The sequence below is a fragment of the Lemur catta genome, chromosome 7 (assembly GCF_020740605.2).
Source record: "Lemur catta isolate mLemCat1 chromosome 7, mLemCat1.pri, whole genome shotgun sequence".
Classification (NCBI taxonomy): domain Eukaryota; kingdom Metazoa; phylum Chordata; class Mammalia; order Primates; family Lemuridae; genus Lemur; species Lemur catta.
In genome coordinates this window covers 85,315,160-85,387,248 of record NC_059134.1, presented here as the reverse complement: position 1 = coordinate 85,387,248, position 72,089 = coordinate 85,315,160, and the positions used below count along the sequence as shown (strand labels likewise).

Below are 72,089 nucleotides of genomic sequence, written 5' to 3'. Positions count from 1 at the left end.
AACATAATGTTATCACATGTAGAAAATCTTTTTTCAATGAAAATGATTTTTTAATGTCTTAAAAGGACACTTTGTGTCCGGATTTTTGGTTGGGGGAGGAGGAGTTTTGTTGTTGTCATTATTATCGGTGTTATTTCTTCTTAATTTTACCTGACAGAAAGTTAAACTGTAATACTGTGCTATTTAGTATCTGACACTTGTAATGCTTCTTTGAGCCCTCTGTGGAGAGAGGGTCTTAGAGGCAGAAGCTGATGAAACTATTAAAAAGGGACTTTATAAAACTCTATTGACAAGCTGTGGCAGAATCAATGAAGCAGATCTTCTGTACCCCTCTGCACAGAAATCAAAACCGTCTGATTCCCCAGGAATCGGAATCTTTCGGAGCATCCAAAAATGGCACTCATTATATTAATCTATTACTGCATAGAAAATTGCCTCAAAATGTAGCAACTTAAAACAATAAACATTTATTATTTCACATAGTTTCTGTGAGCCAGGAATCTGGGAATGGCTTAGCTAGGTGGTTCTAGATTAGGGTCTTTCAGTAAAGATGTGGGGTGCACTATAGTCATGTGAAGGCTTACCTACAAATGTAGGATTTGCTTCCAAGATGTATCACTCAAATGGCTGTTGGCAAGAGGCCTCATCACTTTCTGCAGGGCTGCTTGAGTATCCTTGTGACATGGCAGTTGGATTCTCCCAAAACAAGTGATCTAAGAGAGGGCAACATAGAAGATGCAATGTCTTTTTATGATCTAAGCTCAGAAGTCACCTGCCACCATTTCCAACATAGCCTATTGGTTTCAGAGATCAGCTCTATTCAGTATGGGAGGAAACTACACAAGGGCTTGAATACCAAGAAGTGGGGATCTTTGGGCCATCTTGGAGGCTGGCTACCACAGTCTGCCCTTTGATCTCCAAGGATTCGCATATCTCCCAAATGCAAAATACACTCACTTCTTTTTTTATTTTTTAGATAGGTTCTCATTCTGTTGCCTAGGCTAGAGTGCAGTGGTGTCATCGTAGCTCACTGCAACCTCAAACTCCTGGGCTCAAGTGATCCTCCTGCCTCAGCCTCCTCAGTAGCTGGGACTACAGGCATGTGCCACTGTACCCAGCTAATTTTTCTATTTTAGTAGAGACAGGATCTTGTTCTTGCTCAAGGTGGTCTTGAACTCCTGAGCGCAAGTGATCCTCCCGTCTTAGCCTCCCAGAGTGCTAGGATTACAGGTGTGAGCCACCATGCCCAGCCTGAAATACTTCTTCCCAAGGTCCCCAAAAGTTTCAACCCATTATATTATCAGCTCAAAATCCAGAATCTTATCGTCTAAACTGGGACCAGATGGAGGTGAGACTCCTAGATATAGTGTTTTAAGTGGAGCTCCTTGAGTATAGTTTATCTGAATACCTGTGTCTCCCACACTCCCAACATACAATGGTGGGACAGGTTTAGGATAACTGGTACAGACACTCCTGCTCAAAAAGGAAGAAAATACGGGAGGCTCTGAGAGTCACTGGGCCATAGAATTTTTAAATCCATTTGGGCACATGTTGGAACTTCCTTGAGTAGGGCTCAAATCTATTTCTGCCCAGGAATGACTTTCCATGGCTCTTGACCTCACCCTTCGGGCTCTTGATTCCACTTTCTGGGTCATCCTTCATTTCTCATTAAAAGTTGCCTATGTTTGCAGCTATATAGTTTTGTCAGTTTGCTTCCTGCAGGTAGAATTTAGGAGGTCCAAAGGCCACTTTTCATTTTGTACTGTCTCTGTGTGTCTGCTGCAGTGTTTCTGCCAATATAATTCTTTTTTTTTTTTTTTTTTGAGACAGAGTGTCACTTTGTTGCCCGGGCTAGAGTGAGTGCCGTGGCATCAGCCTAGCTCACAGCAACCTCAGACTCCTGGGCTTAAGCGATCCTACTGCCTCAGCCTCCCTAGTAGCTGGGACTACAGGCATGAGCCACCATGCCCGGCTAATTTTTTTGTATATATATTTTTAGTTGGCCAGATAATTTCTTTCTATTTTTAGTAGAGACGGGGTCTCACTCTTGCTCAGGCAGGTCTCGAACTCCTGACCTCGAGCGATCCACCCGCCTCGGCCTCCCAGAGCTAGGATTACAGGCGTGAGCCACCGCGCCCGGCCTCTGCCAATATAATTCTTTTAAAAATTTTGTGAGTCTCCTATAAATCTAATTGGGGTTTATTCCATTGGACAAAAATTATACCCACTAATCTCTTCAAGATAAGCCCGTCTCTATAATATAGAGTTTCTTTGCTGAAACTGCTGAAGTGCAACACCAGTAAGCTTTATTGAAGCCCTCATGTTTGCTTTAATGATTCTCTGAATCACAGCCATAGATCTTTTTGAGGTCTGAACAAAGGGTTTTACAGCCACACTCTCAGTTCATCATTTGATGATGTTTTCTTGGCAGTGTCCTGGAGTTTATCTTTGCCTGGAATCAATTTCTTTATTTTAGCATCATTTGCCATCTGGAGAAGATGGGAATTTCCAAAAGTAGCAAGTTCTGGATTCTTTTTTTTTTTTTTTTTTAAAGTCCTTCCTGTAGATCTCTTTCTTCTCTCATTTTGCTATAATCAGCAAGAAGACATCAGCCAACACCTTTAACAGTCTGCTAGGAAATATCCTTAGCTAGAACACCCAATTGATTAGGCACATTTTCTACTTTCCAAATTACTGCAGGTGACAGTGCTACTAAACTCCTGCCACTAGATAACAAGGACCCCTTTCCTCCAGTTTCCAATAACATTTTCCTCATTTCCCTTTAAGCTCTCACCTGCAGCTTTCTCAAAGGCCATCAGGATTCTACTAAGAATTTCTTCAAGACTCCAGTCTTTCACTAACAGTCTCCTCAAAGTTCTTCCAGCTTCTGCTCACTGCACAGCTCCCAAGCTGTTCCAACATTTCAGGGTTTTGTTATGGAAGAACCTCACTCTTCATGATAAAATTTGCATTAGTTGTCTATTGCTGCATAATGTAGGGGGCAAGGGAAAACTTCCTTTTCACCCTCTGGAAGTTTGCTGAAAAATCAACTGAAAAAAGCAGATTGATAGGAAAAAAGACATACAAATTTATTTAATGTAAGTTTTTCATGACATGGGAGCCTTCAGAATGAAGACTCAAAGATACAGTGGAAATTGTCTATTTTTATGCTTACATTCAACAAAGTATGGACAGCCATGTAGAAATATGATTGGACAAAAAAAGGGTATGATCTAATGCTAACAGACTGAGAAGGGAAATCTAGCAAGGCTTGTATGTTTAGATTCTTCTTGGCTTCTCTGTGCAGCATTCCTTCCTTCTGGGTATGGGGAAGGATCCTCTCTGGGATGGGGATCATATGACCTATAATCAAACAAGGTAGGTCAGATCATTTCTTTGTGGCCAATTTTTACACATAAAGGAAGGGGAAAATTAGAGTAATATTTTTAGGTTCTATGGCTGGGTTTGGGGAAAAGGGATTCTGGTTTCTATGACCTGCCTTGGGGAAGAAGGATTCTAGTTTCTGTGGTTAGCCTCAGGGAAAAGTGAGGGGTGAGAGACAGGAAGGTAGGAGAAGGTCAGAGAGAAACTTGCTTCTCAGACTGCTTCTGAGGCCTTCATTTTGGAGTATTGTTTTCTAAGCTCCAATAGGAACAAATTACCCCAAAACTCTGAGTCATCTTGGGAGCTGGTCATCACACTTGGCATTGCCATTGTGGTTAACAGTAGCTATAAGGCATCTCCAAGATGCTTAGCAGGCAGTAGATGTGGAGAACAGGGCAGTTTGCTGCTGCAACTGTTTTGTGAGTGTATGTGGGACTTCCAGAAATAAAATGGTGTGGTCCTAAATAAACAGGTGTCTGCTATTATGTGGCTGATAGCTCTTAAGTCTTTAAACATTTGAACTCTCTACAGATGAGAAAACCTAGGTTCAGAAAGTTAAAGACACTTGTTAAAGATTACCCAGCCAAAAGGTAGCTGAGTTGGGATTTAAACTCAGATCTCTCTGACTAGATCTTACTAATTTGACCTATGGTATGAATAGATGATACCCCCAAACTGCCTAACTGCTTCCCAGTATCTTTACCTTGTCTTTTTCTTCCAGTTGTGAAATCAACTTCTATCCCCTTCACCTGTTCCAAATAGAAGAGCAGAGTTTAGTAAAATTCATAACAGTACATTTAATTTCAGAAAAATCTTAAGTTGCAAAGAGAATAGGGTGAAATTTCAAAGTCCACTGCTTTAAGAAAGATATATGCACCCCTTCAGCTGATCCCATTGTTATGTAATTAGACTGTCACTTCAGTGACTGGTTTCATTTTCCCCAACAGGCCCCTAAGATTGTGCCTAAATCTCATCTCATGCTGTTATCATATTAGCTAACATCTTATCCTATTAAAGTCAGTACAGTAAAATGTGATATCCCCTATCCCATCCCAGCTCTGCTAAAATATAAAGAATGAAGACTCTATGTCTGGGCCTGACTCAGTTCCTCAAAGCCTATTGGAGACAGATACACAAAATAATTCCTTGGCCCAATACCCTTCTGAATATTTTCATTTCATTCAGTGTTTACAAGTAAATGGCTCACTGCTTGGTAATGTTATAATGCTCTAAACAACTCCACCCCTTAAAAGCAAGCATGTATAAAGATAACTCCAGACAAGCTCTGATCAAGATATTTTCATTACATTCATTTAGTATGTTACTTGCAAAATAGTGCTAAATAGTTCCTGTAACTATAACAATAATTAAAATGCTTCATTTTCATAACCATGATGTCATTCACCACAAGAATTCAAAAGATCCCATTAAATCTTGTTTCAGTTTTCTTCACACACTTTCTACAAAGTCCCTGCTAGTAGATACTTCCATTTTACCAGTGTGGAAACTAAAGGCCAAGAGAGATACTTAAAAAAACATCCAGTCAATTGTGAGTTAATCTCTGACTTCCTCTCTGGTTTTCAAGCCAGCTCCCTAACCTCTGGGTGATGCTAATTCTTTTCAGCAAAATGATGTTTTTCAAACTCCTCTCTTTGGAAATGCTTTCTTAGGGGTGGTCTTGGTGGTCTTGGCTTTTATCTGAGTGCGCTGTAGGGAATGAAGGCAGACACTTAATCATAAGTGAGATCTGCACTCTTTGGGGGTGAGAAAAAATCCCTAAATTTGCCTTCTATTACACTGGTTGGAAAAGCAGTCACCTCTGGACTGGAACTAATTAAAGACTTTGTATTTCAGCAGTTAGTGCACTGCCCTTGTAAATCAGGGATTATGAGGGAAAATCTCCCTGAGGCTTGGTCTCTCCATTTATTTATTTATTTTGGAACTCAGGTGCAGATAGGCTAGTTAATCATACTACTCAGATCATAACTTGTCTATAGTACATGCAAGGCATCTTTCTTATTTTATGTATTTTTAATTTAATTTAATTTTTAATTTTTCCTTTATCTACAGACTTCACTCCCAGCTTTTCACAGAAACTCTTTCTAATGTGTTTGGTAAATGTCCTTGAGTATAAAAATATCTTTAAAAAGTGTTCTACTGTTTTGTTTATGCATGTGTTAGACTTTACGTAAATAGGGCACTAAGGAATGCTTTCTGTTTCTTTCATTTTTTTTTATACAATGCTGTGATTGTTAAAATCGTGGATATCCACTCTTGACAACATTTAATATTATCTGGCTTTCTAATTTTTATCAATCTGTTGGGTGAAATCATTGTGGTATTACTTTTGCATATCTTGAATTGCTAATAAAGATGAATAGCTCTTTATATTCTTGTTATATGAATAGCCTATTCATAGCTTTTATCTATTTTTGTTTGTGTTTTCTGCCATTTTATTATTGTTTTTGCAGTATTTTCTTGTACCTTCTAGATATTAACCCTGGTCAGTTTTAGACATTGCAAATATCTTCTCCCAATCTGTCATCTGTCCATTAACATTATCCAAAGTGGTGTCCTTTTTGAATAGAGATATTATGTTTTGATGTGATCAATCCATTCTGTTTAAGAAGTCCTTTTCTACCCTAAGATTATAAATATATACTCTAATATCTTCTTTTATCTTTATGGTTTTACTTTTTTTTTTTTTTTTTTTGAGACAGTCTTGCTCTGTCACCCTGGCTAGTGTGTAAGCATATAGTGGCATTATCATAGCTCAATGCAACCTCCAACTCCTGGGCTCAAGTGATCCTCCCTCCTTGGCCTCCCAGAGTGCTAGAATTACAGGTGTGAGTGGTTGCTCCCAGCCCTATGGCTTTACTTTTTACAATAAGTTCCATCTATAAGTCACCTTAGTATATGGTTTAAGGTAGGGGTCCAACTTTATTTTTCTCTGTAGAGTGAGACAGTTTTCTCAATATCCTGACTCAGTTTATAATCCTAACTCCGAATAAAGAAATTTGCATTATGGGAGGTACCATAATGATGTTGCTAAAAGTAGAGTGTGGGAGGTAGCTAACAGGTGACTTATGCCCCCTAAGTATGCTCCTGAAAAGTGGTACCTTTTCAAAAAGATTTTAAGACAATATATTGCCATAGTAGTTATTTAGACTATGATGACATGACATTGGAAGGGTGGAATTGAAGGAGGAAGAGACTACAAAACAGGAAAGACAGATAACTCAATGGGGCCACAGGATAGTCCAAAGGGAAAAGGGCCGTCCTGAAAATTCTTAAGGCAGCCTCTCCTGATAAGGTGGGATGAGGACTGAGAACAGGTAGTCTTGGTATGAGCCATTTATTCAGCCATTCATTTAATAAGTGATGATTGCTTTCCATGGGCCAGGTACTTTTCTAGGCTCTGAGGATATAACCACGAAACAAGGCCATGAGTGCTGCCAGTGCATTCGTATTTCTAGCACAAATTGACATTCTCCCATTTCTGGCTCACCTTTCACTCTACCACCAGAATACTTCTTTCAAAATGCAAATTTAATTAAGATGTACTCATCTTCTGAACAGCCACTAGTAGATTTCTGTTGCCTACTGAGAACTTGGCATGGTATACAAGGGCCTGCCTGGTTTGACCACCTGCTTACCTCTCCAACTTCATCTCTTGCTACTCCCCCAACTCTACATTCTGATCCGCCATACACCAAACCATTGTATGTGCTAAACATCTGGTGACCCCAAATAAGGCAATTCTACCATTTCGCCCAATGATAGGACCCCACAAAAAAACCCAAATTTTTATGGCCAACTTGAATGTATAAATGTTTGGGGATGTAGCTAGAAATTTTCAGTGTCTACTTATAATATGTAATGTATTAATTTAGTTAAACATATTTTATTTAATTTTAACTCTTGAGACTCTGTTGTCTGGGCTAGAGTGTAGTGGTGTCATCATAGTTCACTGCAACCTCAAACTCCTGGACTCAAGCCTCCCAAGTAGCTAGGACTACAGGCATGCGAGCCACCATGCCCAGCTAATTTTTTTTATTTTATTATTTTTTGTAGAGATGGGGTCTTGCTATGTTGTTCAGGCTGGTCTCAAGTGATCTTCCTGCTTTGGCCTCCCAAAGTGCTAGGATTATAGGCATAAGCCATGATGCCCAGCCTAATTTAGTTAAAAATATTTTAAACTGGCCAGGCGTGGTGGCTCATGCCTATAATCCTAGCACTCTGGGAGGCTGAGGCGGGTAGATTGTTTGAGCTCAGGAGTTTGAGACCAGCCTGAGCAAGAGCGAGACCCCCGTCTCTACTAAAAATAGAAAGAAATTATATGGACAACTAAAAATATATATATGGAAAAAATTAGCCGGGCATGGTGGCACATGCCTTTGGTCCCAGCTACTCAGGAGGCTGAGGCAGGAGGATCGCTTGAGCCCAGGAGTTTGAGGTTGCTGTGACCTAGGCTGACGCCACAGCACTCTAGCCCGGGCAACAGAGTGAGACTCTGTCTCAAAAATATATATATATTTTAAACTAAAGATATGAAATATTAATTTAGAAATATTGATTCTTTTTTTCTCTCAGATTTCATGAAATAATTTTCTTCTAACTCTTCATTGGCAAATCTGACAATAATGTCTGTCCTCATCATCACTGGAGCCACTTTTTGAGTCACAGAACACAGCTTCAAAGCTTTCTACAATGTTTGTAATATAGAACTTTTTGAAACTAAATAATGCAGTCACTGGAGTTTTTATCACAAGCCACACATACACCTTTATATAGCAATAAGACATTTGTAAAAGTCACCTCTAGGTGTATACATGTATTCTCCACAATGGAGCCATGTGCTGTGTGTGTTTGTTTTTTTTAAGTGGTCTTTAAAAGGCTAGTTTACAATGACATGTACCACTAAGGATGGTGAGGACACACCTCAGGCAAGGAATAACACTAAGTCTTTAGATCAATCTCTCTTTCTCTCTCTCTCTCTCAACTAATTTCGTCTACTTCCCCAACTGGTAATTTATTTTACTTAAAATGAAGTAACCACCTCATAAAAGAATAGCCTTTAGAAGAAATCAAATTTAAGATAATCCTTTTCTGAAAAATAATTTGGAGCAAGAACCTTGCATTACATTTGGCTATTAGGAGCGACTGGTTACTATGGTTCCCTAAACCATGCCATGGCTTGCCACACCTCCATGCCTTTGCACTTGCTCTTCCCTCTCCTGTAATGCCTGCCTCATCTCCTCCTCTATGTGCCACCTACCACTGTGCCCAGCAGTGCCTCTGTTATCATGTTTATAAATTGGAAAGCAGTTATGTATGTCACCTACCGTGCAGTGAACTCCTTGAGGGCAGGGGCTGTATCTATTGACTCTGGCATCTTCAGTACCCACAGTGGCATCTAGTACCTCGTTCTCTTCCTTGAAACCTAAAATAGTGGCCTGAAAGTGAAACAATTGAAAGGATCACTCTATAATTTATTGTGCAAACTGGAATAACCTGAGAATGGAATTGAGCACCATTGACAATTATGCCAGGACACTAGTATAGACCAGAACTGTCCTGGGTAAACTGTGATGTACAATCATTCTAATAAGGTGACCAGAGGAGGCAGCCCTAAATTTCTAGTTCCCAAATATTGATAAGCTTCTAAGATCAATATTTTACCTTTCATGGGTCCGACTTCCTGCTTGTCCCCCCTTCTTTCTCATTCCTTCTCCCTTCCTTTTTTCCTCTCTCTTTTCTCAGCAAGACTCTATAAACTTGCTAAACCACAACCACATAATTCTCATCCTTACTTCATGGGTAGTTTAAGGATTAGAAGAGTCTGTAACTCCTAATGTGGAATGTAAAGTATGGAGCGAGAGCAGGGGAAATATCTTGAATATAGCTCTTGTGAGGGATAAAAACTCAAGACCTTTATACTTCCCTCCTTAGAAAGAGCCCTTGTGATTCAAAGCAAATGCTCAATAAAGGAAGACTTTTTATATTTCAGCATATTATAGGGGTACAATTGTTTAGGTTACATATATTACCTTTGTCCCACCTGAGTCAGAGCTTCAAGCATGTCCATCCACCAGACAGTGCGCACCACACCTATTAGGTGGGAATATACCCATCTCCTCCTCTGCCCTCCCAACTGCCCGACACCCAGTGAGTGTTACTACCATATGTGCACAGAAGTGTTGATCAGTTTATACTAATTTGATGGTGAGTACATGTGGTGTTTTTTTTCCATTCTTGTGATACTTCACTTAGTAGAATGGGTTCCAGCTCCATCCAGGATAATACAAGAGGTGCTAGATCACAATTGTTTTTTGTGGCTGAGTAGAACTTGATAGTATACATATACCACATTTTATTAATCTACTCATGCATTGATGGGCATCAATACATGATTGTTTCCACATCTTTGCAATTGTTGAGTTATGCTGCTATAAACATTCAAGTGCACATGTCTTTTTTATAGAATATCTTTTTTTCCTTTGGGTAGATGCCCAGTAATGGGATTGCTGGGTCAAATGGTAGTTCTACTTGTAGCTCTTTGAGGTATCTCATATTACTTTCCACAGAAGTTGTACTAGTTTGCAGTCCCACCAGCAGTGTATGAGTGTTCGTATCTCTCTGCATCCACGCCAACATTTATTGTTTTGGGACTTTTTGATAAAGGCCACTCTCACTGGAGTTAAATGATATCTCATTGTGGTTTTGATTTGCATTTCCCTGATGATTAGAGATATTGGGCATATTTTCATATGTTTGTTGGCCATTAGTCTGTCTTCTTTTGAAAAGTTTCTGTTCATGTCTTTGGTCACATTTTGATAGGGTTGTTTGATTTTTTTCTTGCTGATTTTTCCGAGTTCTATATAGATTCTAGTTATCAGTTCTTTATCAGATGTGTAGCATGCAAATATTTTCTCCCATTCTGTAGGTTGCCTGTTTGCTCTTGTGATAGTTTCCTTGGCTGTGCAGAAGCTTTTTTATTTGATCAGGTCCCATTTATTTATTTTTGTTGTTGCTGTGATTGCCTTTGGGATCTTCTTCATAAATTCTTTGCCTAGGCCAATGTCTGTAAGAGTTTTTCCAACATTTTCTTCTAGAATTCTTATAGTTTCATGCCTTAGGTTTAAGTCTGTTATCCACCGTGAGTTGATTTTTGTGAGAGGTGAGAGGTGCAGATCCTGTTTCAGTCTTCTACATGTGGCTATCCAATTTTCCCAGCACCATTTATTGAATAAATATTCTTTTCCCCAGTGTATGTTTTTGTCTGTTTTGTCAAAGATTAGGTGGCTATATGAGGATGATTTTATATCTTGGTTCTCAGTTCTGTTCCATTGGTCTATGTCTCTGTTCTTATGCCAGTACCAAGGAAAACTCTTAGAATGATCCAAACATGTCTACCCTGGTTTCATTTTGAAATCCATATTGACCCTAAGGCACATTTAAGACCTAAGGAGATTGAGTTGAGCTGAATGGAATCGCTGCATCATGCAAGAAAAAAAAACTTGATCTGTTGGGAGAAATGCCTTTATGAGTCAATGGAAGCTGTGTATCATGATGGTTAAAGAGCAAGCATTTCAGAACCTGGGTTTGAATCCTGGCTGTACCACCTACTTAACTGGGTAACTTTGGGCACACTACTTAACCTTTTTAACCTTAGTTATCTTATTTATAAAATGGGAGGGGGTGTCATAGGCTCATTGTGAGGATTAAGTGAGATAATGCATTTAGCCCTGTGCCAAGCACATAATAAACATTTACTCAGCGAAGCCTAAAATTTTATATGCACGTCAGCAAAAGTTACAAGTGCACCCATTTTATCTGGATGAAAATCGTTATCTGATCGACTTAATGATCAGAGCAGTGGACTGAGAATGCAGAAATTCAAGTTCTAGTCATGACTCTGCCATTAATAAACTATGTGGCTCTGAGCAAGTCTTTTAACTTTGCTGGCTTTTCAGTCCTCTGTGAAATGAGTGAGCTGAAGTAGATGATTTCATTCCTATTTCAGTTATCTCTTGCTATGATACACACCACTCCAAAACTTAATAGCTTAAAACAATAATGATTCATTGTTTCTCAGAATGTTATGAATTGTCTGGGCTCAGCTAGGCAGTTCTTACGCTCTATCACTGGGATCACCCATGCAGCTGCTTTCAGTGGTGCTCACCTGGCGCTAGAACAGTTCAAGATGTGTCACTCACTTGTTTGACAGCGAGGTTTGTCAGCCTCAGTTCTCTACTACATGAACTGTTATCCTCCATGGTCATTCTCTCTCTACACAGCCCTTCAGCTGGGTAACCTGGACTTCTGTACGTGGCTTCCAAGAGGATAAAAATGGAAGTTTCAAAGTTTCTTAAGGCCTAGGCCAGATGTAACACAATATTACTTTCACTGTAGAATATTTGTCAAAGAAAGTCAGAGTCCAACCAAGATTCAAGGAGAGGGGGAAAGGCTCTACCTCCTGAAAACTTTCGAAGTTACATCATAAAAGGGCATCCAGGATTGAAGGGATTGTTGTGACCTTTTTTCAAAGCAATTAGACCAATCCATGTGGTACATGCTGGCTCTGACAGTTCATATTTAAACCTAAAACTCTGAGGCAATTCTAGTTCTCCTCAATTTGATATAGACTCTGTGAATTCCCCACTGAGTGCTTAGTATGTTCTGGGCCTTGAAACTCTCTCTGCTGTCAGTTTAGCTCCGGTAAACATCTGTTGTTTTTTCTATCCAGCGTCCTCTCAGCCTCCTGGTAACCAAACTCCCCAATTTCTCTCCAGGGACCTCTCCATAGCTGGTTGTGACCCAGCTGCCATCTCTCATTCTTTCTAACAGAACCCTGATTTACCCAGATATTTAGATACTAGCATTCTCAGCCCTGGAGCAGGAGCTATCATAGAGCTAAGCCAATCATGAAAATACCATACTCTTGCCAGTAACTGGTTTCAAGGTGCACATGTGGCCCAGCTCCAGCCAATGAGGCATTAAGCCTCCTTTTCATGGGAGGCTTCTAGAAAAGATTTTCTTTCCTAAATAAAAGAAAGAGACTTGTGAGAAGAAAGCTCTGACCCTTCCTTCCTGCTTAGGATCTTGTTGTGTGGAACAAAGTGTGAAGGCCACCATGTGATCATGAGACATAAACCTAAAGGACCCTAGGGAAACACCCAGACTCCTGACATTATTAAGCTTTGGATTTATCCAGTCCAGATCTGCCTAGCTTTGGACTTCTTATTATGTGAGCTAATGACCCCTATAAGTACGCAAGTCTGTTACCTGCTGTCAAAAGCACCCCTCCTCCAGTCCTCTGAGTCTCTATGGCTCTAGAGACACTGACTCCCCCCTGACTCTAGGCAGGAGCACACAACCCAGAGCTAAGCAATTAGCTCCTGCATTCACCTGACCTCAGTGGTTACTTCAGAAATGGGCCAAGACTCTGGCAGAGCCAGTGAGGGGCAATGTGGTTTTCCTTGGGAATTCTGAGAAAGAGGCATTCATTTTTTTTCCTGCTGGACTTAAAAGTGGAAAGGTAATAGCAGCTAGGGCTGCTGTGGCCATTTTGCTAAATCTTGCTGACTTTAACAGTCAACACTCTGAGGAAGGCAGATCAAGAGAAAAAGGAAAACTGTTTCTTGATCTGAATCCAGCCATGCCCGAAGCCTTAATCCTACATTTTTCAGTGTACTGGACCCACCCTTTTTTGGAATAAACTATTCTGATGTGACTTTCTGTCAGAATCCCAGCTGAGGAAGTATGGATATTAATTATGAAACCATCCACCAAGCTGGTACTGTCTGGGACTTTTATTTGGAACCTCTGTTCCTCATCCAAGTTCATCCATGTCTACAGATATATTTTCCACCTGCAGTTATATAGTCTAGCTGTTAAGAGTAAGGCCTTGGGATTAGGCCTGGTCCTGGGTTCAAATCCTGGCTCTGCCACAGTTTAGATCTGTGACCTTGAGCAGGTCTTTTAAACCTCTGGGTACTTTAGCTTTAGCATGCTTAAAACTAGTGCTGTAATGGTTCCTGCCCCATGGGGTTATTATAAGGATAAAAGCAGTGACTGCATGAAAAGTGCTTAGCCAGCACAGTGCCTGGCGCATACTAGGTTCTTACAAATACTTGCTGTTATTAATAAAACTTAACCTGATGTGGTAGGCAGAGTAATGGCTCCACAAAGATGTCCATGTCCCAATCCTCAGAACCTTGTGACTATGTCATGTTACATGGCAAAGGGGAATTAAAGTTGCAGATGGAATTAAGATTACTAATCAGCCGACCTTATAATATAAAGATTATCCTGGGTTATTCAGAGGGTCCAGTGTAACCACAGAGTTCTTAAAAATAAAAGAGAATCAGGGGAGGCAGAATGATATAATCTGCTATTTCTGGCTTTGAGCAGGGAGGAAGGAGCCATAGCCGTGGAATGTAGGTAGCCTCTAGAAGCTAGAAAAGGTAAGGAAGCACATTTTCCCCTAAACCTTCAGAAAGGAAAGCAGCCTTGTTGACACCTTGACTTTATCCCAGTGAGACCTGCTACTGAGTACCTCCCATACATCTCCCTGTACCATTGCTACTATGGACTGAGCAGTGAATGAGATAGGCATGGCCCTATGCTCATGGAGCTTATGAGGTGTGTGTTCTGTGGCAACCAGGGCTTTATGAAATCCTGTTTGGTAATGAGCATAGGATTTTCCGAGGAGAATTAGAAGATATAAGTCAATACAGCTACCCTTGAAGAGGGAAAGCAGCAGTAGAGTATGGGTTGCTAATTGAACAAGGGCTGAGACAGTAGGTGTTCACAACTCTACCTGCTGTGGACTGAATATTTGTGTCTCCCCCACATTTGTATTGAAATCCTTAACCCTCAGTGAAATGGTATTAAGAAGTGGAAACTTTGGGAGATAATGAGGTCATGAAGGTGGAGTCCACATGAATGGGATTGGTACCCTTATAAAAAGAGATGCATGAGCTTGCTTCCTCTCTCTGCTCTCCACCACGTGAAGACACAGGAGAAGACGACCATCTGCAAATGACAAGAATACCTTCACCAGACACAGATCTGCTAGTGCCTTGATCTTGTACTTCCCAGCCACCAGAGCTGTACGGAATAAATTTCTGTTACTTGAGCCACCCAGTCTATGGAAATTTGCTATAGCAACCTGAACGGACTAAACACCATCTATGTTGGAAGTCTTGAGGTTAGGCTGATCTGGCTTCTCTGTGTGGAGGGCTCAGGGAGAAGAGAAACATCAATTTTGCTATCATGAAAGCCACACTTCCTGTGTGCCAAGCTGAGGGCCCGTAAGGGCTGTTCCTCTTTACAGAGTGATGCCTTCAATCCTCACCACGACCTTTTAAAAGATGTTATTGGGCTCCTTTAATAGAGGAGGAAATGAAGGCTCATAGAAATTAAGTAACTTGGACATGTTTACACAATAAGTAAATGGTGAAATAGAATTTTTAATTAACAAATTAAATTATTTTATTTTTTTGCCAACAAAGAACCATAAATCCTCCCTGTTTCCCTATAGTGTTGGCTTGGTTGTTTCAGTATTCTTTTTGCATTGTCCACTTCACATTATAAATTATTTGGGGGCCAGAACTGCTTGGGCTGATTTACTCAGAACAGTGCACCAGGAAGCTTAATGCTTAATGTCATATTTCATCAAATCTTAGGTGCCATCAGTTGGAGTATGTACCATCATTCCATATAGCACCAAGAAAGAAAAAAATGCTAGGGATTGTAAGACCTCCTGATTTGAGAGTTGTGCAATGTAGAAAATATGCATTTTAGAGTCCATAAAATAGAGTAAAAAAAATTTTTTTTGATGATGGTGTTGATGAAGTGTCAAATCCCAGTTTGCTGGTCTACTTCCAGACTTACCCTTATGCTTTTGCCCAGTTAGTTTTAAAATGTCTGAAAAAAGTTCCCTTGGAATAATTCCTTTGGAAATTTTACAATGTTCAAAATATGTTACTATTCAAAAGTATCTCCACAAAACATTAATAATGAAATATATCAATAATTATGGGCTGGATACAGTGCTAAGTGCATTCAATATCCCTCTTGTTTTCTCCTGACCATCTTATGAATAATTAGGTTTTTATTATTGCCATTTACAAACAATACAATTGAGGCACACAGAAGTTTAGGTACCTGTCCAAGGCCACCCAGCCAGCAAATGGCAAAGATAAATAAGACTTGAGTCTCTGCCTGGGACTTCAATGCTTGTGCCTCTTGCTGTTTCAAGCAAAAGCGGGAAAAAGCAGGGGGGATAAAAGCTGCCATTTTCATTTGAAACATTTTGCTGACCCTAGCCTTTTGGATCATATAATTAATGTCTGTTTTTTCTCAGTCTTTCTGAGCTACTTACCCAGTTATCTCCCCAATAAGTGTTTTACCTCCCAGTATTTATTTGTTCTTATTCTTTTACAAATCAGTCTCCAGAATTTTAATCATTCTTCGTTCACTTCTCTAAGAACTTAACCAGAGATATGCTGGAATTGCAGTCAGAGAAGTGCCCTGAAAACTTAAAATTTAAACAAAAAATCTTTTATAGTCCATCTGATCTACACAGGAAATTAGAAAACACCACATACTTAACTGGAAAAATACTTGAAATGAAATGAAAAGTGAGATTTACTGTTATTTAGATTTTGATTAAAAAATGTTTATCCCTTATCTAAGGCTCGGGGACACTGGAAATGAAGGAGCTGAATGCTCGCTTTATGGAACTTTAATGATCTTCTCTTATTATGTTATATTACTGTTTTCTAAGCCTGTGGTCAAATACAATAGCTTTATTAAAGCTGTGATTCAGTTAGAAAAGGGAATGAATTTTTCTGCCACAGGAGCACTGGTGAGAGATGAGAGAAGAGGGTAGTGCTGTTGGGGGAAGAAAACTCCTTGACAAAGAAAGGACTCATACCAGTGGCTCATCCCACTAGAGTATATTCTTCTTCCCCCCGGGAGCTAAGCTTTCTTGAATTCACTGCCAAATAGCCGAGGGGTACTTAGCTTCCAGTCCATTTGGAGAAGAAAAGCAAAACAAAAGAAAAAGGAGGTCTGGGGTTGCAGTTTTGACACAGGATAAAGCTTGCTATGTTCTGTCTCAAGTTCTCATGCAACATTGACAATGATAAACTCACATTTGTCAAGCATTTATGATGGGCCAGGTACTACTGTAAGCATGGTCCATTTATCATATCATTTAATCTCCTGAACAACCCCATGAATAGATACTATTATCATTTGCATTTTACAGATGAGGAAACTGAGGCAGAGAAAGTAACTTAAATTTATACAATAAGTGGTGGAGCTGGAACCGGGATTTGAATTGATATTTTGAGTCCAGAGTGCACACACTCGGCCATGATGCTATACTGCTAAACACCCACCTGCTTTTGCCAGCAAGCCATGCACCCTGGCTGCTAGTTAGGGGTGAGGGAGGGAAGCCTCTCAGAGAAACAGTTACCTCAATCCAGCTGGAGAAAAGAGGGATTTGGAAGGAAATTGAGGGGCCTCCTAACTGAAACAGTGCTGGCTCCCTTTGAAGGGAGAAAAATGAAGCAATTTCAAATAGTCGGGGAGGTCAGAGGTCAACACTAAGCCACCATAGCTAAGCGATGTAGAAATGCAAGCCTGTCATTGCTAAAGTGACAAAATAGAATATCAGGACACATTCAAAACAACCTCACGTAATTATTATGGAAATTAACTGTTGCTATTTCTGAGATATTTTTGCCAGCTGTGTGAGGGACATATGACATCATGAACAATTACTGATGAAATACAGGATGAGGAATTGAGACTTGGGGCAACTGTATGACCTTGGCCAAGTTTCTGAACCTCTCTGAGCCTCAGTTTCTTCATTTGTAAAAGGGAGATATTAATAGCATCTACCTCTTAGTGTTCTTGCAAGGATTAAATGATGATAATGTAGGCAAGTGCTTGGCACAATGCACAGTGTAAAGAAAGTGCCCAATAACGATAATTCTCCCTTTCGCTCTTCTGTCAGTTCCACCAGCTATAAAACTGGGTCCCATCTGTTCTGAGGGAAATACATTATTTATCCATGAAGATGGGGCTTTGAATGCCAGTCATTCAATAGATATTCAACAGAATGCCTTCATGTCCTAGGGAGGATGTTGGGTGCTGGAGATACAGCTCTTTGGGCCTGGTTTCTGCCCTCACAAAGTTTACAGTCTGGTCGGGGCTGGGCATTGAAAATAATAAGTAAGAAAGGAACAGCATAGGATGCAATAGGAGTATGTGTTCTGCGGGATCAGAAAATGGCTCCCCGAGGAAGTGACTGGTTAGTTAATGCCTTCAGGATGTGTGTTAGGTGATTGACAGGGAAGGCACCACGGAGCAGGAGGGTCCCAGGTAAGGGGAAGGGCTAGTGAAGCCACAAAGTCAGGGTAGAATGAGGCATGTCACAGGCTTGGAAGCGCAGATGGACTGGTTTGGCTGGATCTCAGACAGCGAGGGATGATTGGTGCTGGGTGAAGTCACAGAGAGAGCTAGAGGTGGGATATGGAGGTCTTACAGCCTGTGTGGAACGTGCTGCCAGGTGAGGCCCAGGCGTTAGCAGCAGTCTCATAGCACCATTCAAAGTCATTAGACATTCTTCTCAGAGTAGCAGAATCCTGTGTGTGTTTGTATGTGTGTGTATCTTTATATTACTCTACTTTGTCAGGGCTCAGTCAGGAAAGCAAAGGCCACTTGATGTCACCCAAGATTAAAGGCTTATAATACAGGGAGATAGTTTTACAAAGCTGGAGTTGAGGAGGGTAGCTGGAGGAGTAACAGTCAGAGAAGCAGCCCCGTCTGCCTGTCCCCCACCATCTGGCCCTGCAGCCCCAAAGAAAGGGTTTCTCAAGGTCCAGTTTAGGCTACTTCGAATACAGCTGTTATGAACAGTATAGTACATGTCTTCTGTGAAGATAAGGACACATTTCTGTTGGGCGTATACCTAGGAGGCTAATTGAATGTGTGTTAATAGGTACTGCCCAACCTTAAGTGCTGTGTACAAAAGAAGCTTCCTTGCTTTCCTCCCTCGGGGATCACAACAGCGCTGCTCAGGGGCATTTTCAGGGTAGCTTTCAGACAAGGACTTGAACCCTGGAAACAATCCATGAAGAAGAAACTGACTTTCTTGACAGCAGATGAGGAAAGAATGGAGCAGGCACATTGTCTGCAGGCAGAAAAAAAGAGTTTGTTGCTGGCAGATATTCCACTGCATGTTTGCAATGGAAGAACTTTCCACTGGAAGCATCTTTTGGGAGGGTCAGTTCTTCCTTTGCCTTATTCAGCACCTGGTTACCTGGGCTGAGCCAAAGTTACCAGCTTTAGGAGCCTCTATATGCACCGTTGGATTTTGCATCCATGGCAACGCATGTTTTACATACCATTTTATTTCAAACAATGGGAAATTAAACATTCGATGTAAAGCAATGTCAGGTTTAAAGTTGGAGGGTGGGGGAGGGGGTAAGATCGTTTCTCCAAGTGGCAACTTGTCAGACGGAATGCTTAATGCAATGCACTTAAGGAAAGGTGTTGATAGAAAGTCTCCTCATTCTGTGGTGTGCATAAAAATGTTTCCCACTACACGTTTCCCTTGGCCTTCCCTGCCCTTGCATGCTGATTGCATCTCAGAATGCAAACCACACACACACACACACACACACACACACACACACGCACTCACACACACACACACACACTCACACACACACACTCACACAGGCCAACAGAATTCTAGGGGTGAAGCAGAAAAATTTTTAAAAAGCCACCTGTCTTTAGAATGTAAGGCCTTTCTTTCGGTGGCTCACTGGCAGGAGTAGGGTGGCAGGTGCTTACTAAATATTTGGTTAATAAATAAATGAATGAGTGTGGCTTCAAACTCCTCAGCAGACAAAGGGTGACATTGGGGATCATGTTTCATTTTGTGCACCAGTTTCCTTATTATGACTCTTAATGACTTAATTCTGTGATTATCTTTATGCCTTAATAAAAAGCTTTTAACAATTAAGGGTTGTCTCTCAGAAGTTGTATTTTAAATTCATTAGGCATTGTATTTAATAGCTTCCACTGTCTGTTAATGGTATAAGAGCGGCAGATGGGGAGGTACAGCTTGTTTACAGTGACAATTGCTGCCTATCTCTTTGGTTTTGTTTGCTTTTTTTAATACTTTTTGTTTTCTCTCCACAACCGCCCCACCCCCAATCAACACACACAAAAAAGAGATGACAGACCAGTAGAACTGGCAGAACAAGAAATCAAGTTCAGTGGTGAAAAGCAAACAAATAGTAAGTTCTGTCCTCTTTTGTGTCTCCTTTCATGTTGAAGTTGCTGGCATTGGAATTTCAGGTATAGGCTGCTTTACTGGCTCAGCAGACAGGAAGCCATGCTCTTCTCTCCACAACATTTGGTTGAGGAGGAGAAGGTCTCAACTCCTTGTCACTTGCAGGGAATGTTACATTTTGGGATAGGTTTTTGTTTTTGTAATAAACACACACAAACACACCAGCACCCACAAATGTGTGAATGCCTAATATTAAGAGAGTCAAGTCTGGCAGGTGGAAATGAGCCCTTTTGACACATCTCTATTTATTGTGTTATTTCACCAACAAAGGCTCAAATGCTAACTAGCTTTGTGAATAATTCGTGGATGGGAATGTGATCATTTTTCTAAGTCAGCCGGTGGGCTCAGTTCATTGCACTCCCCACCTAAAAATAAATTCTCTGGCTGACTGTGAACATACCGATACTTGCTGCAAGTGAAGCAAACTTATGGGGGCCATTAAAGTGCCAGGGCATTGGAAAATAACAGTGAAGTGAATGCTGATTTGCATTTATGTCATAAAATAACTTGTCACCTTCAATTTATCACAGTAATTGGTACCAGAGGAGAATGTGTGATGCTTATACTTGGTTCAAAGCCACCTTTCCTCACCTCCCAGTCCCTGCCTCTTCCTCTCCTGAAATAGTAGTAGTTGCATTTCTGAAGATGAGCAATCATAGACCCTTTCTGTATCACTGGAATTTTCGAAATGAGATGCATCAATGTATTCAAAGAAATTAATAATGGTTAGTATACATTGTGTGTTTATTTTAAGCCAGATACTGTGCTGGGCAGTTTTGTTTATTAGTGCAGTTAAATCTCACAACAACCCAATGAAGTATATGCTATTATGTCCCCATATCATAGACAAAGAAACGGAGGCACTGAAAAGTGAAGTAACTTGCCCAAGGTCATAGAATCAGTAAGGGGTAAAGCTAGGATTTGTGCCTAGGCAGTAACACCCTAGAGCCCATGATCTTAACCACTATGCCAAACTAGACTAAACCTGGCTTAGACTACGATTGATGTACATGCTAATATACATTGATGAGGGTGGCATCAATACATGGAAAAAGCACACATCGCCAAGATCTTCAAACCTATAAGAAAAAACATAATGAGAATGATGCAATTACTTTTTTCAAAACAAGAGAGAGACCTGGCCAAGGATAAGTAAGGTATTCCAACTAGGTTTAGAAAAATAACCAGTCATTTGTGGTTATTACCAAGGCAGTGGAAGCATGGGTCTCTTGATTACAATGGAATACCTTGAATCCTGTGATTCTATTTCTTATAAAACCAACCAAAGCCACGCGATAGATAGTTGCATCTTTATTAGAGAAATTCTCCAGGTCTCTCTCAATTTAGCTATTATCAGAGAAGACTATATTTTAGTTCTATGAACTATAAGTCGACTTCTACTAATGAATTCTAAAGTATTTCTGAGCTTGGATCTCTCGTGTTTCAGAGAACAGGTCAATTGGGCTTCATCTTACTGTCTGGCATATGAACACCCTGAAAAAGGAGTACTTTTTCAGGCATTTTAGGGTATGTAAATCACACTGCATTTGATGACAGGCAGATCAAGGTTTAAATTTTCCCTCTGTCACTGCTCTGGAACCTTGCCAACTTACTTTACCTCTCTGAACTTCAATTTCCTCCTCTGTCAAAAGCAGCTGATAATACCTTCCTGAAGAGTAAGTCAAGTAAGGCAAGTATGAACATTTAGCTAATATTTATAGGATACTTTACAGATTACGGCAATGACTACCCAAGGTTTTTTTCATTTGGCTTGTGCTTTGTAAGTACGTACTCTGACTACATGCACCATGCTAGGTATCTTTTTAAAAAATTGTAGTAGAATATACATAACACAAAATTTACCATTTTAACCATTTTTAAGTGCACAGTTCCATGGCATTTAAGTACATTCACATTGTTGTGCAACCATCACCAATACCCATCTCCAGAAAATTTTTACCATTTTTCAATTTTTTTAATCCTCTTCTGAAATTCTATACCCATTAAACTATAACTCCCCATTCTCCCTTCCTCCATCCCCTGGCAACTACCCTCCTATTTTCTGTCTCTATGAATTTGACTACTCTAGGTACCTCATTTAACTGCAATCACACAATATTTGTCTTTTTGTATCTGGCTTATATCCCTTAGCGTAAGTTCTTCAGTGTTCTCCCATGTTGTAGCATGTGTTAGAAATTCATTCCTTCTGCTCTCTTCTCTGCTCCTTCTCTCTCTCCCTCTCTCTCATTCTCTCTGTCCTTCTAAAGGATAAAATAAATTTTACGTATATATCTTTAAAAAAATTCATTCCTTTTTAAGGCTGAATGATTTTAAGGTTGTATGTATATACCACATTTGGTTTATCCATTCATCTGCCAGTGGACATTTGGGTTGTTTCCACCTTTTGGCTATTGTGAATAATGTTGCTATGAGCATTGGTGTGCAAATATCTATTTAAGTCCCTGTTTTCCTTTTCTCTTGGAGTATTTACACAGAAATCCAATTGCTGATCATATAGTAAATAAATAAATTTTTGAGGCTGGGTCTCTTTTGTGTATATTATCTGGAGTAGAAGGGGTGTTGAGAGGTACCCTGGGAGATTCTCAGGTGTTCCTGCAGGACTGCCCCACCATCAGTCCCCCAATTAGGTCAAGGACCTACAAGGCAGCTCCACAAAAAATGAGACTACACTACTAAATTATCTAGGCTCTCTGATGCCTGCCTTTCCTCCCGTTACAAGTGACAGATTGCCAGAGCAGGGGAACGTAATCCCGAAGATATTAGTATGCAAGCCAGAACAGGGAGCGATATGGTTTAGAACTATTTCTCCACTGTTTTTGCTACAGATATGTGTCTGAATGTGACACTTATCCCACCCCCAGCCCACCTCCTCCTCTCTCTGCTGGCAGAGCTAAGGCAGGCACGTTGGGGGTGCGTTAACCCTTCCAGAACCAGCATCAATGACTTCCTCAAAGCATTCAGTGTTTCAGCAGCCCTGCCTCTGAGCATTAAGTTAGCCGAGAAGCTGCCATTCACGTGATGACATCAATTGTTCCATAACTGACAGACACTGAAAAGTCTCATTATCACCAATAACAGAAGCACCTCATTCATATCACACCTGTCAAGGCAGTCAGGTTGGGTTGTGTATGTATCTGGCAAAAGCTGCTCAGCATCACACAGGAGGAGAATCCTGCACTCTGGTGATGCACCCAGCCCAGTGCCCATAGGGAAGACACAGGAGAAGATCAGAGGTAACCACTATTCCAAAAACATACTCACTTTTCTTCTGATGTTGCTTTTAACCTGTTGCCAGTCTTAAAAGAGAGTATTGACTTTGTGGATCTTGAGTAGATGGCAAGAGGTTAGGAGAGAGCCCTCTGAGCTGTGGAATTGCAGTTGTTGCCCCTTCAATTGTCACTTGGCAGAGTCATCTTCCTGAGTGGCCCAGACAGGGCTTTCTAGGAAAATCACTTCTGGCTGTGTTATCAGGGGGCCTGCTTAGAGGAAGCGTGGTATGAAAATCATGGGCTTTGGCAGGAGGTGGACCGGGGTTTGCATCAGCATTAATTAACTATGTCGAGTGGGGCAGGTTACTTAACCTCCCTGTGCCTGTTTCTCTGTCAATGAAATGACGAAGATCTAAAATACAATTTACCTTACTTTGGTTGCTTATTAGCTATATGAGCTTTGGGAGATTAACTTTTAATAAGCCTTAGTTTCCTTATTTGCAAAATAGGCAGAACAATTCCTATCTCTAAAGAATTGTTGTGGAGATGAAATATAAATGATACATAGTAGGTACTCAATAATTGTGAGATATTACTATTTCAAGCTATCTTCCACCCTTTTGATAGTAGATGGGGTATAAATAATCAGAATGTACATGCAGAAAATAAAATTTAGACTCAAATAGAAAACATCCATGTTGAGTGTACCTAGGGATGTTGTCACTGTCATTTCTGCCAGGATGTTTGAGTCTGATGCTACTTCCCACATTCTGGAAGGCAGATGCCTTTAATAATTTGATTCTGTCTATCAGCACAGTGTTGTGCTTAAGACACCCCTGGAATCAATTACCAGGGATCAAAATCATGGCACCTCAACTTCTAAGCCTTATCATTTTGAACAATTTCTTATTTTCTTTGTACCTCAGTTTCCTGATCTGTAAAATGGGGACAAAAGAGGTCATGATTAAATTGAGTAATACATGCATTAGAGTACCTAGAATGATATGTGTCACAAGATAAAGTGTTAAATAAATGTTAGCCATTGTTATTACCCAGAAACTTTCCTGTGCAACTGCCATAATTAGAGGGGTAGAGGTAGTGGCCTGGCTCAAGAGAGCTGATTGTATGCATCTCTTTCCAACTTTGCATTCAGTGACATCACATTGGTAGCTTGAAATTGGCCACAGTGGGAATGTTTACACCATGGAAATTGGCAAACATTTAAAATCAATCCCATCCCCTCTCCCTACCCAAAACCAATTGTTAAGCATTCATGAACACACTGCTAAGTATAAGAGAACCCACTGTGCCACTAAGTCTGCATTTCCATAGCTCCAGGGCCAGGTGAAAAAAGGGGTGCTGGCTAGGTCAAAAGCTACTACCCAATCAAGAAGATGGGGAGAAGGAGACACTTTTCCTCTCCTGACCATGTAGTCCTTACCCCTGTACAATGCATTAGGTGAAATTATCTGTTGTCATGGGACAACCTTTCCAGACATTATTTCTACCCATCCTACTTTTTGAACACTTTCTTTAGTCAGGGGTTTTTAATTGTAAGCGACAGAAACATTCTCTGGCAAACATAAGCAAAAATGGGAATTTAATGGCAGAAAATGAAGGCTTGAAAGGAAGTCTGAAGTAAGTGGCTTGGAACAGACAGTCCCAGGCAGCTGCAGAAACTTCCAGCAGCAGGAATCCCCCAACTGTCTGACCAGCTGGAATAAACAGTTAAGAATCAAAGTCTTAACAAGGAGAATCCAATTGTGAGTTTAGATCACATACCCACTCACTGGCTGTATTGGGGCAACTAGATTTAGGACTCAACAAAATTAACCATCACTGGATAGCAAAGAAGATATTCTTGGAGAAATGGTTGCTGGGTGGCCACAACCATGACAAATGTTTACCTTTTCAGTCCCCCTGGTGGGAAATGTTTTGTTGTTTCATTCTGCAAAGGGATGTTCATGGTCTTTCACAAAATGTGAGGGCAGCATAGATCTGTGGGGAAAAAAAAAAACCCCAAGGTTCATCAGACTGCAGAAAACAATGACCTCTAGGGAAGAGCTCCTTGCCTTTAGCTTGAATAATCCCGAAGTTTATTGTGTTCATGTGAGTGCACTACACAGAGTGATCTCTATGTGGCATTCTCTGGGGAAAGACTTAAGAACTTAATCGGCCCTTTTCACCTCCAATTTCTCCTGTTCCTGCCCAGGGTGATTAATGTGTGATGGCTTTGATGACAACTCCACAGATTCCCCAAGGATCTATAATCTTGGGGTGGCATCATAGGGTGATTTGTTTCCTCCCAGGCCCCTGTACATTTCTACAGGTACCAGCTAAGCACTCGGGAAAGTCTTTTGTAAACCTGTCAGAAATACTGCTGGGCTTTGGTGTGCCTTTTCTAGTTTAAATTTCGTTTTTCCTCCTGTTCCGCATTGAGATGGATTTTGGGAAGGTGGTTTTATCCCCTTTCGTTCTTTCTTTTGTTGTTGTTTATAACAACTCTGTAGATGATGGGCCTTGTTTCCTTGGCACTACCTGGATGACCTCCCTTTAACAGCAGGTTTCCATGGCTTTTCTTTTGAGGAATCTGCTAAGAAATTGATTCAGGAAAGAATCAGTAGCAGCCCCCAAATACATGGAACCTGTTTTTGATAGAACAAGTCATGGGAAGGTGGGTCATCATGTAATCTTGTGAACTATTGAAGTGACAATAGCATGGACAATGTTGGTGCCTTTAAATGGGATTATTAAACACAGAATATTTTACTATATGACCCCCTTTGAACTGGGTGGAAATGGGCAGAAAAGAAACCACTTAATCTGTCTGTGCTTCCACTTCTCTCTTGTGTCCTGGTGGTCAATTCCTAATATTTACTGAGTCTTTACTATGTGCTAGGCATTGTCATAATGCTTCACATGTGTTAACTCCTAAAAAGGTAGGTCTTATTATTATCATCTCTATTTTCAGATGAGGAAACTGAGGGTCAGAGAGCATGAGTAACTTGCCCAAGGTCTTAGAGCCAGAAAATGGAGGAGCCAGGGTTTGAACCCAGAGAGTCTCCCACCACAATTCAGCCCTTTCTTACTATGCTACAGTGCCTCCCTAAGGGGCAAGGGCCATGGTATCTCCATCTGTTGACCTCTGTGCCTGGCACTTAGTAGCTACCTGCTTGCCTCTGCAGCCTCGAACCGTGTAATTCCCCTTCTGGGGCTTCGCTCTTCAGTCACACAGGCCTTTCATTTCCGAACAGCAGGCTCCTTTTCTCAGGCTCTCAAACATGCAATTCCTTCTGATTGAAATGCTCTCCACTCCCTCTTTTCCCCTCTACGCTGGCTGACTTCTGCTCATTGCTCTGGTCTCTGTTTAAATGCCACATCCTTCAACCTCCAATGTGAGGTTGTCCCCTATTAACACTCTCATAGGGCCATGTATTTTCCTGTCATCCCATTTATTACAGTAATGATTTGCTTAATGTCTGTCTCCTCTACCAGACTCTACACTCCAGAAGATCAGAAACCATATCTCTCTAGTTAACTGACCTGTTCCCACCACCTAACACAGTGTTTGACCCAAAGTTAGCAGCCAGGAAACATTAATGCCGTGAATAGATGCTCAGTGTCTGTTTGCCAAATAGATGAAGGTTTTGAATCAAGCAAGGGAACCAAAGATAGGGCTTCGGACAACTCCACTGTTCCATGTATTTGAACCATTACACCTTATACCCAGGGGATGCTATTTAAATTATATCAGGGGCAATCGGAACTTACTATTGGTCTTAGTGTTGGGGTACTGGTTCAAGAAACTTCCTGCTATGCCAGATGTTAACCTGTTAATTGCAGGATCAGGGGAAGATAGGGGGGCTGAGGTGGTTGGGAAAGTGGGAGGGGTACACTCAGAGGAGTAGACATTTATCAGCTCAGCTGGAAGTATTTCCATAGTCTAATAACCAACATAACTATACTGATACATGCAGCACATACCTGGGCCATGACTAATCGCTTGAAAATAACCCAAGAGGGATTTCACATGGAGCACCAACTTCTGAATTGCTAAGTCCAGAGTCATTACAATAATTTTTATGGCATGAGTCATGCATCCAGGATCATAGTATCAGAAAAGACAGACACTATGTGGAGTTGGGTCACGATCTTATATTACAGGGAGATCTTTGGATGGGTCCCAACTATAAACAGGTGGAGGAGAAGGGAGCCTTGCAGCAATGTTCTTTGGACATCTTTTATTGGCTCGATGCCTTGAGAAGTCAAAGATGCTTAACCTCATCTTTCATTAGCATTTTTGATTTTGCTAATAGGTCACTAGAGATAGGCTCACTAAATGATGAAATTGAATGTGCTGCCACTGAAGTGCAAGGCTGGGAGTCATGTTTGATGGCAGAGGCTTTGTTTTCTTTGAAAGGTTGGCAGAATGTGGTCTTCAGTGTCAAGCGGCCAAAGATCAAGTGGCAGTGGCTGGACTTTGCGTGGTTGGGAGTCGTGGCAGAGGCAGGACACTGACTGCAAATGAAAAGTAATTTTCCCTGGAGTTACTTGGCCTTTCTTTAATCCCAAATGTAACCTGCAGAGGCACTAGCTCTTTCCCCTGCAAGGTGGCATCATTTTGCTGGCTCTGATGCTGATGGAAGGTCAATCTGAGGGCTGTATGTACAGAGGCAAAGGCTGCTCCCTTGCCTGTCTACCACATGTGATCCTTTTTAACAATCCCTCCCCTTTCCTCATGTTCCCAATCTTTTCCTTTTGGCTTCCCTTTTAATCATTTTTCTGGTTTATATCTCAAGCTTGCTAGTAGCAAACAGAACAAAATTTGTTATTGACTCCCGGGTCACTTGTTTCACGGATTATTTCAGGTCAAATCCTGTTAAAGCAAATGTCTCCACTGTGGGGAAATCTCTCTGAATAACCAAATCTGGCATCTAATCCTCAAGTAAGGGCTATCTTATTGCAAGCAGACTTTGATAGCAGGGTTTAGAAGGAGCTCAGGTGGACTTTGTTTCTAGCAATAAGGCAAATGACATGACCTAAAAACCTTCCCTCTGTAAAACATCTATAAATGTTTTATAAAATATAACAAACATCTTTTTAAATTCACAGCTGAGCTCATAAAAATGTAAGGAAAATCCCTAGGGACCCAAAACAAAGAGAGAACCAAAAGCAGAGTGATAGGTGTGAACTGGAACTGGGCTGTCCTGTTTTTTGTGTGTATGTGCCTGATCTTTGTAATCAAATTGGGTTTAATGTGCCCCAGTGGGAGGGAAAGTTGAATCTTTCAAAGACCCTCTATAAAGCCAGGACCCTCAATGGAAAATTTTATCCTTCCAGAAAGGGGAGATGTGAGAGGAGATTGCTTGTCTTAGCTTGAACTCAGGTTGAAAAAAAAAAGTCTCTGGGAAGATTTCTCCTGTCATCATATGTTTGTTATTTAAATTTATACTTTAAAGTGATTAATATAAAAGTGAGCCAATTCTGGCTTTAACGCTGGGATGCCTGACACAGGGAAACAAAAACATCTTCGGAAGGACATATGTTCAACCCAAATAAAACAAGAGTCTCACAGATAAAATCCTGCCTGAACATGAATTTAGAATCCCAGGTTACAAAATACAAAGCCTCTATGTCAGGTTGCTAGATTTCGGAAAACAAAACATTCAGTTAAGTTTAGATTTCAGATAAATAACAAATAATTTTCAATGTAAGCATTTCCCAAATATTGCATGTAACATGTGTGTACTAAAAAATTGTTCATTACATATCTGAAATTTAAGGTTGACTGGGTGTCCTGTATTTTATGTGGCAGCCCTTTATATGCTAAAGTCAGGAGACACACAAACAACAGGATTAGAACACCCAAGAACTTTAGATACTGGAGTAATCAGATGTACACTTTTAAATAATTGAATACATTAAGGAAATTCTTGAAAACAAGAGAAAAAAAAGATGACAATATTAAAAAATGGCCAGGAAATCTTGAAAAAGAACCAAATAGGACTTTTGGAAATTAAAAGAAATAGTCATTGAATTTAAACAGATGGACAAACAAAACAAAAAAAAGTTTCAGGGATGAATTAAGCAGCAACTTAGACATTATTAGAGAGAGAGCTAGTCAATTAGAAGACAGAGGGCAGCACAGAAAGGAACAGAGATGGAAAATATGTGAGAGAGTTTGGGCCATGGAGGATACAAAGATGACCTAACACTGCAGTCCCCAACTCCTGGGCCATGGACTATACCAGCCTGTGGCCTATTAGGAACTGGGCCACACAGCAGAAGGTGAGTGGCAGGCAAGCAAGTGAAGCTTCATCTGTATTTACAGCCACTCCTCATCGCTCTCATCACTGCCTGAGCTCCACCTCCTGTCAGATCAGCTGCGGCATTAGATTCTCATAGGAGCGTAAACCCTACTGCAAACTGCATGCAAGGGATCTAGGTTGCACATTCCTTATGAGAATCTAATGCCTGATAATCTCAGGTGGAGCTGAGGCAGTGATGCTAGCACAGGGGAGCAGCTGCAAATACAGCTTATCATTAGCAGAGAGATTTGACTGCACAATAAATGTAATGCGCTTGAATTATCCTGAAACCACTCCTCCCCCTGGTCCGTGGAAAAATTGCCTACCATGAAACCAGTCCCTGGTGCCAGAAATGTTGGGGACTGCTGACCTAACATATGCCTAATAATAATATTTCTTGAAGGGGAGAATAGAAAGAGAAAATAATTTAAGAGAAAATAACTTAAGAGAAAACGACTGGGAATTTTTCTAGACTGAAAAAAAAGGGAATTCTTAGAAAGAAATATAGCATGTTCCTATCAGGCAAAAAACCCCAGCCATATATAAATGCATTATAATGAAATTACAGGATGCCAAAGACAAAGAGAATAACTTTTAAAAAACCAATTAGAAAAGACTAATATAAAAAAAGAGAAGAAAAATGAGAAAGACAAGAAGGCAAAGTATATCCCACTCTTTTGCACTAGACAGATCTATCTTTAAGCCACAGCCCCACATCTCACCATGTGGGCAGTTTACTTAAACCCTTTGAGCCTTACTGTCTACCTGTAAAAGAAATATGCGGTCTATAGCTATCATTACTAATCCTCATAACAACTCTTCTAAATGCCTAACGTGAAGTCTTGTTTGTTAGTATGTATTCAGCAAAAAGCAAGTATTAATATTATTGACAAAACTAATTTCCCCATGATATTAATAATTCCTACCATACTTGCCCCCATGCACCCAACCTCAAGATGATTAATATTTCAGTGTGTGTCCTATTGCAGAAATCAGATAGCCTCCTGGCTGGAAATGTTTAAATGACCACCATGGGGCTCCTTCAACCCTCCAAGACAAGCTATAGAGATCATAACTCCCTGTGGTCAGCAGAACATCCTTAGGTTATTCAAGGAACCACTACGAAAATTTCCCTCTTTGTACGCTTCTTTTCTTCAAACCTCCCTAAAATTCAGATATAAACACAAGGCTGACTTGTAAGCCTTCCTTGATTCTCCAGATGAGCATACAAAGTCCTACAACGTGGTCCCATAGCACTTTCCCCTACCATAGATAGCATTTATCACTCTTCATTTCTGCTGGACAATTTTCCATCTTCCCCTAGTAGACTCTAAGCTCCATGGAGGCAGATTCTTACCTATCTTGCTCACCACAGCATCCACAGTGTCTGGGACTTTTTAGGAGGTGCCTAAAAAGTTACTGAATCTGCAGGTAGGAAAAAGAAACTGGAAGTTAAGGGCTGGAATTTGTTTGTGTAGTCACTGTACATAAAAACACAGCATTTTTCTAGACTTGAAAGGGACTCTAGAGACTGTGTAGTCCTTGTATTGCTTTTCCAGATGCGGGAAATGAGGAGTTCATCAATTTGTCTGAAGATTCCAGGGCTATTCAATGGTGGAAATCAGACTCAAATGCAGTTCGGCCAGTTCCCACACAATATTGATTCACTCTATCATGCTGCCTCCATGACGGCGGCTGCGTACGTGAAAGAAGCCAGACACAAAAGGGTTACTATTGTATGATTCTACTTATATGAAGTATCTAGAATTTTATAGAGACAGAAAATAGATCAGAGGTTACCAGAGGCTAGAGGAAGGGAGGAACGGGGAGTTACTGCTTAATGGTTACAGAGTTTTTTCGGGGGGAGGGGTGATGAAAAAGTTTTGGAAATAGTGGTGTGGTTGTACAACATTGTGAGTATACTTAATGACACTGAACTGTGCACTTAAAATGATTAAAATGGCAAATTTTATGTTGTATATGTTTTACCACAACTGAAAAAAAAATCATGACTTTCGTCAGTCCCCACTCACCTTGCCTCTCCAGGCCATTTGTGGAAGAGGGACAAAGACTTTACTAAACATTAAAAAAGAAATCATTTTGAAGAAGGTGTGAGCAGGCAAAGACAAATGCATGGTTTAGGGCCATCTAATTAAAAGTGACACCTCTCTATTATTAACCCACAATTTCTCAGCAAAGTAAAACCTGTGAGTTGGTACTGGACAAATGCCAGTTCTACAAGCTACTTAATTTTTCTGCATAGGGTGTAAAATAACTGTTAAAAGCATAAAAGATACCATATGGCACTGATGAAAGAGAAAAAAGGAGTTCTTTTTTGTTGTTGTTACTCAATGAACAATTAGTTCTCTATTCTCCTAAAAAAAATGAAGGTGCCATTAGGAGAAAAATTTCAAAAGTGTCAAGAAGACATATCCAAAATGGAAAGAAAGTTGAAAAGATAAATAAAATGAGCATTCCTCTAGCTATATTTGGTGGAGTCCTGCAGAGAAAAAAATTCCAGCTAGGCAGTATTGAGACATAGTTTATTAATGCAGTTTCCCCCACAGCAGGACACAGAAAGAGAAACTGGTAAAACAGTCACATTAAAAAATTATGACTCCTACATCTGATCTTTATGAATACACAGAAAAGAAACTGTCCTCTTGAGTCGTCCTTGGGCCATGTTGAGGCAGAGATGCAAAGGATTATGTGTTTCTTTGTTTTTTTTTTTTTTTTACTTGAAAGCACTATTTGCTCACACATGGTTGGAACAGACTGAAAGTTACTTCCCACATTTAAGGGATTTTTAAAGTATTTATAAAAAGACACTAAGAAAATTTTGAGCAGTTCTCCCAATTACATTTTGAAATAAAGCACTACAGTCTTTTGTTCTTAGAGTGTACAAAATTGAAGTTTGTTTGTATTGCCTTTGGGGAAAAATTTGTAGTAGGTGGTAAACTGGTTATAAATGGAATTTCCCTACAATCTTAGATCTAGAAGGGAGCTTACTGATCATCTAATCCTGTGTTTCACATAGTACAGGCTGTGCCCCACTCTTGAGTTATGAAATCAAGTTAGAGAATCACAGATAACATTAGGAAGTAGAGGAGGTGAAGTAGAATAACATTGAGTAAAAGAGAAAAAGTGTTATCCATATGTTTTGTGAAACATTTGTTTCAGTTGTATTAGAGCATGTGTGTGTGTGTGTGTGTGTGTCTTAGTGTGAGTTCTGGTCCCCAAAATTAGAAATTACCAATCTAATCAAATACTTTCCTGTTCCAGGTATAACAAGTGGAGCCAGAGAGGGGAAATGTCTTTCTCAAGTCACACAGTGAGTCAGAAGTTGCCTGGATTCCTGACTTCCAGTATCCTTTCCGTTAGATCTAATGATCAAAATATGCTAAGAGTGGAAGTCAACCTTTGTTCTGTGGTTTCCATTCCCTCCTGGCAGCTGGCATTCTATTGTGTTCTGGAACATTTCCTTGCTTCTGGACCAACTAGACTCCCTTTTCTCCACCTCTAGCACTCCTGCTGCCCTTCTACCATTTGGGATCAGTGGTTGTGTGGGATGGGGCAGGTGTGTAGAGGGAAAAATAATTAGTGCCCAGGCTTGAATGATCCATGACTCATGGATAGCTCCTGGTAGCTCAGAAGGGACAGAGTTCCACAGCTCACTGCTCCCTGGAGCTAATGAGCCACATGAGAAATAGAATTGCAGCCTCTCTGTGAAAAAGAGGGGCGTACATACGATATCGCACGTAGAGGGCATTCTCAGAAACAAGACAACCAGATGACAACTGTGGGCTCTAGGTAATTCCTGCCAGACTCACACTCTAGCTGATTCTCCTGCGTCAAAAAAGCATGTGGATAGTTTTCTATAACTGCAGAAATAGGCCAGGATTATGAAAGAGGATCCTGCCTGGGACTCAATGGCCTCTGGTTTCGACTTAGAGGGGAAATGATCTACTTCACTAATAAACATGTTGCATTTACTATGTGCCAGGCACAACTTTGAGAATATTATAAATATTTACTCATTTAATCCACATTATCAACCTCTAGGTCTTCTAAGAGGACTCTCCTACCTTCAGTTGTAGGCAGGTTGAGATGTGTTGAGATGTGTTAAAATAATTTGTTTTTCTTCTTGATTCGAAGACAGGAGGGTGAGTACACTTAATCGAGTTTAGAACTATGTCATTGACAAAGTGAATTAATCAACAGTCAAATCCAGGGAGAAAAGGTCAACTGCCTACTTTCTCTTGGCAGAAGGAATTGGGAAAAGGATTGTTCTTGCAAAGATTCATCACTTCTTGAAGCTTTCCAGAAGTGGTGATGGATTTGCAAAAAGCCATCTGCTTTTTAAAAAGAAAATTTAAACCGCCCTCATATATTTGTAGTATAGCTGCCTTGGTGCATTGGGTCTGCTTTGGTCCTGAAACCACCCACTCAAAGCCATGTGGAGAGCAAAGCTGTGCCCTTGGCCTTATGAACTAGTGCCCTGCACAGTGCTGGAAGAGGGTCCTCAATAAATAATTTATTAATTTATTACTGTATGTCTAAAACTGATCCTGACCTTGGAAACAGCCAGATTTGGCTTTGATGATGACAATTAATAGAAGTTTACTGAAGCATAAGAAGGGCATGAGTTTTTTAAAAACAGGAATAGGGCCACCAGGTGTAGTGGTGCATGCCTGTAGTCCCAGCAAAGGTGGGATGATCACTTGAGGCCAGGAGTTCGAGACCAGCCTGGACAACATAGTGAGACTCAATCTGTACAAAAATTAATTGGCCAGATGTGGTGGCACGTGCTTGTAGTCCCAGCCACTAGGGAGGCTGAAGTGGGAGATGGCTTAAGCCTAGGAGTTCTAGTCCACCTTGGGCAACATGGGGAGATCCTATCTCTAACAAAAATAAAAATAAATAAAGAAGAATAGGAAGTGAGGTTATTATTTTTTTTTGGAGTACCTATTATGTGTCTGTGTGTTTTATATGTTAACATTTAAATCCCACGGTATTCTGATCGATTCTCCATCTCAGAGATGAGAGAACTAAGTTACATGACTTGCTAAAGGTAAACAAGTGAGGCACAAGAATTCAGAATATGGTCTGCCTGCAAAACCTGTTATTCTTTCCAAATCACACTGTAGCCTGCATTTTTTTTTTTAATTTGAAAAATCCTTTGTCCCTAGCATCTTTCACTGACCATGGCAAAACTTTAATTGATCTTTCTGTGCCACAGCCTACCGATTATCCACCAGGAATAAGCAACAGTTAAAACCCATTCTCTGTAATTAAGTCTTGGTTCCCTTAACAACTCCACCATGTAATTAAACTTATTTTTTGAACAGGCAGATATGGTTCACTAAAGAATCTGAGAAAAGCCATTTAAATTATGCTCAGTTTCTTGCTCTGGGTTAACCAAGAGCAAGTCTGGGCTTGGAACTGCAGTGCAGAAAGAATGTGGAGAATGTTGCTGGCCCAGAACTCACCAGTGCTGAAGCTACATGGGAGTCAGGGCACATTTCCTGTGCAATCTGTGAAACTTCTAACTTATTTCTGCTCATTGCTTTCCTTGATGAACATGTTGGGTAAAAAATACAGGTTGCTGAATATTTATTTTCTTCCAACAGCCTCCATTAAATTAGGTGGCAAATTAATAGTAAATAATCATCAGAAATGGAAAATGTTTCTTTCTGAAAGGCATAAAATTATATGAGGTCTCACACTAAAAATATCTTGAAAAAAGATATATTTGCAAATATTAGTACATTTTGTGGCTATATTGTGAAAAATTTGACTTACACCACAGTTTATGGACTTTTTTTCTGCTAAGACTGGCTTAGCATAAGGCATTGAAAACTTAAGGATGACATTAAACAGTTAAATTACACACTACTTTTGTAATGCAGTCAGAAGGGGAACCCACAGAGATTTAATAGCTTCATGAGTCTATAAAACCCTAGGTTTACAGATGCAAGTCAAATAAAAAACTATGAAAGTTGTAACCAAAAGTTGCTTTGAGTTAAAGGTCATTAAATAAAAGGAAGATAATAGGCAAGATCACTTGGGCCCAGATACAAAATAAAATGCCAAAATAAAACACCAATGGGCTGTAAAACAAAAACCAACCACCTTTTCGTGGGTAAAAAAATCCAAAGAGACTTTCTAAGTTTGAAGTCCTAAAAAAGTAAAGGGCCAAATGGCAAAGTAAAGGGCCAAATGGCATACACAAAGTCCTGTACACTTTCATGGTCTCCCAGCAGCTGCTGGGAGGGGACCATTGCAGTTAGTACCCAGAAAACAGTACAATCTCAGACAACTGGATGAGTCCAGATGTTGGAGATTACGATCTCCTGAATGCAATGGAATTTATGCCAGGAGATTAAAGAGAAGAATTAATTTATGACTTTCTCTACCTGTTTGCAATATGGTCTCAGCTTATTGTCTGTATACATTGCCATGCACGGTAATTACAATGCTGAAAATAATGTGCAACATGTGACCACTGTGGTTAACTTTAAAAAGGGGGCATTTGTCACATTTTAGTCTCCACATCTGGTTCTATCATATTTGCCAAATGATTAATAAAGGAATATATTACATTGAAATCCTTTCATATCTAAGTTTTATTTGCCAGGAAATAGAACACTTTCCTCCTATCTCCCCCCACATTCTAGGCTGAACTGAAATTTCCAGCACTAGGGTCCATTTGAGTGAAGACAGGGAATCTGCTCTTGTCTTTGTTGAATTCTATAAGTTCTGTGTTCACAACTGATGAATCCTTTGTTTTAAAAGCACATCCACAAGGGAGAAAGCCTAAAGCTTATTCTGAAAGCAGATACCCCAAACAAGTTAAAAGCACAGGAATTAAATTCTAAATTTTAAACTCCTTTTTATTGAAATATAAGTTTGTTTAGTATATTTACACCACACTTTATGCACATATATACATAGAAGGCAAATTCTGTCAAATAAAAAAGTTTTAATAAAAAATTAAAATAAAAACGAAATAAAGTGCATGAAACTGTTTTTTTTTTTCTTCTGGTGAGCATCATCATTGTCAAAATTTTGGTCGCTTGGGGGCGGGGGAGGAAGACGAAATTCATTATTTGACTCAGTGCATACAGCCGGCCCTGAATTCATAGCCTTCAGGGCCAAATGACAGGAGGTCAGGAATGAGTCAGACAAATTAGCTGGGTCGGCAGGGCTCCCCCGAGTCTGGAGGTCCTGCTCTCTTTGTCCTACGGGGAGCCGTTCCCCTGCTTGGAACAGTGATCTCACCACCTCGGCGCTGGAACAAAGGGAGAACACAGGAAGGGGGCTCCACCAGCCAATGTCACAGCCCTGCTACGGGGCCACCAGCGATGCATTTGGTAGGAAATCGCAGAATTAGCTCAACGGCTCAAACGGAAGTTTTCCTTTTTCGGAAAGAGAACGAGGGGGCCCAAGAATGGGGTGCATCTCCCACAGGGACAGCCACTGGGGGGCCAAACCCCAGCAACCAATTTCTTCGGATCCAATCTCCGCGTTGGCACAGGAAAGAATCCTTTTATAAGCTGGGTGGAGGGGAATGTTACACTTCCCGCCTCGATAAGTTCGTCCACCCAGAACTTTGAAAGGAAATAGCATGGGATTGAAAGAAGGGGGCAGGTGGGTGAAGCTGAAGTTTTAGACACCTTCACGCTCGGGCCACTGGCTGGGCGTTGGCTGGCTGGTCCCAGACAGAAGCAGAAGCAACGGCCCTTCCCCCACGATCCATACCCCAGTCCCGCTTCTCTCTCTGTTCCTCCGGGTGATGCTAAGTCCCCGGCCGCCGGCCGTACTTGGCCTTACAGTGCAAAATGTGCTTGGCGAGGAAGTCGAGGCGGCGCTGTAGCAGCTGAGCGTGGGGGTCGGCGAGCGCGGCCAGCTCGGGGAAGCGAGGCTCGTGGCGCCGGTAGAGGCGCAGTAGCCGGGCCGCCGCGTCCTGTCCGCGGTGTAGCTCCAGGACGCGCCGCGCGGTCCGCTCGCGGAACACGCACACTGACTGCAACAGCGGCTCGTTATACTTGTCCCACATGCCTGCCACCCGGTAGCCGTGCACCAAGCCCGCCTCGTTGTCCAGAAAGACCAGCGCCCCGCCGGGACCGCGGTGCAGGTTGCTCGTGGCGCGCTGCATGACGCGCGGGTCCCACTGCAGGCTAAAGAGATTGCTTACGAGCCGGTCGAAGTTGGCCGTCAGGTAGTCGAAAAGGATCAAGTCGGTCCATTGTACCAGGTCCACCAGCTCCGCCTGGCTGAGGTTGGCCAGCTCGCCCCCGGCGTCGCGCAGGGGCCGCAGACGGCCGTCCTCCGAACGCCAGGGCGCGGGCACCACCACGTCGGTGAGGTTGGGCAGCCAGCGCGTCAGGCTCACTACGCTGCCCTCGGTCCAGTGCGCTGCGCGTAGCTCCTCCTGCACCTGCACCCACTGCGCGCCCCGCGCCTCCACCCGAGCCAGTGCCAGCGGCGGCACGTGGCGCTGGAGGCCCAGCAGGCGCGCCAGGTAGTAGGACAGGGCCTCGCCCTGGATCTGCTCCGGGTTGATGCCATATCGCACACAGGCGCGGGTGCCGTCGGCAAAGCGGGCCAGTCTGTTGGAGCTGCGTCCGCAGCCCCCGCGCTCCAGGGCCACCACCTGGGCGCCTCGCGCCGTCTCCAGCCACGCCGCCGCCTGGGCCTCCGAAAAGCCCCGGGGCACCTGCTCCTCCAGGCCGCGGCTCCAGAAGACGCCCCCGTGCACCGCGGCGCGCTCCTCCGGCCGGGGCCGCCCGGCTGGCACGTGCCGCCTGCGCTCGCCCGGGGGCTGCCGGGGCGGGCCGTCCGCGCCGGCCGCCAGGGTGAGCAGCGCCCGGAAAGTTTTCAGGGAGCCGCCGCGGGCGTCCCACGCCAGGGGCGGAGGCAGAGGCAAGCGAGGTGCGGGCGCGGGGCCGCCGCTCCCGACTGGGCGCCGTGGGGGTCGGTCTTCGGGCGGCGGGGAGGCGGGGAGCTCAGTCCGCGGCGGCAGGAGCCCGCCCCACAGCGCCAGCAGCGAGCCCAGCGCCAGCAGCCAGAGCCCCGCGGTGGCGGCGGCGCCCCGCATCCTCCTGCCCATGCTCCCGCGGCCGCACCGGTGCCGCCGCCGCCGCCGCTTCAAGCCGAGCCCAGGCACCCGGGTCCCGGCGGCGAGGCGGGCCCGGCAGCTTGTTGGCTCCGGGGCTTCGGGCGTCTCAGCCCCATCGCGGCCGCCGGGCGCTGCGGGGCTCTGTCCGGCGCTCCGCCCGGCGCTGGGAACTCGCCTCGCCGCCGCTTCCCAGCTGCTTTTGTATTTCGCTGTGAGACCCTCCGGTGGGCGCGATTCACAGGCGCCCGGACCACGTGGGAGTGAGGGGGATCCCCCTCCCCCTCCTCCGCCGCTGCTCCCCGCCCCCCGCTCCCCCGCCCCTTCCCCTCCTCTTCCCCTTAAAGCGGCGATGGCTCCTTCCAGGAGGGAGAGGCGGCCCCACACTCGGCCGGGGACTTAGGGGCCGCGAGGAAGCCGGACTGGCCGCGCCCGCGCGGGGGCGTCGGAGGAGGCGGCGCAGAGCCGGAGTCCGGGGCCCGGCGGGAGAGACGCGTCCTGGGCGCTCGCGGGGGTGGGGTGGTCGCCGGGTCCCTGCGCCTGGGCAGCTCCCGGTCTCCGGCAAACTTCGGGCAGAGCCCCACCGCGCTCCGGGTTCCGTTGGGCGAGAATCAGGGCGGGCCCCTTTCTCCGGTTTTGGACGGGGTGATTCACTCAGCCTTATGTAAATCCCTGGGAATCTCTCCGAGCCACAGAGGATGTGACTCCAGCAGAGAAAGGAACCGTCTGGAGCCACAACTTTGAACCGACACCGCCTTTTCGGAGCACGCTCACTACCACCAGTCACTGCGGACTTGGGAGCTTTGAGGTTGGCCGCTCCGCCTTTCCCAAGGGACTCCCGGGGAAGTAAACCTCCCTGTGCACGCGCATGTGGAGCACCTTGGCCAGCTCCCATTCACTCGTGCATCTGTTCAACAAAGCTACTGCCCTCGGTTGTGGTCACACGAGCTGTAACATCCGCAGATCTGGGGCCCAGTGCTCCTTTACCTTCCAGTGGGACGCTCAGGTTGCTGCTTGGAGGTAGCCTGGGATCCGACCTCGTGTGGGGGATAGAGTTGTCAGGGACGACTTCTCAAAATAAATGATACTGTTTCACCCAGGAGGAAACTGAGGCACTGAGAGGGGATGTATCTTGCTCAAGATTCCACGGTTAGCAAGTAGAGAAGCTAAAAGTCAAACTCGGGTCTCCTGGCCGCATGCCACTTGATTTTTTCCCTCCATGGAGAATATTTTTATCAAGTTGGCATTCTCAATTTTTAAACGTACTGTCATTTAACCAGTCATTTTATCCCCCAAGTGTGATTTTCAATTAAGCAAATGAAAGAAAAAAAACCCCCATATTGCAGTTGATTTACTGGCTTAATGGTTTAAGGGAAAAAGAAATGATAAGGAGGTGGTGAAGAGGCAAACAAAACCAACCCCCCAACACATCTTCTTCCAGCCACCTTTGGGTTTAATCCCCCAGGAAAACTCTTCAGATGCAAATGGGCCCTCTCCCTGCCCTCTCCCTGCCCTCTCCCTGCCCTCTCTGCAGGAGAGTGTGTCCCAGATCCAAACTGAGATTCCCAGGTCAGACAAAGCTAGGGGGTGTGGGGTGGTGGGATCCACCTCCTGAAAGCCAGAGTTTGTAACCTGTTTCTTGCACATGTTTCTTTTCTCCTTTTTCTCCCCCCATCAGGTGCACATGAGGGTTTTCAACTGTGCTACCTCATCTGCTGGCACTGATTATGCTTTATTCTCCAAAGAATGAATGTTCTAGAATTATAGAGCAGACACTCTAATGTTAGTGGCTGAGCAGAGGCATGAAAAAATCACATGTGGGGCCTTCCAGCCTTGACCCAGTATAATACCTCCAGATGTCTTCACTGGAGAGGTAAATACACATTGGCTGAAGTGTGGGGTCTGTGTTGAACCTGTTCCCAGCCACATGGTGGCTATACCATGCCTTTTCATAGCGTTTGTCTAATAATGAGATTACTATGGCTCCCATATGGTTACATCAAACTATATTAATTCATTAAAAGGTATTATCTTCCTGGCCCGTGCAAGCTTCCTCCTCCCATCCTTCCCTAGCAGGCAGGGACGATGTCTTAACAACTGTTTATTTCTTATACCACCTAACATAGTGTACTACACTAAATAAGCACTCAATAAGTTAAATTTAATTTTTGTCTTTTGGTTTAACTTCTACTGGTATATATATATTAACATATGTATTTTAAATGCAGCGCTTTTAGTTTGGGCAAACTACAAGCAAGATCCCCACCTTGTGGGCATATGTAGAATATCCTCTAATTAGAGAAAAGTGTATATATATTTTTAACTGGACAATTTATTGTTTGGGTTAAACTCTAAGAATATTAAATGGCTACTATGGCTAGGTCCTAGGGGTTATGGGGAAATCCTAAGTAGTTGGTGTCTCTGTTGTCTTGGCTGCTAGCAAACGCTGTAAATAACTACCAGGGATCCTTCATTGTAAACCTCACAGGGAGTCTGTCTTGTCCATTGTTTTATGGCTGCCTGGGCACAAGGCCTGGCACTTAGTGGGTGTTCAGTAACAAGTTGTTGAATAAGTCATTGAAATGTTAATGATATGAAGCTCTGCAAGAAGCATGTATCAAGTTTTTTTTTTTAAACAAAGGGGTACAAGATAAGGCTTTTCATTAATTTTAAAAGGAAGAAAAACATGGGTGAGGGCTCTGCATAATGGGTAATGGGGGAAGTACATGACTTCCAGTCGGGAAAGACTGGCTTCAAACTCAGATACCCCAAATCCTGGAATCTCTAAGTCATATTCCCAGTAGTGACGGAAAATCTGAGGCTTAAAGAAGTTGGCTAAGATCTTACACTACAGAAGATGGACCAACTTTGTCTTTGAACAGCCCTTTGCCTATAGCCAGAGGACTGAATGCACCATGTCCCAGAACAGGATACACTAATAGAAACTTTAACTAGTTAATTGAAATGCAGAATTACTGAAAATCAAAGGAATCAACATACACACACACACACACACACACACATACACACACCCAAAGTAGAATGCGGTCTTAAAGTGGTATTTGATTATTTTAGACAATGTTTAAAAACACTCCTCTGCCAATACCAAGCAGTTTTAATAATCACAGCTTTGTAGTATAGTTTGAAGTCTGGTAAATTAATACCTCCCATTTTGTTTTTGTTGTTTAAAATTGCTTTTGCTAAACTGGGTCTTCTCTGGTTCCACACAAAGCGTAGAATTATTCTTTCTATATCTGTGAAAAATGATGTTGGTAATTTAATAGGGATTGCATTGAATCTGTAGATAACTTTGGGCAGAATAGTCATTTTAACAATGTTGATTCTTCCGATCCACGAGCATGGTATAGTTTTCCACCTATTTACATGTTCTGCGATTTCCTTCCTCAGTGTGTCGTAGTTCTCCCTATAGAGGTCCTTTACCTCCTTAGGTAAATATATTCCTAGGTATTTTATTTTCTTTGTTGCTATTTTGAAGGGTATTGAGTCCTTAACTTGGTTCTCCGTTTGACGGTTATTGGCATATATGCACTGTCTGGTGAATGGACACGCTTGAGGCTCTGACTGGGGGGATGGGCAGGACATGGACAATGTATATAACCTGAAATTATGTACCCCCATGATGAGCTGAAATTAAAAAAAAAAATTCTTCTCTGTTTATCCATTGGATAAAAACACTCCAATTCTCCTTTACTTCCTGACCTGTGGACACCTCCACCTCTTACCCGTGGCCAAAGCACCGTGGCTCTTTGGGATAGCATAGTTAATCACAACGTGTAACCTCAGTGCCTTCTGGCATTTGCTTGGGGATGAGATGTTGCTCACCTGTCCCTAAACTGGAATCTGTTAAGACTCTGTTAATACTCCCAAGCCTGGACTTACAATAGCTTCAAACTTTCCTGCAGTCCTTGAAGAATGCTCTGGTTCATGTAACAGTGCCTCCAGGGGAAAAGAGAGGAGGTGGAGTGAAGGGCTGGGAGCAGGAGAGGAAGGTTGGAGTTGGAAGAATTTCCAAGTCCTGGCATTACAAGTTTCTAGCTTGTTCCTTGGGCTTGTTATTTACCTTCTATGAGTTTTAGTTTCAGAACCTGAGAAATGAGGTTAATAAATCCTACCTAACTCACAGGGTTGTTATGCAGCTCAAGTGAAATATGAATAATAATCACAACAGTGGCAGCAAACACTGAGTTTGCTTATTCTGGGCTTGGAATGGGGCTAAGTCCTGCATGTGCTTTATCTCATTTAAACCTCCTAGCAAGTATTATTGTTGTCCCCACTTTACAGATGGGAAAGCTGAAGTTCAGCCAGTAACTGCCCTGAAGTCATCATACAGCAAGGAAGTGGCAGGGCTGAGATTCCAGAATGATGTAGTCAAAACCCCTTATAAATTGTAAACTGCTGGGGGAATGTCAGGTATAAAAATTATTGCATTAAATCAAGATAGAGTCAACTCAGATGCAATTTCTTTGAAATGTTCTCTGGGGTCACTACTAAGTGAAATGGTTAAGAGTGTGAACTCTAAAGCCTGATTTTCTGAGTTTGAAACTCAGTCCTGCTACTTAGCAGGCATGTGACCTTGCGTAAGTTACTTCCCCTCACTGTACCTTAGTTTGCACGTCTGTAAAATGCAATAATAACAGTCTTACTAGTATTAGTAATAATAATTATAATTATATAATATCTAGTTATTACTAGTAATTAATAGTAACAAAACTTATTGATTATTGTGATGATTAAATTTGTCCTTATATTTAAAGTTTTTAAAAGCCCTTCTAAGTGTTCACTATTATTATAGTTTTTGTTGTTCTTTTTCCTTCCTGTTTTACTGTTTCACTGCCCAGATGAGATCTCTTCCTTTACCTGTTGCTGTCTTCCACCAAGCCTCACCTGGGGCTTGTATACCTAATACAGGTGGGCATTCCAGCTCACCTTCTGTATGCCCCACATGTGTATCTTCCCTGACAATTACACAATTTCCTTCCCCATGGAGCTGGACTAGCTGGCCTCTTCCAGTTCTCAGTGCAACTCTTGTTAAAAGCCCACATCCTCCAACCAGCCTTGGGCAGACAGATCCTGGCTTCCTGTCACTACTCTGCCTTTTTCAAGCCTGACCTTTTCTGGGTCTCCCAAGTTACAAGCCCCTTGCAAAGGCAGAGGCCCCCAAATGTACCCTTCCAGATGCTTCTACAAAAAGGAAGAGAAGGAAAAAAGATGTCAGAGAGAAGTGTAATATTCCTTGAAATTTGGTATGACTCCTACACGGGCCATTACTGTTTGGCCCTGGGTAGTTTTCTAACCTCCTGGGCTATAGTTTTATTATTTATGTCTTCCTATGATGGATTGAGTATTTGTTTCCCTCCAACCCCCACTCATATGTTGAAATCGTAACCCCCAATGTGATGGCATTAGGTGGTGGGGCCTTTGGGAGATAATTAAATCATGAGGGTGGAGCCCTCATAATTGAAATTAGTGCCCTTAGAAAAGAGAGCGCAGGAATCCTCTAGCTCTCTTTGTGCCATGTGAAGACACAGCAAGAAGGCTGCTACCTATGAACCAGGGAGAGTACCATCACTAGACACTGAATCTCCTGACACTTTGATCTTGGATTTCCAGAAATAACTGTTTGTTGTTTAAGCCACCCAGTCTATGGTATTCTGTTATAGCAGCCTGAACTAAGACTGTCCCTCTTTCCCATCTTTTCTCCCCAAGGGTACATTATTCTTCTGCTTGGGGATCATTTTCCTTTTCTTGGTATTTCTATTTGACCATGATCTAGGTCTTCGAAGAATTGCTTAACTTATTTCATCCTCAGATACCTGGTTGTCAAGGGCAGGTATATTCACATCTGGTTCCAGGTAAATCCTACTGGTGAGATAGAAGGAGGTGAAGAAATGTAATAGTCTTTGAATACAATTAACCTGTCTGCCTGAATGAGTCCCACTTTTAAGAACACATTGTGTTTCTGCAAAGAAAGTCAAGGTTGACATGAACCCTTTAAATTGTGATGAGACTAACATTTTTATGATTCTTTTTATTCCATCTAGCTCTGTTCTGGACATGCTTTGAAAAAGGTTCCTGCAGACCTAGTGTTAAAGACTAGAATCTAAAGGTTGGAGCATTGGTGAATTAATTTAGCAAATTTTAGAGTAGTTGCCAACCCATATTTCACTCCTGGTTACAGAGTATGATGGTAAGAATTCTGCACTGGGTATTTGGGGACATGAATTTCTTTCTCTACTATAATTTAGTTCAAAAGGTATTTATTGCCCACATGCTAAAGGCTAAAGGAGTGAGCAGTAAGTGATCGGGAATCACATTTCTTTTCTTTGTGATGTCTGCATCGGGGAACATTGGTTGCCATCTCTTCACCCTCCACTTTCCCCTCCTCCTCCTTGGCAGGTCTCTGTCCTCCTCCTTTGTGCCTCTGTCTTTGAGGGGAGGCTGAATCCTGATTGAGCTAAACCAGTCATGGTGCTTTCAATCCCTTGCCGGTGATTGGTTAAAGCATAAGTATGTGTCGCCATATTCTGGCCAATGAGCTTGAGGAGAAGTCCAGTGGGAGGTGTCTGGAAAAGATGTCAGTACTCCTACTGAGACACAAGAAAGATATGGCACCTTTCCTACATGGTTCAGGTCTGGATGGGGAACTGCAAGGGGAACTAAGTTCACACAATCAGGGTGGCAGAACAGAAAGATGGAAGGAACCTGGGCCCTTGCTGTCACTAAGCCCTCAAGTTAATAAACTCTGGAGCCACTTCTTCTCTGGACTTCCCTTGTGGTTTAACCCACTGTGAGTTGGGGTTTCCTGTTGTTTGTAGCCAAAAAGTTCCTAAACGATATACCCTCTCACATTGGAGCTTACAAACTAGAAAGGGAGGCAGACATGTGAACAGATCTCTTCCATCACAACTGGGCTACTGGGGAGGAAGTGTGATTCAGTCCTTTTGGAACATGTGCTCTGCAGCCAGGCTGAGTCTTGCACTTGTGGGCTGTGGTATCTTGGGAAAATCACATAACCTCTCTGGGCCTGTTAACACATCTGTAAAATGGAGGTGATAACTGTTCCTGCCTCATTATTGTATGGATGAGATGTACCTTAAGCACTTAGTAAGTGCTCAATAAATATCAATTGCTGTAGCTACTGTGGAAAAAGAAAGCACACAGGAGCATAGACTAGGGAGCAACTAATTTTCCAGAGAAGTCCAGGAAGGCCTCACCAAGGAGACAGATGTTAAGATGAGTCTTGAACAGCAAGGGGAGGTTTGCAGGTCCAGAGTCTGCAAGGGGGAGGTGGGAAGACCTTCAGACAAGCAGGGGAAACAGCCTGAGAGCTCAGCAGCCCTGTGCCCACAGGCAGATCACTGCATCTTTCAGGAGCTCAGTTTCTTCATCCTTGAAAGCACTTGAGTGCGTTGGATTAGCTTAATCCTCTTTTGATAAAACGAACAGGTCTCGGGCATCCCCTCCCTAGATGGAGACTCTCCACGGCGCCTTCATCACTAACCTACGATTGTTTGTCTCAACCCACCCTGAAGAAATTCACTCAACAAACATTTCCCACTAAAAGAGGTGACTCTAGCTGGCTTTGTTGATTTTTACTCTTCATCACCGCCCAGAGCTTTACCCAGCGTGCAATTAGCGATTCTGTTCCTCCTCGGCTTCCAAAGGCCCCGCACATCTCATCAGTCAGATAGATGCTGAAGCTTAATTAAGCTTGTAAAGCTTTCTGATTTCCTCAGATGAAAGGTGGCCCATAAGTACCAGGTTTTATTTTGGTGGCTCTTGCCAAGGGTTATTATAAATAGGACTTAGCGCGACGTGGCTGAGCTCTTAGGGTGATAATGTGTCAAGACCAATCGAGGTTACTGAAAGCAGAGATATTATCATAATGGTTCCATCATACGCGGTGGGTGTTAATGGAAGTGTCTGTGAAAAAAAGAAAGTACTGCAGGCAGCGAGGCAGGGATCGAGGTGGCTGCAAGTGAAATATCGGCCGCTCTTGGGATCTCCATCATAATCATTAACTCTATTAGCCTCGGAGCCATTCTTCTGCCGTCTCTCCTAGACCAGGCTCAAACTCAAGTAAAAAATGGATGCTTTAACTCCAAATGAAAATATATTCCTTTGCTGCTTTTTAAAATCCATTTACATTAAAATGATGGCCAGCAGGTAAGTAATTTATAACAGGGGGCTTACTGCAGTGCAGAGGAGTGGCATCGGAATAGTGAGCCGCCGAAGTGGGAGACCAAGGGACTTCCAGACCCAGGAGAAACTGTCACTGTTGGACTGAGAAATGGCTGGCAAGAATATGAAAGGGCAAAGGGTAACTTGCAGACACTCGCTGGTGGGGAATAGTGAATGTGAAGGTAGCTTTATATTTCAACAATGAGGTGGGTGAAAACCCAGCTAGAAGTTCTTCAGTGATGCATTCTTGGTGAAGAACCCAAAGAACAAAGGAAGAAAGACACCTCGGAGGCCATTTCTTGCTGCCTGAGTTTAAAGAATGGCTACACTGTACCGACAGTCTGGGCCTGAGGAATAGCAGGACAAAAGCTGAGGATTAATGATGGTGATATATTTATTTAGCTCCTTGCAGTTTTGACAAGCACTTTCACATGCCAGTCTCATTGGATTTTCACAAGGACCTGCTAGGGAGGGGGTAGTGGGGCAGGGGTTAGTTACTGTTTTATTCAATGAAGGAGAAACCTGAACTTCAGAGAGTTGCATGATGCACCCTAGGTTCCCAGCCAGTTCCTGATGCACCAGGAGCTGGAACACACTTTACCTGACTTCCTTCTCAGAGGTTTTATATAACACTCTCTGTTTGCTCAGTGCTATTCACGTCTGCAAATTCTGTCTGTCTCATGTTTTCCACATGGTTACATGTACATGTTACATGTATGTTACAATGGCCACTAAAACTCCAGTAATGGCAGCAGAAACAGGAGCCCGGGGTTTGCTTAACCTGGAATATCCCCCATTCAGTGGTTCTTTCTATCTCTCTTGTTAGCATCTATGATAGAAAGGAGTGGAGAAAAGAGTGAGAAAGAAGAGGTGGGGAAAAAGAGAAAGATTATTTTGAAATCTTTTTCTTTGCCTGCCTGTTTCTGCTGGTTAATCAGCAGAGGAACTAATCAGCGGGAGTCAGAGAGAGAAAGAGGAGGTAATTACTGATTATTGACTTAGTTCTGAGTGAATTTTTTGGTGGGGGAGATCATAAAACAATCCTGAGATGGCTAAGAGGAAGGGGCACAAAACAAAAAGCTTCCCCTTGCTCTTCTGTTCCTGGGCACAATACCCTTGCTCACATAGGGTACCAGGTCAAAGCATGGTACTCGATCTTGTCTTTGTCTTTCCCCATCTAGAGGGCCACTGAGTTAGTGATGACGGCAGACATGCACGGCAGTTTAGGATTAGTGAGAGTAGCTGGATGGTATAGAAGTCGTCCTACCTTGGTTTTCTCATTTGTGAAAAGGGGATATTAATGCTTGCCTACTGGAGCATTGTAAGAATTAAATGAGATTATGGAATTAGATACAAGATAGCAGGTGAAAAGTTCTATTACAGTTTCTGGGATATAGTAGGCACTCAATAAATATTAAAAACACATACACCCAGTTGCATAGAAAAATGTCTGGGAGGATACATAGTAACCTGTTAATAATATTACTTGTTGAGAAGGTGTTCGTGTGTGGGAGGCACTTTCAATTTTTTCTGTAAACATTTTAACTTAACACTTCATAGAGCATTGTGGGAATGGTGTCTAAGTATTAATGGGTGTGTGTGGAGACTCAAAAGATATGATCAGATATGGAATAATAAAGAATGGGACATTCTGGTGCACCTGTCTGTGTGTGGTTGTAAAATTTGGCCTCACTTCCCTTGAATCAATTGAGGTTGCTTTGGTGGCAAATCAAGAACACTGACGGAAGAACTGAGAAGTAAGCATTGGCGGGCACCAGAACTGAGAGCTGCAGGGATGTGAGCAGGAGGGCCCTCTGTCCAGGGTGTGGGTACAAAATGTCTCAGCTATAGTACCCTTCCATGCAAGCTTTTGTATGCCAGGAAAGGGATCTGATTGGTCAATATTAGGAAAAAGGATTCCAGCACTGGCTCATCCAGCCTTTGTCAAGTGACAAAGCAGGTGATATGTCAGGGAACAGTTCCGTGCCAAGCCATCATTCTGTACACATCCATCCCAACATTTTTGTATTGTTGGATTTTAAAAAAATTATAATCTTGCATTACTTTTAAAATAACATAAAAACCTCAAAATGAATAAAACAAGTAGAGCTATGTGATAAGATCTCAACAAAATGTGCTTTGTGCATCTTTTACAAGGAGTCAATAAAATTGAAACCAACCAACATGATTCATCATTCACGTGCCTGGTGATACATCACAGAGTGACACATCCACCTTGGGTGGGAATAAATGTTGATTATGATGGCAAACACACCCACACAACAACAACAATTCTTGTCTTTTTGACTCCAACGGTTAGCAGATCCAAAATTTCCGTAAATTTGTTTAGTGCTGCCTCTCAGATTGGGAAGGGAGTTTGAGACCTTAATTAGGATAAAGAAAAGTCATAGGGCATCTCTTGATTTTTCCATCATGAGCTGTCATTTTACCGTGATTGAGGAGCAGGGTACATGAAGCACACAGAAGGTATGCAAGGCATAATCTGTGCATGTATTTGTGTGTATGTGTGTGTTTGCATGAGAGAGAAAGAGAGAGAGAGAGAGAGAAAGAGAGAGAGAGAGAGAGAGAGAAAGAGAGAGAAAACATTTCATTGTCCCTGGGGCAGAATGATTTAGGGCTCTTCTAAGGCGAGCCCAAATCCAGACTGCATTTTCTAAGCTGACCATCTGTGTTTCCCAGGAAAGAGGAGCCCTGCCAAGACCCAAGAGCTTGAGGAAAAAGTGAGAAGCAGGGGCCAGGGGAATGCTCTGTGTTCTCAGTAATGCCTCCTGGCAACGTCTGCACCATGGAGGATTTGCTCAGCTACCTCCCCTCCAGTCAGCCCATAAGTGTCCTTTCCAGTGCCAAGAAATCCTCCCCTCGGCCACCCACCCCTTCCTTGTGATTTGGGTTTTTTTGGAAGTTGGGTGGGGGGATTTATGGAGAAGAGAATCAGAAATTACTCATTGGAAGGCAGGAGCCACCTCTCTCACAACCAGCAATCGACTAATAACTGATACCAGTTACTGAGTCCTGTTTCGTGCCAGGCAGCTTACGCATCCTCACAAACCCTTTTAGCTGGGTTTTATAACTCCCGAGCCAAGGTTCAGAGTGTTTAAGTGAATTGCTCAAGTTGGTACAACTCTTAAATGGTAGAGCAAGGTTCAAACCTGGGCCAGTGTGTCCCCAGGTCACCTGGTCCTCACCCGTGTGGAAAGCCAGTTCAGAAGGACCCAAGACCTGGTAACTCTGTTACCTGTCACTGGCTGCTCTGGGACCTGTCACGGAACTGTCGAGCAGTCTCTGTCTTAAGTACAATGAATTGGGAATTATGGTATAATATTTGCTCCCCGAGACAGCACGGTAATAGCATCATTTTAAGCCAAACCTTCGTGTCAACTCTTTTGTGCACCACGAACTCTCAGGCCTTCACACCCAGCCGTGCCCTCTGAGGAGCGCTCTCTCTAAGACACCCAGGAGAGATTCAGATGCTGGGTGTTCTGCCCTCTAAAGTTGCTGAAACAGGACCATTAGGCTGAATAGTTTTATTGGAATTAAAAATAGTGTGATTTTTGTGCTAACTGCCTCTGGCCATGACTAGAGTACAAATGACATTGCTTCAGACATTAACCATGTGCACTAATTAAACCAGTGGAGAATGAAACAACAAAAATACAACAGCAACAAAAACTGGAGTTGTGGGCTTTAGAACGCTCCCCCCAGCAGGGCAGTTGAATTTAAATTTCCATTATTTCCGGTGAATGTGGCTCTAAGGAATCATATAGGGATGTGTTTTTTATGTGATTTCAGGGAAATCCCTCTCTTGCAGTATAACAACTTTTATAAAGCTGTACTGTGCTTTGTTGAAAAAGAAAAGTACAAAATATATGTATATCTAGAAAAAAGTCTGGGAGGATATATAACTGTTAACAGTGGGTTACCTTGGGGAAAGAAAATTGGAAGAGAAAGGACTTTCTTCTTTTTCTTTTTCAAAAAATTCTATGTATTCCCGGATCATTTAAATTCATTATACTCAGCACGTATGTTTGAGCAGACTGGGATGATCAACGAAATGCTTTCAAGTGGATGATTCGTGCTTCATGGCACCAGATTATCAAAAGGCAGGTAAGGTAGGTGACTGTTAAAAAGTTGCCCTAATGGAGCAGGAATTAAGGTGGGAAGGGTCTGAGCTAGGGTGGCAGCAGTGGAGTTGGAAAGGAAGGGAGGGGGTATGTGGCATCATTGAAAACCAGAAGCCAGGTACCACCTAAATTGGCCTAAGTCTTGCAAAGTGGCACTGTTTGCATAAGGCTGGAGCCTAGGTACTAGAGCTGAGCTACAGAGAACCTAAGGAGGCAAAAATTCTAATTCTTAGCAAATAAGTGGGTGGTGGTAGATGGATGGATAAGTGAATACGTGCCTTCACTTAAGGATCCTTGCTTCCAGGTTCGGCTGAACTCCTTTGGAAGCCTAATTTGGAAGTCTAATTAGGTCCTTAGGTTAGGTCAGTATTTCTCTTATTCTTCCTCTGACCTGGGCTATTCTTCTACCAGCCAGAGAGAATTAAGGTCTTTCTAAGGTCTGGACCACTTCTGGATGCCTTACTGGGTCATTTAAGCCTCTTTTTGTTCTTACTATGAGAAACTCACCTCCAAATGGCTTAAACAATAAAGGAGATTGGTTTAAGGCACAAGTAGCCAGAAATTCTTCTGTGTTGGCTTGATGTGGGGGCTTACCAATGTCATCGACTGCTGGTTTCTTTCAAGCTTCTGTTCTGCTCTTCATAAAATATCAGCGTGGCTTCCTCATAATGGCAAAATGGATGCAGCAGCTCCAGCCATCAACTCTACATTGTACAGAAGGATATAGAGAAACCTTTTTCTCTCGTAGAAGTCCCTTGAGAAATGGGATCATCATGTCATTGATGATGGAATCAATGGCATCATCATAGCTCACTGCAGCTTCAAACTCCTGGGCTAAAGCTATCCTCCTGCCTCAGCCTCCCAAATTGGTGGGATTATAGGCATGAGCCACACACTTGGCTCAAGTCCATTCTTGATGGAGTCCCTTTGACCAGGGGACACTGATTGGCTGATTGGTTTAGGTTACCTGAACCAATCACACTTACAGAGGTGGTGGTGGTGGCGGCATCCTACTCTCACCCCACACGTATGGCAGCTGCACACTGGGGAGGAGTGGAAGGGATTTTAGGGACCCATTGGCTCTGGTTTAGAATGACGGAGCAGGAAACGCTGTTGTTTGTGGCTGTGCGGGGAGTGGATAGAGTTGAAGTAGGAAAACAGCCAAGGGTTAGTGGAGAATTTTCCAAACTGAGAAGCAGAACAGCGAGTTTGGGCTCTGGGTTGGGCGTGTAGAGGAGAATGACCATGAGGGTGTCTAAGAGAACTGGCCACGAAGCTGGACAAGGGGCTTCCTGGGCTTTGCATGGCTCTGAGGGAGTGAGTCAGTGGAGAAGATGCCCTCTTTCAAAGGCTATGTTGGCATGAGCAGGGAGTTAGGGAGTGGGACCCCATGGCAGCCTGGAGCAGCAGCACCAGACAACATGTGGAGGGCAGCAGACCAAGAGAGGCTCTGGGGGGCACTGAGCAAGTTCACGTATGTAGAGCTCTTAGAGTGCACGGCACAGAGGGCATTCTTGATCATTGTCATAAGAAGATTTTTCCTTCTAATCATTAGGATGTAGTGAGAAGCAGTAGCAGCGAAGAAAATAGGAGGCCAGGTGATTCAGGACTCATTCCTGCGTGAAAGTGGCAGTTTGCTGAACTACCATAAGCTCGGGAGAAGGGAAGTCTCAGGAGTGTGATAACTGGACTTCCCTCCAATCTGGTGTACGTGAATGTGAGCAGCTTCTGTTTTATAAGAGAAATAAAGACCTATGGCATTACTTGTGTTGCAAAAACATGAAGCAGTTCATATATACAGAACTGAAAAATTATATGCACACATATTTTATATATATTATCTCATTCCAGCCTCATCACACCCTATAAGATTGTCACTGGTACTGTCATTTGACAGAGAAGGAAAGTCCAGCTTGGAGGTATTAGGTCATGGTGAGGTGCAGAGCTAGAATGTGATGAAGTTGGTCTTTGCCTCCATTATCCATCCCCCTACCTCGCTTCTGCCTTCCTAACTGAACCTAAATTTGGCCAGCTACCCCATCCTCCCACATGAAGCCATGGACTTTGGGGAATGTGACCTCACCCTCAACTCCAAGGGAGAGGCTGTTTTCCTCTTGACCTAAGCTTGACCATTGGAAGTCTGCTGCTGGGATTCCGGGAGTTTTCTCACATCTGATGCAGAGCTATAGGAGCAATTTCCCTCATCTTCCTCCAGATGGTCTCACAGCTGGATGGGACATTGGGACATTGGGACATTTGGAACTGCTGCACAGCCATGTGCTACCAAATGAGGACAAGACCAATACCCAAGATGGCAGAGAGGGAATGGGGAGAATCTGGGTCTTTGGTAGTCAGATGGAGTCACTAAATAACCCATCCTAGAAGCCTCCAGCAGCAGAAACTGTTACTGGCCTTCCCAGTGTGCATTCTATTCTTCTTCCTTAGTAACAGAAAATCTCTATCAATGGGTGTAGTAATCTATCTAGATATAAAACCACATTTTCCAGACTTCCTCATCAATGGGGGTAGCCAATGAAAGGTAATGTGGCACTTTGCCCTACCCTTCTTTACCTTCCTACTTTCTAGAATGTGGGTGTGATGGCTAGAGTTGTGGAAGCCATTATGTGACCTTGAAGCTAACTTGAGGATGGAAGCCAGGTGCTGAAAGTGGCAGTGCTGGAAGTGTGGGTCCCTGAGGATAGTGGTGCTGCCATGCCAGCTTCTGGCTGTAGTTATCTCTGGACTTCTTTGATGTGAGAGAAATAGCAACCTCTAATTTATATAAGCCACTGTTACTTGGGTTTTCTCTCATGTGCAGCTGAGTCTAATCCCAACTGAGAAACCTATATATTTCTGAATTTCCTGTGGGTGAGAATTAATTTTCTTAATGTCTAAACTGCTTGGAGTTGGGGTTGCTTTTATATGCAATCAATAACATCCTAATTATTTCCTCTTCAAAACCCATAGTGTTCACATCTATGCTGTGTAGTTAACTACAACATAGGATTGTATTCTTCAATTTGCCATTATTATTTTTCTTTCTTTCTTTTCTTTTTTTTTTTTTTTTTAGAGACATGGTCTCACTCCCTTGTCTAGGCTGGAGTGCAGTGGTACAATCATAGCCCACTTAAACTCTTGGGCTCCAGAGTTCTTCCTGCCTCAGCTTCCCGAGTAGCTGGGACTACAGGTGTGCACCACCACACCCAGCTAATTTTAAAAGTTTTTTGTAGAGACAGGGTCTCACTGTGTTGGTGAAGCTGGTCTCGAACTCCTGGTCTCAAGTCATCCTCCTGTCTTGGCCTCCCAAAGTGCTGGGATTACAGGTGTGAGGCACTATGCTCAACCAATTCTCCATTACTCTTGATGCGAGCAGTCCTAATGTTGGGGTCCCCACCACTTTTCATTTATATTTCCTGCCTCTAAGACCCATTTTTGGGCAATAGGAACATCCAAAAAGCCCAAGCAAAAAGCAAATCTTGTGACCAGCTGGTACAGGAGTGGTACAACATTGATGGTGAATCTAGATGGGCTCTTTGGCACCAACCCCAGACGATCACAGTAATATCCTCCACCCTGAGCAGGATCTGGGTTTTGAATAGCCTCCCGCCTGCACCCTCAGTTTCCCACTATCTGCTCCCACGTTCTGCCGCCGCAACCATGTGGTCTGCCTCCCATGCAAATCCTTAGGGAGAGGAGCTTTTAATAATTGGCAAGGCAACTATTGACTCAGGTTTTGTTTGTTTGCCACTAAGTTAGCATTTAATAAATGCAGGATTCTTGCTTAATAGGCTGGCTATTGTGTATTATCGAAATGGCAAATTAATTATTCAAAGCTGTGCCTGAGATATACCAGAGATATAACCGAGGCAGCCTCTTGTGTTCCTAATTTGCAGTAAGTATTGCATTTCTGGCCAGTGGGTATTTATTTCAAGTATAGTAATTATCTTGTTAAACCCAAATCTATTAAATCTAAATGGAAGTCAGGAATTAGGACTGGAGGGTGGGGGAGGGTTTAGCCAGGCTACGTTGAGAGCATCCCAAACCACCAGCTCCATTACTCCTGAGGCGCTGAGAGGATGCCCAAGAGAGCTCATGAAGCACGACTGGCTTAGTAATTGTTCATAATCCAGGGGCAGAACCACCCACCATCCCCTGCCCAAGGAACTCCCCATTGGATATAAACTTGTAATGATGATAATGACAGTCCCCACTTACCAGTGCCTCTTAGTGACAAGTGCTGTAGATCCATAATCTCCAATTCTCATAGCAATCGCAATTTGCAGATGAGGAAACTGAGGCTTGGAGGAGTTAAATGATCTGCCCGAGGTCACATACATATAGCCGTCCCTCGGTATCCATGGGGAAGTGGTTCCGTGACCTCTTGTGGATAATATCAAAATCTGTAGATGGAGTAGTATCTGTATATAACCTACACACATCCTCCTGTATATTTTAAATAATCTCTAGATTAGTTATAATACCTATTATAAGGTAAATAGTTGTTATACTATACTTTAAAATTTATATTTTATCACTGTGTTATTTTTCCCCCAATATTTTTGATCCCCAGCTGGTTGAATCCATGGATGTGGAACCCATGGATACAGAGGGCTGACTGATATGTTAATTGGCTGAACTGGGATTCTAACTCAGGCCATCTGGGTTCTAAAGCCATCCTCTCTGCAGCTGCAGAGACTCTGAGGCCTTGAACACATATTTTTGTGTACTACACAGGAAGGTCTGTCCCTTGTCTCTTGGCTCGGAATCTGGTCACCAAAAAAAACCGGTTTGATTTACTCTGCACACGTCCCCAGTGAAGCCCCAGATTTGTTGCACCTTTGCATGGCCATGACACTCACCTTCGCCCATTCTTGAAGCATCTTACTGTAGTGAAGACGGGGCCATCCTGACCTTCCTGTCTGCATTCACTCTCTTTCCATCCTCATGTGCAGGACCACAAGGTTTATCATCAAACTCTACTGAAAAGGAAAAAAAAAAAAAAAATTCCCAGGGAGAAAAAACAATTCCAATGTATTTGAGCCAGTTTTCTGGATTCTCTATTTTTCCTTGTGCTGCTTTGTGAGCCTGTCCAAGTCCCTGCAATGCAGGCCATTGGCTTACAGCTGAGACCCTGCAGCCAGACAGTGGAAAAAACCAAAGGCAAGAGCTGGGGACAGACAGCTTGAGGACTTTATTACAGCTGACAACTTAGGGTGCCGAGGTGCCTAGTGCAACCCATGGCATGATGTTGCTGAGTGGCCAGGCCATGTGGTTCAAATCAACAAGCTGATGCAGGGGGATTCTGTCTGGCTTCTACTTATGGGAGCCAGGTCATTCATTCATTCAAATCATTCATTCATCCAGTACAGATGTCTGGCTAAAGTAGGGTAGAATGGTCCAATATGGTGACTGTCTGGTGATTATCTGAGGTTGCCAGCTGGGGTATCTCAGTGGCGGCCTCTCCCTCGAAGATATCTTGGGTTTCTTAGATGGTAGTGGAAATACTCCAAGAGGGCAAGCCCCAATGTGCAAGCACTTATCAGCCTCTGTTGGTGTTTTAATTGATGACGTTCCATTGGTCAAAGCAAAGCACATGGCCAAGCCTAGCATCGATGTGGAAGGGAGACAGCAAGGGCATGGATCCTGGAAGATGGGATTCATCGCTGGCAATCAATGTAACAATCTGCCACAGGCTGCCATGAACAGGTATTTATCATTATCCTCAATTTATAGATGGGGACGCCAAGTCAAATAGCTGGCCCAAGGCCTCACTCATGCCTAGCAAGAGAAGTAGAGCTGGGTCTCACGCTTTCTCCTTTCTCTGACTCTAAAGCCCATGTCTTAGCACTGTAGGGTTTCTGGCATCCTGCCTTGGCATTTTATATTGTCAAATTATACTAATTGATATAACAAGTTACTTATTCTCAGGTCTGCTGCTGGTCTCTGTGTGTTTGTCCTCACCTGCCCTCCCAACACACACACACACACACACACACACACACACACACACACACGCACACGCACACACACACACACACACGCACTCAGAAAGAGCAGTGTCAGCACGACTGACCCAAGTCCTTTTGCTCTTTGCACGTATTTCCCTAGAGGCACCACACGCTGCTTCCCCCTCTCACTTCCTTCATTTATGGGACCTGGGGTGAATGAATGCCTATCACATTTATAAGGATGACCCTTTTTATCTCGTGCCACCCAGTGAATATGGTGAGTTCATGCACCTGTGGGTACCAAATTGTTTTTTTTTTTTTTTGTCATTCCAATTACCAGGGGAAAATGGCCCAGGGGGCAGAAAAAGTTTTGCGTTCTTTAATCCATCCATCTCCTTCTCTGGCTCCTGGAAAGGGAGCCTGCTGTGCTACTTCTCTCCTACCACTCAGCAGACTGATGGGACCAGGGGAAGTCAAGTGCTCTCCCTGTCGTTGCCATCAGAAATCTTGTAGCATCTGACAGACCGAGACAGATTGCTTCTTTCTCAACGAGGCCTGCATTGCTGACAGGGTCCGGCCCGAAGGCCCCAGCACTGTTTCAGTGTTGTTATTGGCAACATGATTGGGAGGGAAGCTGGGCGGTCTGTCAACTTGGCCTTCACAGGACTATTAGAGTGAAACAAGGGCTAGAATGCATTTTGTTTTCAACAAGGTTCTATGTCCATCTTACACAATCAACTACAAAACATACCATAAAATAGGACTTCTTATTATCCCTACTTTTAGGGCACTTAGAAACCGTTAGGAGAGGTGCAAGTGAAAAACTGAGTGTTAATCCTTTTAGAGTGGTGTGATGCTACTTTTACTGAGATTGATATTTGTGGTTGACAGGATAATGCCCCACTCCCTAAAGATGCCAATGTCCTAATCCCTGCAACCTGTGAATTTGTTATGTTCTGGGGCAAAGGGAAATTCAAGTTGCAGGTGGAATTAAGTTTGCTAATCAGCTGAATTTAAAATAGGGAGAGCACCCTCGTTTATTCAGCTGGGCCCAATGTAATTCCAAGGGTCATTAAATGTGGAAGAACGGCCGGGCGCGGTGGCTCACGCCTGTAATCCTAGCTCTGGGAGGCCGAAGCGGGTGGATCGCTCGAGGTCAGGAGTTCGAGACCAGCCTGAGCAAGAGTGAGACCCCGTCTCTACTAAAAATAGAAAGAAATTATCTGGCCAACTAAAAATATATATACAAAAAAAAAAAAATTAGCCGGGCATGGTGGCTCATGCCTGTAGTCCCAGCTACTCGGGAGGCTGAGGCAGTAGGATCGCTTAAGCCCAGGAGTCTGAGGTTGCTGTGAGCCAGGCTGATGCCACGGCACTCACTCTAGCCCGGGCAACAAAGTGAGACTCTGTCTCAAAAAAAAAAAAAAAAAAAAAAATGTGGAAGAACGAGAATATAGAAAAGTCAGAGTTGCTGAGAAAGACTCCATTGGCCATTGCTGGCTTTGAAGACGGAAGGGGCCCATGGAACAAGGTGTGGAACCTCCAGTCACTGGAAAAGGTAAGGAAAAGAATTCACCCCTAGACCCTCCAGGTGGAATGCAACCCTGCTGACACCTTGCTTTTAGCCCAGAGAAACCAATTTCAGACTTCTGACCTCTAGAAATATAAGATAATCTGTTTCATTTTAAGCCACCAAGTTTGTGGCAATCTGTTACAGCAGCAATAGGAAATACTCTACTTTTCCTTAGATCCTTGAATAATGGTCAATGTTTGGAGTGCCTTCACTGCATTTATGGAAGACTTTAGCCTACATGAAAGCAGCAGAATTCATCAACCTTGGGTGGGGATATTACCCCACTCCTCATGTTCTGTAGAAAACCATAGTAAAGTCATACATCCCGTCCACCAATAAACCAGAGAGACTTCTCTGATTGGTGAGGTTGAATAGCAGTTACCGACTATGCTCATTTATGTGTTAGTTTGTTTACTCAAGATTTTGTGAGCTGGCAATTTGGGCAGGACTCCGCTGAGACTGATGGGTTTGCTCATGTGTTTGTGGTCAGTGGCATGTTGATTGCATGTTGGCTGATTCTGAGGATGTCATTTATCGGTCTGGTAGTTGGCTGAAGTTTCAGCTGGGGCATTTTGGTTTTCATTCACCTGTCCTTTCCACTGGTATAGTTAGCTTGGGCTTCCTTACTTGGTGGGTGGTTTCCAAGAGGCAGAATGTGGAAGTCTCTTGACTTAGTCCTTGGCTGAGAAATTGCCTAACATCATTCTGCTTCTTTCTATTGCACAAGGCAAGTCACAAGGGCAACCCAGATTTAAAAAAAGAGTAAAGAAATAGACCCCATTTCTTGATGGGAGCAGTGGCAACCTCACACTGCAAAGGGGCGTGCACGCAGGGACGGGAGGAATTTGTAGCAATGCTTTTTTAAGCTCTACACTCTCTGTGGCTCCCTTTCTTGGGCTAGCTGGCCTGAAGCTGGTATACATTCCTCCTTCTACTCCTGCCTCTTCTAGGTAATGAATCCTTTGCTCTCATGGGGAGAGGCTTACAGTTTTCCAGCCACCATGACCATGAGAAGGTAGCTAAGTGCAATTCACTATGGAATCGAAAACTCATTCAGACCATAGGGTCAATCCCCATCCACCAGTCCAAGTAGCCAGCAGTGCAACTATTGTTAAAACTTCTGCCTGATTCCTTTGTGTATTTCTCTATTGCTTCAGAACTTGGAAGAGAGAAAGGCTTGATTAATTAGTACCTCCAAGACCTTAGCAACAACTACCTGAAAGAGTAGAGGAATAACCAACGACAAGCAGGGGAGGGATCAATGAGGACGAAACCAGGGCATTGTTCTAAAAGTGAAGGTACAAACTCTACCAATAAAAGTGAAGAACTGGGTTGCACAAGAGAAATGGCTTTTACCATCTGTGTGGAATAATGATAAAATGTGTAACAATTAAGATGTTTAAAACATGCTGACAAAATTCTGAAAAGCATTTGCTGGTTTTGCATTTACATTCTGGTTAAGTGATTTTCACGCTACAGTTGATATTTAGACAAGTCTCCTGGGACGGCACTGGGGTATGATATAAACTGGCATGTAAGCATTTAAACGTTTCAATCCCCTCTAGTTCATTTCTTTCATAGACAACTCAAAGAGGTATATATTGAACATACACATACGTAGACATGTTTTCATTTTCATTTTTGACTCCTCGATTTGGAAATTACTCACTTTGAAACCTTGGGAAGATTATTGTACCTTCTCCACTTCGATTTCTTCTGTAAAATGGGGCCCATAACCCTCATCTCATGACTGTTGTAAGGATCAAATAAGACATTTCAAACGTCTACTGCTGTGCGCAGCACATCGTAGGGGCACAGTAATGACGGTCATATGGAAACCAAATGTGCAGAATTGGTATGAGGGGAATTGTGATTCAGGCCTTTGCGTGGATCTGTGCAGTAGCTAATAAGAACAGAACTAGCTAGAGTGGTAGAGGTGAGGTTGAAGAAAGCCCCAAGTTTTAAGAAGTGCATTTTTAGCAACGACATAGTAAGAGACAGTATTAGAACTGACATTTCACTTTCAGAGAATTCTCAAAGAAATAATGAGTCTGATCTGAAAAGCCATGGACCAGTGTGACGGGGCTACGGGGATCAAAGGTGGTAGAGAGCAGGATGACAACAGAATAGGCAGCGCTGAGCCGTACTTGGACACTGACAGCTTTCCAGGCAGGTTTTGAGCTGTGTCATACCCACTGCAGAGGTACAATTTTGGTTCCCGTTGGCTACTCTCCAATCTTTCTTCTCATTGAATTGGCAAGGCTGATTGCGCTTCTGAAAACTTCAGCTCTAACAGCGCGTGGAATGTTCTAGTGCAACAAAGATGTATTTTGTAAGTAAACTGACAAAAACAGGAGCAAGGGCACACTCTCCCAGTTGAGCCGCTTAGCTGATCTACCCCAGCTTGCAGAGACCATTTCCTGGCTTAGCTCTTTCACCCGTAAACTAGGATCCTGTTGCCTCTCTCAGTTCTCTTTTCTGTGAGCTGCTGTAGCATCAGGAGCAGGGAGGAATTCAAACCGTCTTTCTAAAAATCAATCCTCATATTTCTGGCTGCCTTGTTATCATAGTGACAGCTCCTTAGGGACAGTGAGTCACATGCTAAAAGTAGCTGGAGTCCTTGGGGCTATCCCTGCCTTTCTCTCCCCCAACAGGGTGGGGGAAGAGTGCCACTTTCTCCAAGGCATGGAGGCAAGAAAGGTTCCCCTTCTTGATCCCCACGCACAGCTACACTGTGGGGGACTGCTTGGGTGTGCAAAACCAGAGAGGAACTTCCTTTATTTTAACAACTGATCTCCTTTTGTTCTGAAGCCCCCATAAGAGCAGAGGAAAAACACAAACAGAAATAGACATGCCAATAGAGGAGAACTCAGTGTCTTTTAGTTCAAAATAGTTCCTTTTGGATAAATAGTCTGAAGTTCTGTTTCCTATCACTTCTGTTTTTCTCTTTTCAAGAAGTTGTTGTTCTCTACTCTTTCCCAAGATGGCATCTGAGGTGGAGGGTAGTGGAGGCTTAGTTATCCTCATGGCGGAGGCGAGGGAGGAGCCCTTCATCTGCGTGTGGTCCTCTAGACCTCACCTCCTGGCCTCACAGCCTTCGCCGCGTCAGTGTGAAGCCTGGTGCACCTGGTGAACGTTCTCTCAGCTCGTGGAATGCAAACTCAGCCCTCTCCCCCTGCTGACTCAAGCCCACCTGAGATTTTGCTGGTGATACTGGTCCTTTGAGCCTTGGTCTCATCCTCCATCCTGCCCCCAGACGTGGCCAGACATCCCTATAATTTCTGCTACAGGGTTTCCCCATCTTGTGTCTCAGTGAGCACTTACAGGGAGGCGTCTCAGTTCTTAATTCTCAGCTACATTCATACCTCTTTCACTGGCCCCTGAGAACTTTCCAGATCTTCTCTGTGTTCTGCTGAAGCCAAGAGAGACTTGGGTTAGGGCGGGGTGAGGCTATCTCAGGCCCTGGCTATACGAGCACCCACTGCCCACGCTGTCTGATGGTAACCACACCTGGTGTACATGGCATCCTTTGGAAATGGAGATTTCCCCCACAGGCTTGTGGCTCTCCCAGGCTGTACCCAGGGAAGCAGAGCACCAGCCATGGCCTGTCTAGATTTCTCCAAATCTGCCTGGATGTCCCACTGCATGCTCACAGCCAGCCCAGCCTGGAGGTTTGATCTGGGTGGTGGAGGGGAGTCAGGATACTTCGTCTCACTTGCCTGTCTTCCCTTCACCCCTCTTCTCAGCTCCTCCCTCCACGGAAGCACTTTGTATTCTCCCCTTCTGTCTGTTCCCATATCCTCCTATTCCCTCCTCTTTGGCCTTTGCCTTCCTCTCCCCAGGACCGAATGGCAGAAGGACTATAGGGGAAGAACAAAATTTCCAGTGAGGGGAGATACAGAAAAGAAGCGGACAGGCACCTAAAGCTGCGTACCCCAAGGCTTGGTGAAGGCCGACAGAACAGGTAGTGACTTCCCTTCCGTTGAGCTGTTACGGTGCCTTTTGTGGGTTTTGAAACTCGGAGGACCCTTAGGAATCTTCTGCTATAATCTAGGAGGAGGTTCAGAGAAGTGAAGGGACTTGCCCAAGTTTGGTGACTTGCCCAGCTGATTACACCACTGATCAGTTGAATTGGGCCCAGCGTTCATTGCGTGTGGCCACACGCCCTCCTTACTGCCAGTTAATATCCATGCTAAAACATCATGAATAAATACGAGATGGGAAATGACAATAATAGCCAGAGGCCTGCTGCTGCGGACCAGTCAGGGTTCTCCAGTTCTTCAGAGAAGCAGAACCAACAGGATGTACGTGTGTCTATCTGTGTGCATTTGTGTATACAAAGACTATCCGGAAAGTATCCAGCTATTGTTAATATAACGAGAACGGTTTGGGCGGCATTGATGGAACCTGGCAGCCGAGGACAGTGGACTGGGATGCACATGCATGAACGTCGCTAGACGCTGTTGAGTGAGCATGTGTACTGTGTGGCTGTCGCTTTCAAAATGTCTGAGCGAGTAGAGCAACGAATCTGCATCAAAGTTTGAGTTAAGTTTGAACATTCCTCCGGAGAAACTATTCAGATGATTCAGAAGGCTTTCGGAGACGATGCAATGAGTGCAGCGGAAATGAAAGTGTGGCACAAACGCTTCAAAGATGGTTGAGAATCTGTTGAAAGTGATCCATGTTCTGGAAGTTCTGCAACAAGCAGAACACCTGAGAATGTTGAAAGTATATGGGCTGCAATCAACAAAGGTCCGAAGGTGCCAACTTTGAAAGGGACTGAGGCATCATTGTCCTACGTACAATGTTTCTGTATCTTGTATCTTGTTCAATAAATGTCTCCATTTTTCACCACATACATGGCTGGATACTTTCCAGACAGACCGTGTGTGTGTGTGTGTGTGTGTGTGTGTGTGGAGAGAGAGAGAGAAAGAGGTATTTATTTTAAGGAATTGGCTCATGCAGTTGTGGAGGCTTGACGAGTACAAAATCTGATGGTAGGAGACTCAGGGAAGAGTCACAGTTTGAGTTCAAAGGCAATCTCCTGGAATTCCTTCTTACTTGGGGAGGGGAGGTTCATCTTTGTTCTGTTAAGGCCTTCAGATGATTACATGAGGCCCGTTCACATTATGGAGGGTAATCTGCTGCTTTCCTCAAAATCTGTCTCATCCAAAAAAATACACTTGCAGAAACTTCCAGAATAATGTATCAAATATTTGGGCACTGTAGCCCAGACAAGTAGACACATAAAATTCACCATCACAAGGGGGTTATGAGGTTTATTGTGAACTGGGAAGATATTGCCACAAAGGATCTACTACCCCATCTCAGCGGGTGACATTTTCGGAGAGATAGAGATTATGTCTGGATGTTGATTTTAAATGGGTGACTTGGCCTCCAGACACCACATTAAGAAAGGAGGGAAGGGAAATGATGTTGAGGAAGGGAACAGGGAAGAGAAGTTTTCCCACCTGCTTTGCTTAGGTCACGTCTGTAAGTAACAAAAACCAGTTCAACAGGGAGAAACTGCAAATGCATATTACTAAGTGACAGAAGCCAATCTGAAAAGGCCACATACTGTATGATTCCAACTGTGTGGCATTCTGGAAATGGCAAAACTATGAAGATGGTAAAAAGATCAGTGGTTGCCAGGGATTGCCGGGAGGGATGGATGAATAGGCGGACCACAGAGGATTCTTAGGGCAGTGAAACGACTCTGTATGATATGATAACGGTGGACACATGTCATTATACATCTGTCCAAACCCATAGCGTGTACAACACCAAGAGAGAACCCTAATGTAAGCTACGCACTCTGGTAATGGTGATGAGTCCGAGTAGGTTCATTGCTTGTAACAAATGTCTCACTCTGGTGGGGGATGTTGATCATGGGGGAGGCTGTGTGCGTGGGAGCAGGGGGCACAAGGGAAATTTCTCTACCTTTCTCTCAATTTTGCTTTGAACCTAAAACTGCTCCCCAAAATTGTCTTAATAAACAAACAAACCAGTTAAAGCTCACTTTGTGTATCAGGGGAATTTATTATAAAGACACAGGGGTGTTTTTTGGAAGTCAACAACAGGCAAAAAGAAATGGGGCTTGGGAAAGGACTAGGATCCGAGATCGGGACACAAGCCATGCTCACCCTGGGTCTCCTGCCTCTGATGTCTTCTGCTCACTCTTACTCCCTGGAGCCTTGCTTTCTCTGCTTCTTAATTCATGTGGCGGCTGGAACACGTCCATTGACAGCACAGGTCCAGTCATCCAAACAAAGTCATCCTCTCTTTTTCCTGATCCCATTTCCAGTTCCTGGGGGAACTTTATTCAACCAGCTCAGGTGAGTGCCCACAGCTGGTCCGATCAATCATGGCGGAAGATTGAGGCAGTACTTTCCCAGATGACTGCGAAAGGGTCACTGCTGTGGATGAGGAGAGAGTTCAGAGTTTTAATGTGAACTGAGCAGATACTGCCAAAAGTGATCCACTCCTTCATCTTAGTGGGTGAGGATTCCAGGGAATTAAAGTATGCATGAGAACTGGGGTGGGGCTGCTTGGCCCTCCCTGGCCCTCACCCATCCTTCCTTTGGAGGATGCCAGCATCTGTGACCTTTCTCAGTAGCTGACAGTAGCCAAGAGAGCCCGTGGGAAACACCAGCCTTCCCTCCTGCCTTCCGCTGAGGGCAGACCGGGGCTTATACCTGCTCGGGGCTGCGAGGAACTCAGGGTCATGCCACTGCGTTGCCCGAAACGAGCTCATTCACAATTCAACTCATGGTCCAAGAAACAAAAATAATATTTAATGAGCAAAATCTTCTTTGTCTAATTATGGTAAATGTCAAGGTTGAATCCAAGTGGCTTGCTTAAGGTCAAATACTCTGTGCTATCAAAAAGCATTTAAACCAAAGTTGATGGGCTATTAAATCCCAGGCTAGTTAAAATCAGGCACAGTTCTTCTTCAGTGATTTATGTCCTCCTATTGGAAGTAATAATGTTGAAGCTGGAACGATCCACCAGTAGCTTGTGCTTTGCTCTTCCCTGCTGTTCTCTGTAGACTGGCCAAGGATTCCCTGATGAAATCAATGCCCACAGAGTTACCTCCTAGGCTCCAGGATTCGGTTTCTGTTTGGTCAGTGATTTGGAAAGGTACTGACCTCTTTCTTAGAGCTTCTGATTTAATTGGTCTGAGGTGAGACCTGGGCATTGGTATTTTTTGAAGGCTCCCAAGTGAAGTGTTTCTAATATGTAGTGGGATCAAGAACAACCGGGTTAAATGCTTGATTGAGTAAATTAAAATAAAATGATGAAAGCTGATGCCCTTGTGTCCTGAACTTTCCTCCATATTGCTCTGCCCTTTCTTATGATTTTCATTCAATCCAAATTTATATTCTTCTGTGCTGCTCCTTATTCTTGGAGCCCAGGGCTGGCTCCTCCAAGGGGGCTTGTGCTATTTAGCTCCAGAAAGGGCAAAGCTGCAACACCATGTTCTCCTTGTATTTGGTGGTGAATGAGATGCAAACTATCCCCCGCACTTCCCTATCTCCCTACCAAAGGGATTAGCAAAGATCGGCTCTGAAGGCTCAGGAGAGAGATGAGAATTCAGACTATGGGATAGGCCCCTTCAGGTAGTCTGAAAAGAATGGGACAATAGAACTTTCCTGAGCAGCAAGGAAATCTTTCTCCTATTATTTATGAAGACTGCTTTGCTGTTCCTTCTTTCTTTCTTGTCATACAATAGAAATAATGATCTCGGTATTGGACCCTGTGCTGCTCTGGGACAATTAATCATCCTTTTAGTCATTTATTTCCTTATACTCTCGTCCACCAGGACCATTATCCTGTAGGTAAACAGAGGTACCAGTAAATCACGGACAGAACACAAGTTGGCGGGAGAATGGTTGATTAAGCATGTCTATAACTTATAGTTATAAAGCACCTTTTATCCCAAAGGATCTCCAAGCACCAGAAAGACTGATGTATGTGCCTCTACCCAGTCCCTATATATGTCATTTTCTACACTGTTGCCTTGGGGGTGGTGGAATGTTTATTGCCTTTGTCACATAATTACCCTCACAACTGCAGTCATGGGTTAGACAGGAGGCAAAGAAAGGAACTTTTCACTTTCTTGTCCTTTCAGGTAACAGAAATCAACTACCAAGCAGGAACTCAACAGCAATCTGAGGGTAACCTACCCACCCTCTTAGGCAAAATTTTTTTGGTTCATGGAATGCTGCAATATTAGAATATTCCATGTTTATTCTTCTAAAGTTGTCAGCAACTACCAAGCAGGAACTCAACAGCAATCTGAGGGTAACCTACCCACCTTCTTAGGCAAAATTTTTTTGGTTCATGGAATGCTGCAATATTAGAATATTCCATGTTTATTCTTCTAAAGTTGTCAGCAACTGAGCAGGCATTGAGGTTGAGTGGTGAGCTAGGACAAGATCAAAAGCAAATGCTACCAGGGCAAAAATGTATAGGATCTGGCAGAATCATAGTTTAGGAGGACATCTCTGGTAAGAGTAGATCACATACTCACAAGTGTGGTAACTCTGTTCCTTGAACTTTGGTAATATATGGACCTCTTTGAATACAAAAAGTAATTTCCATTTTCCTTCCAGTGTTTACTTAAATCGTTTGATTATAATGCTACTTTCAAACTTATCCTTATGACTTTGATATATGTACAAAACCAAAAACAAGCTAAATTAAATTAAATCTAATACAAGTAAAATTCAAACAAAACTACAAAGCCTATGTAATTCAATTTAGCAACATTAATGTAATGAGAAGGATGATGTTGTTTTGCTGAAACCAAATTGCCTCTCAAATGGAAAACATGATATTGACTACTGTCTCATCAATTCTTTTAAGTTTGGCATGCCTGTGCTACTGGGTGCCATGTGACAACTCAATTTCCCACAGTTCTCTCTATTTGAACCTTTATGGAAACTCCCTTTGAGAAATATTAATATATATCAATGTATTTGGCTTAATTTGTGTGAGCCCAACATTTCTGTGCAAAGTCTATGTTTGTGCCACTAGTGGAAGAGACAAGGCCACTGGGATCCCATGGTATGACTTGGTTATGAGGTGTCATTAGAATGATGTGGAAGATGGTAAAATTCAATTTTAAAACTATGACGAAAAGGAAAACCCCCAATTTAAAACATACCCATAAAAAGTTTTAAGACTCCTCTGGGGGCCTGTGGGAGCCATGGACCTTATACTAAAACACATATGTCCAAAGTAATTAGGTTTAGGTCAATAGTGGGTTTAAAGCTGGAATCAATGCAAAATTCTAGGCAAAAGAAAAAAGGAAAATAAAATTAAAAGATCACATGACAGTAAAATTCATTCCTCAATGGAATCATGGACTTGAGTATGGAATCTTGTTATAAGCATGCCAGAGACTGCTAAATGTTGCAGCGTGTCTGTTTTCTCCTTTTCCCTTTTTTTTTATTTTGAAGATAAAATCTCCCTCTGTTGCCCCGGCTACAGTGCACTGCAACCTCAAACTCCTGGGATCAGCAATCCTCCTGCCTCAGCCTCCCAAGTAGCTGGGACTACAGGTGCGTGCTACCATGCCCGGCTAATTTTTGTATTGTTTGTGGAGACAGGATCTCGCTCTTGCTCAGTCTGGTCTCCAACTTCTGAGGTTAAGCGATCCTCCACTTCGGCCTCCCAGGGTGCTAGGATTACAGGCATGAGCCATCATGCCCAGCTTCTTTTCCATTTTAGTAAGAAAATTCTCCCCTGCTCCACAGATGCTCTCAGGGAGCATGGCTAATCAGCTAGAGGCCATGTTTCCTGGCCTCTCTGAAGCTTGGTGTGACCATGTGATGAGGTTCTTGCTAATGGAATGGGAGCAGAAGTGTACATCTTCCACATTACTCTCTTAAAAGAACATTGCTGACTTTCTACTCTCATTGCCTCTTCTCTCTGGCTGGGACATGGATGTGGTACTGCTGAACCAGCATCAGCCATGCAACACCACCCTAGAAGAATCTGGAGGAAGAAAACAGAAAAAACCTGGGTCCCAGCGTAACCCAATAGTCCAGAGCTGTCCAGTCTCCCTGGCTTACAACTATTCTGTTATGTCAGAGAGACATAAACCTCTTCTGTTGTGTAAGCCACTGTGTTTGGGGGTCTCTTTGTTACAGCCTCTTAATCTATGCTTTTGCTGATAGAGACAGTGGTAGCTTAAGATTCTGTTCCATTCATTCAACAGTATATATTAGGTGCTTATTATGTGCCAGGCAGCAGAGAGGGAGAGATTTATTTGAAATTGCACATTTAGTTAATAATAGAGCTGGGGCAAAATATAGGTCTTCTGAATTCCAGCCCAGTACTCTTAGAACTCCATGCTTCCTCCTCATCTAACTGTGTGGCTAATGCTCCAACCATTGCGATTAATTAGGGGAGGGCTAAGTGTTCCCAGAACTGAGTTTGACCTGGTAGGCTTTACTCTCAGATGGCTTGTTAGACCCTTGTTTGCTTGGGGTTTTATTTCTTGAAGGGAAAAATAACGATAGTCCAAGCCAAATTAGAGGAGTTACTAACCCAGAAGAAATGTTTATTCATCACTGCAAGACCAACCCTTTCCCCTGTGTATAAGAGGGATGTACAAGGAAGCTTACAGTATCTCAGGGACACAACTTGCCAGCAAAAACATTGTTAGGGAAAGGCAGAGGCTGGAGTGTATAGTCTTAGGCAATGTTTATGCCAGGGAACAAAACACACTGGAGTCAGGTTAGGTCGAACTGTCTCAATGTTCCAAAGTAAAATCTGAGGGATGAGAAGAGAAAGTGGCAGAAAACATGATTAAACATACAAGTAGTAGGTTTACTTCCCTCACCCCCTAAAAGAAATTCCGTACTACATCATCCTGTTTTCTTTTACTTAAGGTATTATAATGATCAGAAATTTTCTTCTTCATTTTTTGCTCACACATTTATTGTCCATCTTCCCCTAAACAAGGTATTTCCATGATGTTCTCGTTTACCGTTGATTCTCTGGTGACCAGAAGGGTTAGACTCTCAAAAGTATTGTTGAATGAATAAAAGAAGAAATGAATGAATGAATGAATAGTTAATGTGACAACATAGACAATGAACTATATAAATCATGAAGCAAGACAGTCCACCTTCTTTGGTGACTGTGTAAAGATTGTATGTTTTCAATAAAGACAGAGAAATACTATGCTGTCACCTCTTAGCGGGTGTGCATCATTCCAGAATACCCTCACTCCACCCACTACTGCCATAATTTTCATTGTCATGGTGACTGTGAGCATGCTCCTTGCAGGTCTCTACTACAGGGAGCACAACCGACCAGGGGCCCCAGCCGCTGTGCTCTGAAATCCATCACCCTGTCTGGGCGCAGGCCGTGCCTCCTGTGGTCTGCTCCCAGCCCATGAAGAGTACAGCAGGGATACTGAGGCAGACCATTCCTGGGAGACACAGGACTCTTCCAACAGCCAATTTTGGCGTGGGGACTCTCTGAGAGGTTTATAGAACCCTCTTTAGACTATGTGGCCAACTGGGACACTTCTGCCCAGCTTTCCTTCCTCCTTTTCCTCACTCAGGGCCAGACTTTCCTTGTAGTCTGGTAGCTCTCCCAGCCTTTATCGATGCCCTCCACATTTCCACTCACAGGCGTTTTACCTACTAAATCCTTGCATATTTAATCTCCTCTTAGAGTCTGATTCTCAGGGAACCAGACTCAGGGAACTTAGATTCTCTGAGGTCAACAGGGCCTCTAAGACCAGTCCTGGGGCCTGTGCTGGTTGGGAGGCTGGCTAGCCCCAAGCACCGTCCCATTCTGAATCCACTGCCTGCTCACACAGAGCCACCATCCAGTTTTCCTTCCATGCCTAGATCCAGTCCAGATTTTAAAACTCTAACAGAAAAGCAGAGGTATAAGGCAAATGCTATTTATTAGTGCTCACTCTAGATAACTGGCACTGACAGAAAGAGAAAATAGCAGCAGGATAGGAAGTTGAATAGGAAAAACAGATACAAAAATCTCTTTTGCGTTCAGAGCCTTCCTCACCATGAGGGAGGATGTCAGCTTTGACATACCGCATGCAGCATGTTTATTGAATTTTTGATAGCAAAAGATGTGAGATTAGAGAATTCAAGTGGATAGTAGCAGCCCTTGAATGGAGGCACTAAAACATACAGCTTTGTTGGCTTTGTGTAATTACAGAAGGGGGAGGGGGTAATTGGATATAACATATCAAAAACTAGATTTCATAGTATGCCCTGGGGAAAGACAAGGGATTGAACATTTGTTCCTGAGCAATGGATTTCCCACAGCACTACATTCTTTGAAGCACTCTCAGCCTGACACAGACATTCCCCCCCCCCACTTTATTAAAGTAAGACAATTTTATCAATTCGTAACATAAGAACCGAAAATATATTTGTTATCTCTTGTCACGTAACAAATAACTCCAAAACGTAGTGGCTTAAAGCAGCAGCATTTTTTCATCTCCTAGTTTCTGTGGATCCGGAATCTGGGACAGCTTTATTGGTGCTGTGGTTCAAGGTCACTCATTGACTGTAGTCGAGGCATTGTCTGAGCTGCTGCCATTTCAAGACACAACTTCCATGTGGTCATTGTCAAGAGTCCCTTTCCTGCAAGTTATTGCACTGCAGGCCTCAGTTTCTCAATGGCTTTGGATGGAGGTTGCCCTCAGTTTCTGGTCAGGGGAGTCTTTCCATAGGGCAGCTCACGGTGGGTGGCATTGGAGGTCATCAGAGTGGGCAAGTGAGAGAGCCAGAGAGAGAGATACGAACAAGATGGGAGTCAGTCTTTTATAACCGGTCTTGGCCCATTTGGGCTGTCATAACACATACCATAAACTGGGTGGCTTACAAACAACAGAAATTTGTTCCTCGTAGTTCTGGAGGCTGGGAAGTCCAAGATCAAGACACTGGAAAATTCGGTGTTTGGTGAGGGCCCATTTCCTGGTCCACAGGTAACTCCTTTTTGCTGTGCCCTCACATAGTGGAAAAGGGGACAAGGCATCTCTCTCTAGCCTCTTTTCTAAGGGCACTATTCCCGTTCATAAGGGCTCCATCCTTCTTTTGACCTAATCTCCTCCCAAAGGCCTCACCTCCTAATACCATCACATTTTGGGTGAGGATTTCAACATATAAATTTGGGGGGACACAAACATTCAGACCATAGCAGTCTAACCTTGAAACAGCCATCCCATCTTTTTTGCCATACTAAGTTGGTGAGAAGCAAGTTACCAGGCACAGCCCACACTCAAGGGGAGGAGATTATAGAAGGGCATGGATGCCAAGAGGAAGGGATCATTGGGAACCACTTCAGAAGCTGCTCATCACACAAAAATGAACTCTACTCAAGGGCATAATGGAAGAATGATATGGAAGAATGAGAAGATGAAACTGTATTTCCAAGTAATGATCATTTATCGGGCTTTATTGGCTTTCACAGAGGACAAATGATGGGTTTACTTTTGAATAGTGCTAGGCAGTCTTCTCCACCAAAGTACCAATAACAATTGAAGATTATAAATGTACCCACAGAGCCCAAAGCAGTTGGTTGCAAACAGAAAATTTCTTTTAAGTTTTATGCTTTGTCTCAAGAGCTTACGTGAATTTTGCCTTCTAGGCCATGATGTATGTGTTTGTGGGAATATAAAGGTATAAAAATTACTTACCATGGAGAAAAATTAATTTTCCAAGGCAAGGCACCATATGGATTTAGTTTGAAGAGCCTGACTAAGATTTCAAAGCACCAGTTCCCTTTTGACGGGTCATCTCTATTGAG

At 43.1% G+C, this 72,089-nt stretch overlaps 1 protein-coding gene across 1 annotated transcript; it reads right to left on the bottom strand.

Moving 5' to 3' along the window:
• Positions 1–36,181: 36,181 nt before the first annotated feature.
• On the bottom strand, positions 36,182–38,673 carry FJX1 (four-jointed box kinase 1). The gene has a single exon (XM_045556645.1). It carries the CDS (start codon positions 38,416–38,418, stop codon positions 37,105–37,107), a length of 1,314 nt encoding a protein of 437 aa, XP_045412601.1. The 5' UTR covers positions 38,419–38,673; the 3' UTR covers positions 36,182–37,104.
• Positions 38,674–72,089: the final 33,416 nt, after the last annotated feature.

Coding starts and splice junctions, on each gene's coding strand:
- FJX1 (XM_045556645.1), bottom strand. CDS start 38,418: ATGGGCAGGAGGATGCGGGGCGCCGCCGCCACCGCGGGGCTCTGGCTG.